Genomic DNA, 72089 nt, shown 5'->3' with positions numbered 1-72089 from the left:
CAAGTAACTGCTTTAAGCATGGCATTAGACGTATTTCACTTAGACGACCTCGTCTAATGAAATTAGATGCCCACGTCTAATAGCAGGATCCATTAAACCACCTGGTCTAATGGGATTATACGACACGTCTAATTATGGTTCCCTTCAGACTAATCTGAAGAAGTTAAACTGTACGTCTAACTCTCATACGTTAGACTGAACGTCTAACTACGCATCCCTTCAGACTAATCTGAAGGAGTTATACTGCACGTCTAACTCTCATACGTTAGACTACACGTCTAACTACGCATCCCTTCAGACTAATCTGAAGGAGTTAGACTGCACGTTTAACTCTCATACGTTAGACTGCACGTCTAACTACGCATCCCTTCAAACTAATCTGAAAGAGTTAAACTGCACGTCTAACTATGTATCTATTAGACTACACGTCTAACTACGCATCTGTTAGACTACACGTCTAACTACGTATCTGTTAGACTACACGTCTAACTACGTCTGTTATACTACATGTCTAACTACGTATCTGTTAGACTGCACGTCTAACTACGTATCTGTTAGACTGCACGTTTAACTACATATTTGTTAGACTGCACGTTTAACTACGTATCTGTTAACTGCACGTCTAACTATGTATCCGTTAGACTACACGTGTAACTACGTATCTGTTAGATTGCACGTCTAACTACATGCATATAATGGCCAATCAGTCTAATGAACCTCATTAAGACTTAGTCTAATATAACCTGTTTCGATACACCTGCACCAAAAACGATTAGACAACTTAAATTAAGTTTTATACACACTCATCTGTTAGACGTACAGTCTAACTACGTATATGTTAGACTGCACGTCTAACTACGTATCCGTTAGACTGCACGTCTAACTACGTATCTGTTAGACTACACGTCTAACTACGTCTGTTAGACTGCACGTCTAACTACGTATCTGTTAGATTGCACATCTAACTACATATCCGTTAGAATGCACGTCTAACTACGTATCCGTTAGAATGCACGTCTAACTACGTATCTGTTAGACTACATGTCTAACTACATATCTGTTAGACTGCACGTCTAACTACGTCTTTGTTAGATTGCACGTCTAACTATGTATCTGTTATATTACACGTCTAACTACGTATCCATTAGAATACACGTCTAACTACGTATCAGTTTGACTGCACGTCTAACTACGTATCCGTTAAACTGCACGTCTAACTATGTATCTGTTAGACTGCACGTCTAACTACGTCTGTTAGACTGCACTTCTAACTACATGCATCTAATGGCCAATCAGTCTAATGAACCTCATTAAGACTTAGTCTAATATAACATGTTTTCGATACACCTGCACCAAAAACGATTAGACAACTTAAATTAAGTTTTATACACACTCATCATCAAAATTCCAATAGTCAAAATAATTTGACCCAACATATAGTTTATACTTTTAATAAATCTGAGCCTATACAAATTTCTCAAAATTCATTCACAGGCTCATTGCACGATTAATTTTAAAGACTATTATATTTAGAATAATTGAGTTTTTGAAAATAATTGATTTTGGATTCTTAGTAAATTAATGTAGTAATTTGTCTAAGTTAGAACACTTGGGGAAGTTATTATACTTTGAATATTCAAGGTTTCATTTAAGTAAATACCTTGGATATTTATAAATAAATTTAAAACTACAAAATATATATATTAACGTTTTCTTAATTTAAAAAAATCGTTATGTATAATTTTATTATTTTTATAATTAAATTAGTTGTTTTAGATAATTAGTTTAATTATCAACTAGATTAGTTGTTAGATTAAATTTTGCAATTTAATTTTGAATGTGAATTAGTTAGTTAGCATTTTATTTCATAATAGATGGAATATTTAGAATTGTTTCTTAAAAATATGAATAATTAAAAATAAAATCATTTTCTTTTTATGTTTGATTTAAGTTTCATTTTTTTTAAAACGAATCTTTTGTAGGATAAAGGGAAACGGGTGGATCTTCTAAGATCCATATGCAAGATCCGGATCAGGTTTGTGAATGGGACCAAGAAAATCCAAATCAAAGTCAAGTCAACCCGATGTCAAGCCAAGGAAAGAATCCAATTGACGGATCCGACCAGTGACTCGACCTATGGACCAACCATGCCCAAGATCCGATCTATGGAATCAAATGCTAAAGAGGAAAAGGTGAATCCAACGTTCATCTTCATGATGTTGACGGTTGAAGGATTTTCAAAGTGTCTCCCAACCGTGAGTGAGCAAGGATATGGGGGGATTGACTTAGTTTTTTTATTAAAAAATCAATCCCTTAAGACTAGGCAATCCTTTAAGACTAGGCCATTTTAATTAATTTTAAAAAATATTATCTTGGCCAAACCGTGTGTAGGGTGTTAAATAGGCCTTTGGGCCCTAGGGTTTCATAGTTTTCCTATAAATAACCCCTCTTAAACACCTTGCGAAGGACACTCTTTTTCACTCTCAAGTGCCCCTAGGCTTCCCTTTTCCATTTCTCCACCAAATTGTCCACTTTCAAAACCTAAGCAAGAGTACCAACTAGTGTGGTTGTGTCTCAATTCTCTCGCTTAGAGTTTTTAGCCCTCATGTAAAATCTAAGGAGCATCCCCTTTGTAAACTCTCTTAATCCCTTTTGTTTGTTTTATTTTTTAATTTAATTTGCCTATAACATGGAATTAGTGTTTACATGATTTTATAATTGTCTTCTGTTTTGCTTTAATTTTTTACACTTTTATTTGTACATAATGTATTATTAACAAAAATTGAGTAAACACAAAGAAAAACATAAATAAAATATAAAGTTAAAATATTCTAACTTAGGATATAAAAGAAAAATAAAACCATCCCTTGAATTGGCCATTTCAAAACAAAACTTAAAAGCTAAAAAAGAAGAACAATCTACTTTGATTTGTTTAGTTTTTATTATATTTTATGATGTTAGATCTAGGATTTTACTTTATATACTTGTTTATAAATGTGTTAATAACATAACTAGAAATTTTTATTTATTTGGGATGTATTTGGATCACCAATTAGTTAATAACTGAGAGTAGGTCTAACAAAAGAAAACCAGTGGGTTTCTATCGATTAGTGACGCTTAGGGCTGGGAATTAGCCCTAGGATGCAATAGAAGAGCCTCCGACTGAGAAATATGCACCATGGAACGTACGCGGGTGTCAGCCGACCGGGGAGCTTCTCTACATGTAGAGACCAACGTCTTCATGGCGCTTTTAGCGCTACTGGACGTTATTGTGCACACAAGACGGAGAAAACTAGCTTGGCTATGTGCCTATGCTGGTTTTCCTGATGCTTAGGATCTTCAAAGTGGACCCAAGACTCTTTACCTGACCAAGAAAACTAAGCCCCGAGCTAACCTTTTGTCGCACTTGGCCCTTTAGACATCATTTAGGATTTTAATTAATTTATTTATTTTATTATCTTCTTTGGGCTATAATTTGCACCCAAAAAGGACTTAATTCATGTTTAGGGCCGAAATGGTGAGCTACTACAGACCTAGGACCGAGAGTATGCACTTACTAGTATTCACATTCATGCACCCGACCGAGGACTTATGTTTCTTGTTGCTGTTGGCCAAGGACCGATGCTAACTGCACATGGCAACCGAAGACTGTTGTTACTTGCTACTACTAACTGAAGACTGACATTTACTACACTTGGCGACCGAGGATTACTGCTACTGACTGAACACCGACGCTTTCTACATCTGGCGATCGAGGACTGTAATTTCTTATTGTTTGATGCACCTAGCAACCGCATTGGCTGCATCCGACCGAGTCAGGTCCAATTCTCGACTAAGGGATAAGTCTTCGACCGTGGAGGCTTAGCTATACCCGAAGTGGGTGTGGTTGGCATAGATCCTTAACCTACTGAGAATTGAGTTGAAACAACACCCGAAGTGGTGACGGTTATCATACAACCTCAACCCACAGAGGTTAGATTAACAAAACAATCCCCAATCAGAACACAACTTAAGAGGAAGATTAAGAAATTTCAGGCAACAGTTTGAGTTAAAACAATACCCGAAGTGGTGGTGGTGGTGGTTCCTCAACTCGCGAAGATTCGAGTTGAAACACCACACAAAGTGGTGGCGGTTACCATACAACCTCAACATGTAAAGGTTGGAGTAGAAAAATAAGCTCCAATTAGAACACAACCTAATAGGATTAAAAAACTTCCGCCAACTTTAGCTCTTCATACATGGCAAAAACATTGAACAAATATGTTAAATACTTTGAAACGATTAGAATATATGACAAAGATAAATTCAATGCGGAGTTAATTTTTACAGATTTGAACATAAGGTAATTTTTGAAAATTTGAAGTCATAGGCTGAAATAAAATAACATTTACAAATCACATAGATTTCTCATTGTAAATAATCTTTATCAATTCGCTGGTTTATTTAAATATAAATGTTCTAACATATTGAATATTCTTTTTAGTTGTGCTATATGAATAGGGTTGCAGACCCTAAACTACCTTACGAACGACTATTTTCGATATTGTCATGTTAGAATTACAATAAGCTGAAAAGTATGATAAAAATAAAATTTAGACGAGGAGGATTCAGATTTGGAAGGGATGTTGTAAACCTTCCACTTCCAAGCACCCACCAAGATGAGCTTGATAACGTGGCAGATGAGGTGGACTCTCAAGTGGAAGATGAGGTGGATCCTCACATGGTAGATGAGGTGACGCCTTGGATTATAGAGGATGAGCCTCATATTATATTGGATGATCAAAGGGAAATGGAGAAAAGGTCCATTTGTGCTGGTATTAACCTCCTCCATTGTTAAAAATGTATTCACTCCTATTACTATATTTTGAAAGAATATAGTTTTATCTACACAGAATATGAAAAAATACACACAAGTGTTGGCAGATATATCAACATTAGCACAAATACATAAAATGAACTCATTTGTCTGATTTGATACATTGATCCATATATTGTACAAGGCTATGGACACAAATGAATTTCTTAGGAATGTCATGCACAAATACTTCACAAAGAAATCCCTTGTAGAAAAACTTCAACCCGTAGAGGTTCGAGTTGAAACACTACCTAAAGTGGTGGTGGCTGGCATATTCAACTCACAAAGGTTCAAGTTGAAACACCACTTGAAGTGGTGGTTGGAGATGGAAAAGATTCGTCAATCATAACAAAGTCTAAGAAGAAGTTTAGAGTTGAATCACCACTTGAAATGGTGGTTGGAGTAGGAAAACATGCTTCAAACAGAAAACATACTAAGAGGAATATTAAGAAACTTCGGGCAGTTCGAGTTGAAATATACAACCTCAAACTATAGAGGAAGGAGTAGCAAAATATGTCTAAATCGGACCACAGCCTAATAGGATTAAAAAACTTATGTCAACTCTTAACTCTCCATTCATGGAAACAACTTCGAAGAAATATTCCAAATACTTTGAAACCATCAGAATATCTAACAAAGATAAATTCATTCTGGAGTTAATTTTTGCATCATTGAACATAAGGTAACATCTTTAGAACTCTTCATAGTCATTATAATATTTTTTAACTCTTATGAGGATGTGTTTTCTTCATTATTTTTGCATAGATGTTTTAATTCGGAGCGAGCGAGTCACGCTGACCAAAGAGGCGAAGTTTTTTTAGGTAACAACAAGTCTTGTAGGATGATGGGGATCGGAATAGTGCATTTCAAGATGCATGATGGAAACGAGAGGGTATTGACGGAAGTACGACACATCCCGGATCTTCGGAGGAATTTAATCCATCTTGGCTCACTATACAACCTTGGTTTTGCATGGAAGGGAGAAAAAACCATATCGAGGATGACAAAGGGGTCGCTAGTGGTAATGAGGGGTGTGCGAGAGAAGAGTCTTTACGTCCTTCAAAGCAGTACCTTAATTGGTGATATGGAGATAGTGGCATAACCTCGAGATGTATCCTCCACAAGTCTATGGCATAAAAGATTGGGGCATGTGAGTGAGATGGGTTTGAAGAAGTTGAGTAAAAGAGAATATTTTGTCAAGAGAAACTTGATGATTTGGAGTTTTGTGAGAACTACATATACGGTAAAACTACGAGGGTGAAGTTTGGGCAATCAATTGAGGTGACTCATAAGACGCTCAGTTATGTACACTCAGACTTGTGGGGGCTAGCAAGGACTGTAACTCCAGGTGGAGGTCGGTATTTTATCACCTTCATTGATGATTGTTCGCACAAGGTTTGGGTATACATCTTGAAACACAAGGATGTAGGGGTGTTCAATATTTGGTCTGAACCGAATATCCGACCGAATTCGAATTCACCGAATTCGAATAAACCGAATTCGAATTTCATTTTCGGTTTTCGAATCGAATTTCAAACCAATTTGAATTCAAATACGATTTTCGAATTGGTTTTCGAGTTTGGGTTTCAACTTGAAAACCAAACCGAAAACCGAATTCATTTTTTATTATTAATTTTTCCATTTTTTATTATTTATTTTTCCAAACTTAGCTTAAGAAAAAATTCAAAATAATCAAATAATAATAAAAGAAAAAGAAAACAAAAGCATCAGTAGTCTAGTTGTAGAATAATACTCTGCCACGGTATAGACCTGGGTTCGATTCCTTGTTGGTTCAATTTATTTTGAGTTATGCTAGTTCCAAAAATTAAAAAAAAAAAGAATTCGGTTTGAATTCGAATTATTCGAAATTCGAACCGAATATCAAATTCGAATTTGGTTCGGTTTAATTAAAATTTATTCGAATTCGGTTCGGTTTCGAATTGGCTAAAAAAAATTCAAATAAACTGAACCGAGGAACTCGAATAACCCGAAAACCAAACCTATGAACACCCCTACAAGGATGAGACATTTTCTAAATTCAAGGAGTGGAAAAAGATGATAGAGACTCGGACCGGGAAAAAGGTTAAAAAGCTCCGAACAGATAATGGGTTAGAGTACCTAGGCGAGGAGTTCAATCAATTCATCAAGGAAGAAGTGATGGTTTGTCAATAAACCATCCGACAGACACCGCAACAGAATGGTTTGGCATAGCGAATGAACAAAACACTATTTGAGCGTGTCTGGTGTATGTTGTTTGAGGCTGGTCTACCGAAGCGGTTTTGGGGTGAGGCAGTTAACACTACGTCTTATCTAATCAATTGTTTTTCATTGACGGCATTGGAATGCAAGATACTAGAAGAATTTTGGAATGACGCTCATCCAAATCTCGACAACCTGAAGGTATTTGGGTGTGTGGCTTACATGCACCAACGGGATGGAAAGCTTGATCCAAAGCGAAGAAGTGTATGTTCGTTGGATACCTTGAGGGAGTAAAGGGCTGGAAACTATCTTACAAGGACGGAGAAATGTCCAAGTGTATTATTATACGTGATGTGGTTTTTAAAGAAACTGAGTTCTATTATGGAGCAACACAGTCAGTCGAAGCTGGCGAAGTCGCTAGAGAGATGACTAAATTTGAGGTTGAGTCCTAGGAGGGATTAATAAAGAATCGGTAATTGTGGAGAAGATTCATACTGATGAAAATTCCGCAGATATGGACACGAAGGTGGTGAAGGGAATCAAGTTTCGAAAATGTTGCGACTTGATTCACGTCACAAAGTTTGGAACATAATCGGAGAAGTAAGAGGATCGATTCTAAGATGTTCTTTCACTAGTAAAAAAAGGTCAATATCAACGGTAAAAACTGTTGATATTGAACAAAAAATGGTTAGTATTAAGTAATAACAACAGCTTAAAAAGCGGTTTACATCCGTTGGCAGAGCCTCTGTAGGCATTGCTCAAACATGTAATATTAACCATTTTTTGGGCGGTTGTTATTACTCAATAACAACTGTTTTGTGAGCGTTTGTTATTAAGCAATATCAACCGCTCTAAGGACTATAATTATTAAACAATTGCAACCATTTTACATGCAATTGTTATTAACTAATATCAACCGTCTTAAAAACTGTTGTCATTACTTAATATTAACAGACGTAAAGCATATTGTTATTAAGAAATATCAATTGTTCGCGACAAAAAAATTATTGTAATTAATCAATATCAACCGCTATAAAAAGTTGTGGTAATTACTCAATTATAATGGTTGTTGACATTTCTTATTCTCGAATTTATAAAAAATTATTTTAATTAAAAATAACTTAAAAAAATAATTATTTTATACAAAATTTTAAATGACAAGATAAATTTTAAATATAATTCCAAAATTAATATTAAAACAATTTAACTCATAAAAATACTACATTTAAATAAACAAAAAATAAAATCATAATACAAAAAAATAAAATAAAAAATAATAATTTGATCTTCTATTTTTCTTAGTTGATCAGCATAACCCAAAATTAATAATATAAAAATTGGAAAAATATATTTATTTTATTTAACAATTTCTCAAATGTTTACCTAAAAACCTGGTAAGACATAAGAGCATATGTTAAGGAATGAGAGAGATTTAGGTGAGAAAAAGTCATCTATTGATAAAAAAAGATTTGAGAGCAAGGAAAGAGGAGAGAAGAAATTATCGTTAACAAAAATAAAGGTTATGGGTAAAGAGAGGGGTTGAGGAGAGGTTATGGGAAGAGAGAGGATAAGGAGAGAAAAAATTATCGAAGTTGAAAAGAAGTTAGGAGAGTTAAATAGGATTAATTAATTGATTATTTTGTATAACAACCTATTTTTTTTATTTTTTTATTTATTTTAATTTTTCATATATATATATATATATATTATTTTAACAAATTTAATTAAATAAATATTATATCTATATATATATTTATTAATTATTGAATATTTATATATAAATATAAATTATTAAGTTAAAAAATATTTAATATTATTTATTTTTAAAATGGTAATATATATATATATATATATATATATATATATATATATATATATATATATATATATATATATATATATATATATATATATATATATATATATATATATATATATATATATATATATATATATACTATTAAATAACAAATCAAATTAATTTATATAAAGTTTTTAAATTTCAAATATATTATATGTATATTTTTATTAAATAAATAAATATGAATATTTAAAATTTAATTATATATAACATACAAAGAGTTTAAATCGATTCTCTAAAAGCAACTTCGACGTTGGACATTGTTGGTCTGAACCTAAAACTCGGGTGTCGTTATTGTTCTACCTTCATTACAACGAATGATATATTTCCGCTTTTCATTTTTCGAAATAAGTGAGGGAGAGTCCTTTCTTTGGGTAGAAATGGTGCATACTACTCTCTTGTAAAACTGTAAAACTTGCAATGATGCTCCTGCTTAATTTTCTAGTAACTCTTCTCTTTGTATTCTCTTTGTATTGTTATATAGAAAAAAAAACATACACATTTGCTTATTTATTATTATATAGACTGAGAGAATACATAACATCTTCCCAATCCACAGCTCGCTCTAGGACAGGACACGACTGAATCCGCCTAATCTTAATTTATTACTATGGGATATATTTTGGTTGATCAGAACCATCTGGGGCTTCTTTCGAAGGTGCAGCTGCGTGGGCTGACTTCGCATCTTGATGGAAGTCTCTCTGCCTCATCGACAATCCTCTGCTTCTGACTCTGCTCAGTCTGGTGGCCTCTTTCTCCTCCGCGTGTCTGTTGTTGTTGCTGACGCACAGCTTCTTGAAGTCCCTTGCAGCGGCATTGCTCATTGAGGTTCCTTAGTTGCTGGCAGCATTGATCTAGGTATTGCTCCTGATCATCGTTGTTGTCTGTGGACATTTCCAGCACAGATGATCGTCTGCCGGATTTCTCTTTAAGGTACATCTGGCAGTGGCGGAGCTGTTGCTGTCTCTGGATTTGTTCCTGGCATCTCTGTTGTGGCCGTGCAGGGTTAAAGTCCTCCTCTTCTACCACGGTCACGGTGGTTCTGAAGGCAGTTGCCAAGTGGGCAATAGCGAAGAGGGCTAGAAGGGCGAGGATTGTGAGCTTTGCCATGATGATGATGGAATTGTTGTTAATTAGATAGATGGTTGGTGAGGAAAATGGAATGAAGGGGATGAGTTTATATACATGTTCTAGTGTTGGTGCATGGTGAGAACGTGGGGAGCAGATCATGAATCAGCAGCATTCCTCAGTGTTTGCATGGAAGACAGCTTCGTACCTAACATGTCATCTTTTCAGGCATCCATACATTTTTGGTAGCTTGTTGGAAGGCAGCCAGGCACTAGTACATTTGATTCATTCATTCACAAACAAACTATTCTCAAAATTAAAATACTATATATGTTCTAGTGTATGTGCATGTTGAGAATCAATCAGCTATATAGGTGTATTTTTTTTTTTTTTTTAGTTAGGTCAAAACATAATTAAAATAAATAATTAGATTAATTATTGTAAAAATTAAAATTTAATTAATTAAGAATAATGGCCAAACAAAATTAATATTTTTTTAGGAAAAATGATATACTCATTTTATCTCAAAATAATTTAGAAAAATCAAAAGGATTAATATAAATAATTTAGAATTAAATGAGATACCCATTTTATCTTCAAATTATTTATTTAACCCTAAAATATAAAATATAAAATAATATAAATTGGCAAAATATTTGTCATATTTATTTTAAATATTTTATGTATTTTAAATAATTAAAAATAAAGTCAAAAGAGTGAAAGAGAAATTAATTTCAAACAAATCCTTAAGTTTCAAAATAAAATATGTGATCCTATGAAGCCGAAATTTTGAAGAACGGCTGCAACAGAAACCAAGACCATCATATGAGCGCTGAATTGTCATCCAACACCCCAGCGTTGCCTGCGTCGCCCGCTGCAACGAAGGAAGCGCGCATCCGTGAAGTAGGAAATCGACTATCACGCACCTCAACAATATTAGCCGAAATGCGACAAAACGGCCAAAATGCAACGACGCGCTAACAGAACGCCAAGTGACCGCTCTGCGTCCGCATTCTCGCCCGAAACGACGTTGTTTCGTCCCCAATCATCGTCTTCATCGCGACTCCAGATGAATAACCATCCGCATCAATCATTGATTTTTTAAAGATGGAATATCTTCGTTTCTAGACGGATTGACACAGTTCAAAAGGTGAAATGATCACCCTACCACGTTGATCATTTCCCCTACATCTATAGGCATTAATCATGCATATTCCGACAAGTTTGATGAAGAACATCCAAAATACCATAAATAAATTTTAGCTAATTCGATCCACTTAAATCCCTCAACCAACTTCGGGAGACTATAATAGCCTCACTCAATAATTCTGAAACTAAGAGAGTCCATCTCTAGCTTCAAATCAAATGAATTAAAAAATCTGCCAATAAAACTCAAGCTTGTTGGATTTTTCAAAATTATGTATAAGGCCTTAAAGTTTGGATCTATGCATTCCAAAAGCTTTCATAAGGCCGAATGAGTGTTCTCTAATCCTTGATATGTTTCCAATCATCCTTTAATTCATACTTCCAGCTTGAATTTAAAAATTTTATATTTCAATTTTCACAAATTTGTATATTGTTTGGTTTCTGGATTTGAAATCGATCCTAAGATCATTTCCAAGCATTATGATTATGTTAGAATCAATCAATCTTAAATAGAAAACCCAAATTTAAATTTTGAAAATCTAAAAATCGGGTTTGCTATTCTTGGGCTAATTCTCAAGAATGGCTGCTCAGAAAGCTTCCCAATATGTTTATAATGATGTTTGACAACTATTTGAATCATGTTTGATCAAAATCATTTTTTTAAAAATAATTGAAAATTTTGAGTTTTTGAATTGGTCCAAATGAACATTTAATATTCATGTTTTGGTACCAATCAAGTATATGAAGTATAAGAAAGACATTGACAAACTCCTTACACTTCAAAACAACTTTAAAATCAAAAACCCAATTTTGGCCATAAACGGTTTTGAATGAATTGATCATAACCCAAGTCGATTGATACCTTAGGATGATATTCTAAATGTTCTCAGGAGCTTAGTGAAGCTACCCAGGCCCTTGGATCAAAGAATCAAAGCTTCCATCAAAATTTTAAAACCTGCAATTTCGATGTTCTTGAAGATCGACAAGTCCGGCCGATTAAACTTAGCTAGGACCGAGAGGTCAGACAAATGTTCTTCATCTAGGACTGAGAGGTCCGACTGAGGATTTTTACATCCAACCGAGAAGTCAGACCTAGGACTGAGGAGTCTCACACCCGATTAAGAACTCTTGAACCCAGAACAAATGACTTTCACCTATGACTGAGGAGTCTCGTACCCGACCGAGAACTCCCGAACCCATGACCGATGACTTTCACCAAGGATTGAGGCATCCGACCGATCTACAATCGACCAAGGATTCTAGTCAAGGACCGAGAGGTCATAGAACCCTGACTTATGGACTCCTACACCCTGACCGAGGATCTCGAACCCGGACCGAGGGGCTTCGGACCTAGGACTGAGGGCTCTTAGTTCTCGACCAATAAAATGAACACGGGACGTAGGACACCGATCCTAAGGCCTCTTTGGTTCCCATTTTCAAACTTCAAAATTAATTTTATAATTTTGGAACCTCAAACCATTTTCTAAAAATCCCGAAAAATTAGAAAATGATTTCAAAATATTTTTGTAATGTTTCCACATAAAAATATTTTGACAAAGTCTCGTTTATGATTTACTTTTAAACCTTAATGCTTTTTAAACTAATGTTCTTTAGGTATTTTCCTCTCTTGTCGTCATGAGAACATGTACTAACATTTAAATAATTGTTATTACAATTCTTTAAATAATGTTAAAACCTACGCATTCTTAAGACCATAAGAATAATCATTTAAAATAAAACTTTTCACTACCGATTTTTAAAAGCCAAATTTTTAAGTAGAGACCGTTTTCAAAACAGGTACGAAGGATGAACAACAAAAAGCTTTTCCCGAGTATCACCAAACTACGAACGAAAAGAAACTCTTGCTAAAAATACGATTGTACAAGTATTCCATTTTTTATTGATTTTAGAAAATCAATTGGGAACTCTGTTTCAAATAAATAATCTTTTAAATTAACTATTTAAACAACAGATTTAAAAAAATCAAATTGTAATTTTATTACTACAAATACCCAGATTATTTAAATTTGAATCTAAATTAATTATTTTTAATTCATTTTAAAAGAGGACATGAATTATTTAAAATCTTTTAAAATAATGTTTTATATTAAAAAAAATTCATGACACGTAAACCGATGTTGAAATTCTTGAATCTCAAAATTCTACGGAACCAAATGGTTTTCCAGGGGTTACAACTTTCTAGTGACTCTGCTGGAGATTAAATGTTTAACTCGAAAATATAAACTTGTCTTTTAAAACGTTTGTATCATGTTTTTAACTTAATAGACATGTCTCGAAAGGTATAACACCTGAATGATGCATATGGTTTACCTTATTAAATGCCTCTACATGTAAATGGTATATCACCCTATCCTTACTTGCAAAGAAGTACACGATCAGATTTAGTACTTCTACACTTATGTGCAAAGATTGTTAATAAGGAATGACAACTTGTTAAGGAATGAGTGATGTTGTGAGAGGAAAAACTAGAATGCAAGGGATTGATCCCACCATTTAGCGATGAACCGTCCGATATGACATAGGCATTGTGGAGTGAGGAAAATTTCACAATTGAGTTGCTATCCATGGTTTATGGCGACAATTTTACCCCCTCCACTATCGGTGAATGATAATCTCTTATGATTCCCCTTAGTACAAAAAACCTAGATATTATCATCATGCTGGTTGTTTGTTGTGCCTAGACAACCAAAACCTCGTCAATACAACTCTTATGTGATTACTATATATGTATTATGTGTGTGCATTCATAGTCTAAGTTAACATCTCAAACATGTTCCTTCTTCAAAACAAATATATTTTTATAAATGTTTAAATTTTCTGATCATAAACAATGTCCACGCTGAAGGATATCAAACTGATCCCATAGATAAATAGTTTCTACGAAAACGAGTGGAACTATGAGATTTATGGACTAACTCAAATCACAAGGTTCACAAACTTTAAGATAAACCACACCTTCATGATGCAAATGTAGAGGAGGTGGAGCCATACAAGACGTGTTTACTATATGGGAGAAAGGCCCATGTGCCCAACCATAGAAAAATTCTATGATAGACAACAAAAACATTTTATATTTGAAACCACTTGTATAATCAATGTCCTTGAGGATGCTTTTGCAAGAGGAATACATATATACTAAGACAACATCCAAGACAATCCTAAAAAAGAATGTCATCGACTTGTAAAAATGGACAAAGATGGAAATCAGGAATGGTTCCCTTAACTCTGGGATCCTCCATGATGACGATGACAGTCTTGTTGGCCCATTTCTTCATGGCTCCAACGGATGACAAGCCATCCTCCAAAATCCAGGAGGTAGCATACCACATGCGTAGGGGAAAGAAAGACCCCTCATGTATCATTCTAGTTGAAACAATGTTGGGTTTGATCGAATCGTCGATCATTCTTAACCTCTATCGTGAGTAAAAGAGGCCCATCTCTAATTCTCTACATCTGGGTGTTCGACAAACTAGGATGTTGTTCGGCATCATGTCCCCTTCTCTTTAATATCGATGAATGAGGAAAGCTTTGTATGGACCTCTTGTAAAGAATGATGATGAAGTCAAGGAATTACTCTTGTGGTATCCCAGAAAGAATATGGCATACATGATGGACAATAAACCCATGATCATGCTTATGGGCTTAGAACGAGTTACCTCCTACTACAGTCAAGACCTCTTCAAACAGTTCGTTCATGATTTCATGCCCCGATATACGGGAAATGCTAACACTATACACACGTCAATCGACTATAAGGCCTATATAGGATATCTCGAGAAATGGCACGCCTCTCAGACGGGCATTCTGAAGGAGCCAAAGAGCCACATAACCGTCATTCTTGAAGAATATGAGAAGTTACAGAAAAATGAAGAGGATGAAGCTTCTAGTGTGGGAACAAGCTATAGTTGAACCTAAAGATTGTGACCTCCGTCAACACGTTTTCCCTTTTAGACTCTCTCTGTAAATAACAAGAGAGATTTGTCTATAACAAACATAACAAGTATGGTTTGTATAAAAACTCTATGTTTACTTTTGAATCACAAAGGAGATGTCCATCCCCTAGGATTCATCTTATGTGCATATGAATTACATTGTATTTTGTTACAATTAAAAACCTTCACCTCTTTCTCTTCGCAACAGTCCACGACTGTGATAGCCGACACGACCTCCATAAAGAGAGACCCAAAAACCAGACGTTTATACCCCACCAGATGGTCGAAGAACTCCTAGTACTTGAAATGGTCTCTATGACCGAATTTAGGGAAATGATGGTAGTTTTGTAACATGTGACAAAATACTCGCGCACATCACAAACTCTTTAGCAAATTAGTAAATATCGTCCACATCCCAAAACATGTCTTCTTCCTCTCAATTTCCTACCCAGCCTATCCCGGTTATGTTCACTCCCATTAACCCCCGTCTTAATGGTCCCCAAGCTCAAGAGGAAGTCTCTCTCTACAAAGACTCCAAAGAGGATATCGAACTAACCACACAGGCACAAAATAGAACACATGAGGAGGTACTTAACCCCCTCGGATAACAAGAAAGACAAATTATAGTTGCTAATTAACCACGCTAATGGAATATGAATAATAAATGGCTCAAGTTCAAGCCATGCTGGTAGAGATGCAAGGCCAGCTAAACAAAATGGTTAAGGAAAAAGCATTGAAGAACACTATGACTCGAAAGATGCTATGAAAACTACCAACGAGTAGTCATTCCATTAGGAGTTAAGCTTCCAACCATATCCAAGTATATCGAAAAAAGTGACCCGTTAGTCTTTTTCAAAATATACACTTCTGCAATGACCCCATTGCGACTTAGAAAACTGATATTTCTCCAATTATTCCCCTAGTACCTCAATGATGTTGCTCTATGCTGGTATCACCAACAAAAGATAGTATATTTTAGAACACTAAAGAACTAGCTGCGGCATTCATAGAACTCTTGGATAGAGTTAACGAATGATATTATGTTGGATTCACCGTCAAAATCTTTCAAAATATGAAGAAATTGCTTAAAACTAGCAATAATATCGATGACGCTATCGAAAAATAAGGGAGAGAGGGAAAAGCAGTCAAAGCTACCCCACCTCCAACTCATTTCCCGAGAAAGGAAAAGACATAAGTACACTAGGTAACCATTGCTTGGAAGAAACGTCCTCCTTCGAAGGCGAGCCCAAGCAAGCCTCCACAAGCTAATGTAGGTACAACCATCCCTACCAAAACCACACATCCAAAGTCTTTGACGACCTAGGAATGCCTTTGAGTTAGGTAATGAAGATTCTTCAAGAAAATAATCTTATCATAATCCTCTCCCCAATAACGGAGACCATTCTTGGGAAAGTATGAGAATGCTTGGTGCAACAACAACCAAGCAAAGGCCCATGCTACTAACATTTGTAGTGCCCTCAAACATCTGTTCCAGGACTTGATCGATCAGAATGTGATCTCCAAGCCAGGGATAGCCAATAATTAGTTACCAGATCACTAAGTCAACATGCTCTCTATATAAAGCCCATGTATTTATGTTCAAATGGAGGAAAAGATTGTTTCGATGGTCTTGATAAATAATGGATCCTCTCTCAATATATGTCCTTGGAAGACTCTTGAGAAGATAGACATATCTCTAGACAACATCATACAATCTGACTTGTATGTCAGAGGCTTCGACACCTCTCGCCATGAAATAATAGGTTATCTAAAGTGCACCATCCGAGTGGCCGACATACCATTTCATGTTGACTTATGCGTCATCAACAGGCAACCTTCTTATAACCTAATCTTAGGAATACTATGGCTGTATCAAGCCAAGGCTTTAGCCTCTACGCTGCACCAAAATCTTAGGTTCTTCGCCAACGACCAGGATATCACAATCAACGGTGAAATCGACACTACAATAGTCATTAGGTCTATCCATATTGATACATCTAAGGTTGAACTAAGTGGGTTCTAGATATGTCCAATCTTCTTAAAAGGTAAGAACTCATCAAAACACCCTGACTTTAATACATTTAGCCTCCCCTCTATTAGAATGATGCACATAATGAGATATTTCCCTAGCATGAGTTTAGGCCCAAACGCCAATAGCATGCCATTATTTCCGCAAGCATGTTGTAACATGGACCGCCACACTCTAGGATACATCCCTACAGGATTCGAAGAAATCCAAAAGGAAAGGATATCCAAACGATGCATAGTTGTTCCACCAACCTTGAATGGATAGTTAATCCGCGAGGGACAAATCACCTTATGCTTTGACTTCCCTAAACCCTTTACCAATCCAGATTTATAGAGACATTTTCCAAGTCTCGAAATCTTTTTAGACTGTCCTCGTAATCCTAACCCTTCTGTTTGCATGATTAGGAAAAGTCGGACTATTGGCACGACGCCTTAGAAAAATTGGCTCGGATTCCTAAGACAACTAATCTAGCTCAAGAAGCCAACTCTTCTAGTCTCCAAGGAACTGATTCTGTTTCATCTGTTGATACTTTGTTCGACGAAAATAGAACTCTTTCTCCTCTCATGTGTAGAGAGATGTCAAATAATGTACATTGTAAGAAATCTGAGAACAATTATCTTGTTAGATCATCTTTTCTTACATGTAATGAACCCCTCAACGTATCACCAGAAGTTGTCTTCGAATGTATGAGTAGAAATGGTCTTTCCTTTTATTTTGATTTAAACTTAGAAACTAAATACTTTTCAGAAACCAGGGACAAAATTATCTCCTCAACGGAAAAGAAAATTGAAATCGATCTAAACACGACTGATAATCCTCAAATTGTACTGATCGGACAAAGTATAAACCCACAAGAACGTCTAGAGTAAGTTGAGTTATTAAAATCCAACAAAGATGTATTATCCTAATCATACAAGGATATGTCAAACATTGATCCAAGGATCACATGACATCGCATTCCTCTATATCTAGACACTATGCCAATAAAGTAAAAGCTCAGACAGATGAAAAAGGAAGTCATGACTAAAATCCGAGAAGAAGTTTGAAAGCAACTTGAAGCCGGATTTCTTGAGATAGTGGAATATCCTACATGGATAGGTAACATAGTTCCCATTATAAAGAAAGACTAGAAAATACGTATATGCGTATATTATCGGGATCTAAATAAGGCCAGTTCTAAAGATCACTTCTCACTACCACACATCGACATATTGGTCGACCATACTGGTCATGAACTGTTATCATTCATGGATGCATTTCTAGGATACAACCAAGTCATGATGGCTCCGCAAGACAAGGAAAAGACCACATTCATAACAAAAGTAGGAACCTTCTGTTATCGTGTCATGCCTTTCGGTCTTAAGAACGCAGGAGTCACTTATTAAAGGGAAACCATTATGATCCTTCATGAAATAATCCACAAAAATGTGGAAGTATATATCGACAACATGATTGTAAAATCCAAGGATCGAGAACGACATGTCCAAAACCTTGAGGAATTCCTGCAATGAATAAGGAAATATCAGCTACGACTCAACCCGGAGAAATGTACTTTCAAAATCAAAATTGGTAAAATAATATGCTTCTTAATCACATAGAGGTGAATCAAATATGATCCTTCTGTGATAAAAGTAATCACGGTTATCTTAGTCCCTTGAAACGAAAGAGTGGTTCGAAGATTTCTTGGGAAAATCCAATACATTAATAGATTCATAAGCAAGTTTACTATGACATGTGATCCACTATTTAAGCTGCTGAAGAAAGACCAAGAGTTTGTATGGGATGAAAACTGTCAACAGTCATTTGACGGAATAAATGATTACTTAAAAATCCCCTCTCATACTCATGCCGCCTAGAGCTGACATTCCTCTCATCATATACCTTACTATAACAGACACATCCAAGGGAAGTATGTTGGCTCAAGAAAACGAGGATCAACTCGAGACGGATGTGTACTACATCAATAAAAGGATGATTGAGTGTGAACTTAATTACACTATAGCTGAGAAAATATGTTGGGAATTAGCATGGGTCACCAAGAGGTTGAGACAATAAATGCAATCCCACCCCCATCAAGTTGGTATCAAGAGTGGACCCGATCCACTTCCTATTTCAATGAACTCTCCTATCACTTGAGCTAGCCAAATGGATGATGATGTTATCCGAATACGGCATATCCTATACGGTACATAAGTCTATCAAAGAAAGCGCTGTTACAGACTTCTTTGCTAATCAACCCATCATTTTTAAGTTAAAAGACGAACTCTTGTTCCCGACGAGGGAATTATGAGTATAACATTAGACACATAGAAACTGATGTTTGATGGAGCTTTCGGAAAATAGGGTTACAAATTGGGATTTTGTTAGTTGACCCAAAAGGGACGTACAACCTAATATCCATAAAACTTGAATATCTCGTCACCAAAAATGAGGCCGAATACGAATCATGTCTCTCCGGTCTTAAATTTGTATATGAAAAATGAGCAACCAAGCTAGAATTCATTGGAGACTCTAACTTGGTTATATCCCAAGCAAATGATACATGTCAAGTGAAAGAGGAAAACTTGAAACCCTACAACAACTACCTGACCAAACTCATTAACAAAATTAAACAAGTATCATTTGTTCAATCTCCAAGAAGCCAAAACTGCTTCGCAGAAACCTTGGCTACTTTGGCAGCCATGACACAAATTCCTAACCGAAATAAAGTCAAAATTTTAAAAATTCAACAAAAATAATGACCTGCTTTTGAAACATGAGCGGTAACTTCCTATGAGAATCATGTTAAATCCTTATACAATACTCTCTAGAGGTATATTGAATATAGAGAATATCCTTCCCACTTTTAAGCTAAGGAACGACGGGTGTTGCGCCACTATTACACCAACTATGCTTGGATCACCGACAAAATTTACTATCGATCTTTTGAAGGTCAAAACATTATCTACATAGATAATTCAGAATTCAAGAGAATCATAGAAGAAGCACATGCGAGGACATGCGACCCACACATGAATATAATGGTTTAAACCAAGAAAATACTCAATTTAAGATATTATTGGCAAAACCTCGAACAAGAATGTGTGAGCTATGTAAGGAGTTGTCACCAGTGTCAAATTTATGCCAACTTAAAGCATACACCGACCTCGCTACTCTACAATATGACATTCCAATGGCCCTTTTCTACATGGGGCAACGACGTCATTGGGAAAATTAACCCCACACGTCAAATGGACAGAAGTTTATACTCGTTTCCATAAACTACTTCACCAAATGGGTTAAAGCAACCTCCTACAAAGTTTTGAAATAATATCAAGTAGCAAAGTTCATCCGAACTAGCATCATTTATTGATATGGAATTCCTCACGACATGATTTCAGACAATGGTCGACACATCCAAGGAAAAGTGTTGTGATTGCTCGACGAGTTCAAGATCAAGCATCATAAATCATCACTCTATATACCTCAAACCAATGGTACAGTCGAAGCAGCAAACAAAAACGTGATTAGGATCATTAAGAAGATGACCAATGCATACAAGGACTGACACGAGAAGTTGTCATATGCCTTATGGGGATATTGTATGACCGCTCGAACCTCGACGAACGAAACTCCATACTCCTTAGTTTACAGCATGGACATCATACAACCTATTGAAATCGAGATTCCAACCCTAAGAATCCTCTTAGAAAGCCATGTTCTCGAAAAAGACTAGCTCAAATCTCGATATGACCAACTGACGTTAATGGAGGACAAGAAGTTAAACGTTTTATGTAAAACCCATGTCTACCAAAAAGGAATATTAGATACCTTCAATAGAAAGGTAAAACCTAGTACCTTAAAGAATGTGATCTAGTTCTCAACTGAACTCGGAAACTCCTAAACCGTAGGGGCAAGTTTCGACCCCAATGGGAAGGACCCTTCCTAGTTAAAAAAATCCTCTTTTGAGGAGTTGTCCACATATCTAATATAGAGGGCAAAGAGTTCATTGCGCCAAGCAATCTCGATGCGCTTAAAATATATTTTGTATAATATCAAGCTACGCGCAAAATAGTTTAAATTTCGACCTTAAAAGAAGTTTATTTCAATAGAATATAATCCTAAGTTCTGTATAACTTACAACATGGATAAATCACTCATATCCGAACTACGGAGACCTAATTCTTCTTAATGTAGTAAAATAAAAGAGAGAAGATACGTAGGCAACCTGCATATTTACGGGCCCGGTCTCACATAAATAAATAAAACCCCTAGTCCCTTCCTCAAGAGAAAGAGAAAATATTTTGAGAAAGGAAGAAAAACACAATCTTATCCTAAAGTCGATGTGACAGATTTTAGGAAATAAGTAGGGGCATAGCTAAGAACATCACTTCCAACGAGTGAAATTCTCATAAATAAAATCGAGAATGACTCTGATTCAAGAGATGTCTGTCATAAGCTCTTTTTGTTTGTAGGTTATTATCCATAGAGTAACCCTCCATAAAAGGTTTATGAAGAAAAAGAACTGGAATAAATCCCATAAAAGTGAGGCCTAGAGCACCAAATTGAGAAAGGACACCTCATCGTTACTTTTATTAAAGAATGATAGGTTTGAAACTCGATGTTTTGGGAAGAAAAAACCAAAAAAATGAAACTGACAAAAAGAGAACTAGAATAAACCTTGAAAAATTCTAAAAAAATTGAAAAACGTTTATGTGTTGGTTGAGGTATTGAAATCACAATTCATGTTCATTAAGACTCTAGTCATGATTGTTACGGCAAAAGCATAATGTACCGATTCTACCAGATACACTTCGAAGACTAAAATAGAAAACAATTCAAGTGGTTGAGGTATTGAAATCACCATCCCATGGTTGCTCAGTCAGACTCTAGTCATGATTTCTACGGTAATGGCAAGGATGTATCGATTCTAACAAATATACCCGTGAGTCAACAAAAGAAAAAAAAAAGAAAAATGGAAAATGAAAACCCAAAGTATAGAGTCAATAAATCTCTCTAAAAGATATTTTACGTTGAGTGTACTTTCAAGAAATGTGGTTCAGGTCCAAGCAACCAAAAATAGTTGCACACGTCAAAACATTGAAGTTTTGACTATCTTCTTCAAGGGTTATAATTTTGGATAATCGTTTGTTCACGAGATCGAATTTATAGCTGATATCTCGAAAGTTGGGGAAAAATCTTATTCCTTGATGAAAGAAATAAAATCATAAAGAACGAAAAAGATGTTCAAAGCCTAGACCTAAATAAGTTTCGAATCCAAAAAAATGTCATGATTCTTTCTAAAGAACCAAGGTTCATTCAAATCACGATAAAAAAAACAAGAATAGGAACTGGGGGAACAAAAAATGTTTCTTTATCTAAAAACATGAGTCGTATGTCCATTAAAAAAACTTGGAACCGTCGAATCACGGATTTCAACTAATTGTGAAGGACACTTTAAAAATAAATAGAAACAAAGATTCTGTTAAAATATTCCTTTAAAAGACGTAGATCCACGACCGATACTGCAAAAACAAAATAACCAAAACCGAGTCTCCAAAACTCTATATGTGGATAGATACGTGATATCGTTCGTACATAGTCCCGTTTAAACCCTAATTGTAGTCAGGTATCCAAAATCCTATATGTTCATAGGTACGTGAGATTGTTCATATACGATCACGTTTAAACCCGAATTGTCATTAGGTACCAAAATCCTAATTGTAGTTAGGTATCTAAAACTCTATTTATCGATAGGTGTGAGAGATAATTCGTACATGATCTCGTTTTAAACCCTAATTGTCATTATGTACAAAAACCCTAATTATCATTATGTACAAAAACCCTAATTATCATTAGGTAACCTAAACCATATTTATCGATAGCAATGTGAGATTGTTCGTACACAATCTCGGTATCAAAACCCTAATTGTAGTTAGGTATTTAAATCCTATTCAACAAAGAGTTAGCTACCTTAGTAAGTTGTATTCGATTCAAACTATTTAGTGGATATCCTTCTGGTTGTGGAAGAAGGGGTTATGTAGGAGTTTTATCTCCGAACATCCATAAAACTCTCTGTTTTCTTTACATTCGCTCGATCAAAGCTTCAAATCCGACGAACACTGCCGCACTTTAATCCGTTTCAAGAGTTTAGAGGATTTGTGAAGAAAAGAAACCGATACTAATCTCTCACAAGATTACTATCGAATTATTTATCGTAAGCTATTAACAATAGTTAAACCCTAGTCTCTATTGGTAACACCGATCCTATCAAGGTAAAATAAATGTGATGTAACAGAATTAATATAAACCACGAACAATTAATGGTTGATATTAATTCCTATACTAAAAGCAGTCATATCGTTATATATATATATATATCGGTATGAAAACACTCTCACAGAAATATGTTAATGAAAAAGATTGAATATATATTTGTAGAGAGATTTAGCCCAGATCATCAAGGTTCTTCTTTTGTTCTACCTTTAATCTTCTTATATATTCAAAGCACAACAACGGTCATATTTGCTCCAACGGACACCGGTCCTGTTTTGATTTGCCTGGCTTCAGAATGGTACAATGGAGAAGATCTTCTTTGATCTTGTCTGTACTTTGATTAGAGTAAGCCAAAATTCATTTAATGGAGCTTGTTGTACTAGGACGTTAATTTCAGAGGATTTGAACAATCTTAGTATGTGACAGTCTTCTTTAGTTCTGTCTCTACTGCTGAATCAGACTGCCCGCCAGAATACCCTTCCCGGATTGGTGATATACTGTTTTGCCAAACTGCCTATCACGAAAGTATAATTTGGAGCTGAGATTGATCAGGTAGTGGAAATCATTTATTCATATGCCACATTTGATCAATTATCGGACACGCATTTAAGCATTTAATAAAATACCAAACTCATTTAATACCGGAACCTCATATAATACCGAAGTCATTTAATACCGGAGGCCTCATATATGCCGAATGCATTTAATACCAGAGCTCCTCTATAATGCCGAATGCATTTAATACCGGAGGCCTCATATAATGTCGAATGCATTTAAAATACTACCGGTTCTGCTTCATTAAATGTCGATTTAAGATACCGGTTCCGCTTCATTAAATGCGGATTTAAGATACTACATGTTCCGCTTCATTAAATGCCGATTTAAAATACTACCGGTTCCGTCCTTGCAATAAATATAAATATATATATATATATATATATATATATATAACAAAACAAGTCCAATGATATTTTGTTATTACTATGCCACTTATCCTCATTAGAAATAGGTCACTTGGTTATTTATCATTATGTGTCACCTACCTACTAAGCCACATTAAATTTTTATATGGTGTCATTTATTTTGTTATATTTTTAAATTTAAATATTACAAAAACCAAATACAAATTATGCCTATTATTGTTGGCGAGGATACTTCTTTCTCATTAGTGAAAAAAAACCGATCTAGGAATTTGAGAGTGATACGAATTGAGAGAAATTAATGAATTACTCAACCAATTAGATGGTACTTTATTATTCATATAACTCAACATAGTTTGTAAGAGATGAAGTCCAAATACAATATACTAAATAATACTCAACATTGATTCAACTCATCCATAACAATCTATCAAACAAAGTAAAATAAAAATAAGGACCTTATTTTGTCAAATCTATATTCCATCAGAAAGGGGCACACCCTCTTATTTTGTCAAATCTATATTCCATCTTAGCAGAAAGGGGCACACATTGTACTTGGGCAAAACACTCCAATGCTTCTGCCCGCCCTCTTATCTAAATAATTTAAAAGTGAATTTGATTTATACTATTTTAAATAAATAACTAATTTATACTATTATAACTAATATTCCTCTATTATCAGAAAAATTGAGAATTTAAACCCTTAAATATATTAATTTATTTAAAATATATATTTATTAATTAAATATATAAATAATATTCTTATATTATATGTATTATAGGAAAATTTGAGAATTTCCCTTAAAACAGGTTAATATAATTAATAAAAAATATATTAATTTATTTGAAATATATATTTATTAATTAAATATATATATAACTAATATTAAATAAATTGAAATATAAAATATTTTTATAATTTAAAATATATTATAATATTAAAAACATTACAAGAATAAATTTGAGAATATATAACTAATATTTCTTTATTATAGGAAAATTTGATAATATATAACTAATATTTCTATATTATAATAAAATATAAAATATTTTTATAATTTAAAATATATTATAATTTAATATATAATTTTTATTCCTATATTATAGTAAACTTTTAGAATATATATTTATTTAATGTTATTATAATGTTACTTAAAAATAGTAAGAAAAAATATTATAATTAAATATATAACTAATATATTATGTAATTATGAAAATGTTAGAGGAAGGCATGACCGGCATAGAGGACACTGCCCTCTTTTTGCTTTTATCTACAATGCAAAAAATGAAAAAAAAACAATGATCTGTCCTTTTCTACGCTGTCCGATGCAGGCACAGGTCATGCGCTGGAGATGCTCTAACATGTCCTAGTATTAAATTGAATTATTTTCCATCCAAACTAGTTTCTCTTCAAATATCTTTGTTTAATTTGAATGAAGGATACTAACATAACTACATTCACAACTTTTGTCATTGAGCTAACATAGTGGGTTAAAAACTCAAGATTTGATTGCATCCTAAAATAGAGACTCTACTAAAAGACATCAAAATGTCTAGGTGATACCATTCTAGATAAATATCTAAAGTGAATATAATAAATATTAACATTACAAATAGGTTATGTGGAGGGTTATCATCTTTTTAAGATTACAAATAGGTTATGGGTAGGGTAATCATCTTTTTATTAAACTGATCCAATTCCAAAAACTCAATGTATGGAACTACTTGATCCTCTAAAAATTCGGACAACTTATTAAACTAAATATAAAATCAAAATGTAAGTGAAAACTTCATCTCTAATCTTGGGTAGCTTTGTAATCAAAATGTAAGTGAAAACTTCATCTCTAATCTTGGGGTAGCTTTGGCTGCATTACGTGCAAATGCTATACCGAGATGGATCAAGAAGAAAGATGGGTAAGAGACATACTGTGGGGAAAGAGGTGTTCAACTATCAGGAGGAGGCCAAAAGCAAAGAACAGCCCTGACTCGGGCTACACTTAAAAACCCATCAATTCTGCTCTTGGACGAGGCTACAAGCGCTTTGGACAGTGTCGAGAAAATGATGGTGAATAGGACCTGCATTGTGGTTGCTCACAGGCTAGCCACAATAAAGAGATCAAATTCGATGGGAGAGTAGTGGAAGAAGGATCACATTCTGATTTACTTTCTTTGGGTAGAAATGGTGCATAGTAAAACTTGCTTAATTGTCAGGTAACTCTTCTCTTTGTATTGTTATATAGAAAAAAAACATACACATTTGCTTATTTATTATTATATAGACTGAGAGAATACATAACATCTTCCCAATCCATAACTCGCTCTAGGACAGGACACGACTGAATCCGCCCAATCTTAATTTATTACTATGGGATATATTTTGGTTGATCAGAACCATCTGGGGCTTCTTTCGAAGGTGCAGCTGCGTGGGCTGACTTCGCATCTTGATGGAAGTCTCTCTGCCTCATCGACAATCCTCTGCTTCTGACTCTGCTCAGTCTGGTGGCCTCTTTCTCCTCCGCGTGTCTGTTGTTGTTGCTGACGCACAGCTTCTTGAAGTCCCTTGCAGCGGCATTGCTCATTGAGGTTCCTTAGTTGCTGGCAGCATTGATCTAGGTATTGCTCCTGATCATCGTTGTTGTCTGTGGACATTTCCAGCACAGATGATCGTCTGCCGGATTTCTCTTTAAGGTACATCTGGCAGTGGCGGAGCTGTTGCTGTCTCTGGATTTGTTCCTGGCATCTCTGTTGTGGCCGTGCAGGGTTAAAGTCCTCCTCTTCTACCACGGTCACGGTGGTTCTGAAGGCAGTTGCCAAGTGGGCAATAGCGAAGAGGGCTAGAAGGGCGAGGATTGTGAGCTTTGCCATGATGATGATGGAATTGTTGTTAATTAGATAGATGGTTGGTGAGGAAAATGGAAGCAAGGGGGATGAGTTTATATACATGTTCTAGTGTTGGTGCATGGTGAGAACGTGGGGAGCAGATCATGAATCAGCAGCATTCCTCAGTGTTTGCATGGAAGACAGCTTCGTACCTAACATGTCATCTTTTCAGGCATCCATACATTTTTGGTAGCTTGTTGGAAGGCAGCCAGGCACTAGTACATTTGATTCATTCATTCACAAACAAACTATTCTCAAAATTAAAATACTATATATGTTCTAGTGTATGTGCATGTTGAGAATAATCAATCAGTTAATTAAGAATAATGGGCAAATAAAATAAATATTTTTTTAGGATAAATGCTATACTCATTTTATCTCAAAATATTTTTAGAAAAATCAAAGAGATTAAAATAAATAATTTAAGATTAGATGAGGTACCCATTTTATCTTAAAATTATTTATTTAATCCTAAAATATAAAATATAAAATAATATAAATTGGTAAAATATTTGTCATATTTTTTTTATAGAAAAGTTTTATTCCAAATTAAGCAAGTCACACTAACTAAAGACCATATGCTTTCAATGAAAAGTGAAAGCTACGTGGAATGTGGAATAATTGATGTTTGGGACAAAATTATTAATTTGAGGAATAGTAAACAACCCAGCGAGGGCATCTAGAGAATTTGTTTCTCTACGTCCACATATGTAAGCTTTTTATCTAATTATTATCTTTATTTTTTAATGTGATGTTCATTTACAGATGACACATTCTTATTTTGTATATCAGAAACATTGAAATTAATCATTATTATTTATATATATACATTGGTTAAAATGTTAAACTTATATTGTGAGGTTGTAAGTTTAAAACTTGTGTATATCACATTTTTAATTTATGGGATTTGTTGGGCGTAGAGACTATCTTGAAAATGCTTTCTTCTATGATGCAATTTATTGGATGTTTTCAAGTTTATGGGCGGGCGGGTCAACTCACGACCCAACCCAAGTATCCATTTACTCTTACATATATATCCAAATTAACCACAGCTCTCAACCCAACAATCCATACACATTGAAATTAAGCATTATATATATATTGGTTAATATGTTAAATTTATATTGTGAGGTTGCAAGTTCGAAACTTGTGTATATCACATTTTTATTAATTTTTTAAGTTTATGGACGAGTGAGTCAACCCACGACCTGACCCGACCCAGGTATTACTTACTCTCACATACATATCTAAATTAATCACAACTCTCGACCTGACAATCCAGACACATTAAAATTAAGCATTATTATATATATGGTTAAAATGTTATACTATCGTGAGGTTGTAAGTTCAAAACTTAAGTATATCACATTTTTAATTTAATTTTTCAAGTTTATAGGCGGGCGGGTAAACTCATGACACGACCCAAGTGTCAATTTACTCTCACATACATATTCAAATTAACCACAACTCTCGACCCAACAATTTAGACACATTGAAATTAAGCATTATTATATATATTAGTTAAAATATTAAACTTATATTGTGAAGTTGCAAGTTCAAAACTTGTGTATATCATATTTTAATTTAATTTTTTAAGTTTATGGGCAGACGGGTCAACCCACTACCCGACCCAAGTATTCATTACTCTCACATACATATTCAAATTAACCACTATAAACATGAAAATTTGACCTACCCTAATTTTCAAATAATATTATTATTTTTAATAATATTAAAATAAAATTTTGAATTTTTATATTCAAAATAACCCAAAGGAGGAGTTAAAATCAAATAGGTTTAATTATTGTGATATTTAAACCCTAATTATGAAAATTATTTAAAAATCCAAAAATAATTTGAGGTTAAAATATTGTATTTGTTTTACCCAAATTAAACCAAAGAAGAAGTTAAAAATATTTAATTGTGATTTAATCATGAACTATGTTTAATTTATGACTTCAAACAATTAAATAAATATCCAACATTCCCCAAAATACCAAAAACAAATGGGAACATAATTTTTATTATGTTGATAGAAATATTTTTTGTGACAGTTTTGGTGAAGAAAAACGTGGAAGATGGATTAAAAATCGATTTCAAATAACTCTTTTATAAAAATTAAATCTTATAATTAGTGTAGCAGGAATTATTTTTAATTTTTGCAGCAATAACCTAGCCATTAGATGAGCGCCTAGGCATTATCCAACGCCTAGGAACGCGCCACACATCCAGATGCAACGAAGCCTTGCGCGCCTGCCCAAACTAGATCAACTAACAGGTTGAACTAACCCCGTTAGTCAAGGTCGTTGACCGCGGATGGAACACAAACGACGTTCAACGAAATGACGTTGTTTCAATTTTCTTCTTTGCTGGAACGGAGCGTTCGCTGGATTCGTGATTGTCGTTGAGCGTTTCTTCCAGACTGAAGAACTCCATCATTTCGCCACCTCATCCATTTGTTTTTCTTCCTACATGTTCGTCTTATCCCGCGTACAAAACCCCTATAGCTAGGAAGGCCACCTTAGCCTATATCTAGGCTTCCACGAAGAAGATAAGATTTAGGTATAAGCTCGGATTTTGCCAATTTCACTTGAATTGCTCCTCTTCAACCGACCTAGTTCGACTATAAATATTCTCTAAGGGTTCCTCTACCTAATCATCAAACAATTACAGACTGAATCAAAGTTTAAAGAATTTGGCCAAGAATAGTTTCTGTGTAGACTTGCTCCGGCCACCACAATTTTGATTCAGGCTTCTAGATAGCCTCCAACACATCCAATGAGTGTTCTCCAACTGTTGGTATGAATCCAGAAACTTTGTAATTCAATTTGTAATTAAAAATTTGGACTTTTTTCAATTTTTCTAGTTTGATCGGTTTGATCTGTTCTAGGGCTTGTTCATGTGATTTCTTTGTATAGAATAATTCCCTATATCATTTATGAACTTTCTATTGAAAGGAGATCAAATCAACCTAAATCAAAATTTTTGAAAACTAAACTTGAAAACTGGATTTTGTAAAATTTTATCTTCTTGAGTTTAATCTGGATTTTTTATTCAAATAGTTGTTAAACATGTTTGTAAACATGTTGGGATGAATTTCCCATGACTATAACATCCTTTTGGTCGTGTTTAATCAAACTGTGTTTTTAAAAAAATTTGGATTTTGATTCAGTTTTCAAATTTTGATTTAATGTTTGAATAATGTTCTTATTTTGGTTGTGTTCAACTATATTCATCATTTCAAAACTAATGGAACAAAAATCCCTTAAAATGGCATAACTTAAAAATCCGAAAATTTGACCTAAAAATGGTTTTAGAAATTGATCTTTGTAAAGATCCAATAATCGTGATTTATGTTAGGGTTTTTGTTCTTCATAATCATATGAACTAACTACAACTTACAGATCTTGATTTTACTATCTAGATCAAAAGTTATAGCACCTGCAACTTTAACCAAAACAAGAACACCTTAGTCCACTTGATCCTAGGCAATGGGACGAAGTTCTTAGTCTAGGACCGAGAGCAGGGACCAAGGATCCCGATCGAGAAAATTGAGCCCGTGTCCGAGACCAATGACCGATGTTCTTGAGTCTAAAACCAGTGTTCTTGAGTAGGGACTGAAGATTCTGACCGAGAAATCTTAGCCTAGGACCGAGACCAAGGACCGAGTTTTCTAACTTATGACTGAGTCCTCCCCTTAGCTTAGGACTGAGGAACCCGACCGAGTTTTCTAACTTAGGACCGAGTCCCCTTAGCCTAAGACCAATTTTTTGAACCTAATACCAAGGAACCCGACCGAGTTTTTCAATTTAGGACTGAGCCCTCCTCTTAGCCTAGAACCGATGTTTATAACCCTAGGACAGAGCCCTAGCTTGACCTAGGACTAGTAGACTTAACCATAACCCTAGACCTAGGATCGAGCCTTCTCTTGACCTTGGACCCTACCCTAAGATCTAGGATCCTAACCAAGTAGCCCAAGTCTGGGACCGAGCTTCCCGAGCCCGACTGAGCCCAAATCGATCTAAACGGACCCAAGACCTAAGATTCTGATCATAAGGTTTTTTTGATTCCACTTTTCAAAACCCAAAATTATTTTTATAGTTTTGAGAACTCCGCTCCATTTTTAAATGGTTTCTCGAGGTTAAGAAATAAAATATTTTTGAGATGTCTCTCAAAAACAAATATTTTCAACTAAGGCCCTATTTGAATTTATTTTTAAATTTTAATACCTTCCTATGACATTTTTAGGTTTTGTTAACTAATGGTGTTCAATATTTGGTCTGAACCGAATATCCGATCGAATTCGAATTCACCGAATTCGAATAAAACGAATTCGAAATACATTTTCGGTTTTCGAATCGAATTTTAAACCGATTCGAATTCAAATACGGTTTTCGGTTTAGTTTTCGAGTTTAGGTTTCAACTCGAAAACCAAACCGAAAACCGAATTCATTTTTATTATTTATTTTTATTATATATTATATAACTTATTACATATTTATATTAAATTATCATGGACCTCCTACTAGATCCCTACATTAAATCCATAATCCCTAATTCATTTTCCCATTTCTCTAGTTGTCAACACGTCTCAACCGCCATATATTGTCGTCGGCGACACTATTTTACTTTCGTCGTTTAATTGTCGAATATACATTAGCGTTAAGCTATGTTTGCGTGATTTATATTTTTTTATAATTTAAGTAGATAAGATCTCTTTAACAACTTATTTATTTTGTTAACTCTTTTTTAAAAAATTATCTTATGGGTAGGTGATGTTATATATTTGGTCTAAACCGAATATCCGACCGAATTCGAACCGAATTCGAATTTACCGAATTCGAAAAACCGAATTCGAATTTATTCAAATCGGTTCGGTTTTTGAATTTGCTTAAAAAAAATATAAATTCGAAGAACCCGAACCGAAAACTCGAAGAACTCGAAAATCGAACCGATGAACACCCCTATTGTTAACTTGATACCAGTGTAACACGTACATACCCCCTTTTAATAATTTTGTACAATTATTTACCCAATCTAAACTTACCATTGTTTAGGACTCTTAGACTACTAAAATGGAATAAAATGTTATAAAAAAATCTTTAAATTAGCCAGAATCTTTTTAGAAAATAAAACTGTCATTTGACGGGCGCGGAGGACATAGCATGAAAGTCATTTTCCGAGCGTAACCAAAATCCGAACCCCTAATAGAAATTCTGGTATAAATACGTTTATATACGTATCATTTTAATAATTTTCATAAAATTACTTGGCTACTCTGATTTCAAATAAATAATCTTTTCAAATTAGTTATGTTAATTAATTTAAACCGGGTTTTGACCAATTTATTATTTGGCCTCCAGATTATTAAAATTTGAACAAAATTAATTATTTTTACATAATTAATTCTAAAATCTATCAGACATCATTTTAAAAATCTTTTAAAATATATTTTTCTTTTAAAAGAAGTCTCACACACAAATCAAGGTGAAACGCATCGAATCTGGAGTCACCCCGCGATGTATTCTCCGTATTGCCACACATTATTTACGACACATGCTAAGCTGTAGATGGGGAGCCAATCACAACTACAACTTTCGATCCGGTAATTTTGACATATTGAAATTAAACATTCACATTAAAATTAAACATTATATATATATATATTAATTAGTACGAGAGATTTGTTAAATAATAAACCAAAGCATGAATCATATTAATATGTGTGTTTTTGTAAACATGTGAGTAATCTATAAAGACAGAACAAAAACTCATAATAGTCTAACAACTTTTATGAGTGCTAGTAGATAGATTAGTGACAATATTTTGTTTAAAAGAAATTATTTTATTAATTACATAGCTGTGAAAATTATTAAATAAAATTTGAAATGGACCTCCATTACAATTTTAATATTAACTTTTTTTTAACATTTCAGTTACTTATTTTCATTAGTATTCATTTCCTCCTAGTATCTTCTCTCTTACTAGTATGTACATTGCAAAAATTCTTCTAATTTACTTTCTTGGAAATATCGTATTTATGGCAAAAAAACAATTCTTAATGTTCAAACTTCCGTGTTCAAAAATTAAATGTCTTAGTTAAGATTTTATAAGAATTTTCAAATTATCATAGTAATTTATCTTTTTTTTATATATATATATATATATATATTAACTCTTAGAATAATTATAAGAACATTTTGATATTTTAATAATATTACGAAAATATTATAACCATACATATAATATATATTATTAATCATCAAACTTCGTAACAAAAATAAAAAATCTTAAAGAACAAATTGAACAAAATATGAACTAATACTCATTTTTAGTAAAAACATTTATACATATCAAATTAATTAACTAGAACATATAAATTTAAATACATTCCAAAAGAAATTCTTCATTTTTCCGTAAAATGATTAACGGCTTTTTAAAAAAACCGTTAATTTATTTAAGAAAATAACAATTTCAACATTGAATACAATATAATTATCATTCAAACAAGAATATTTTGTGTATTTTTAGAGTAACTATATGAATATTTATTATATATTATTTATTTTTTATAAAATAAAAATGTTAAATTGAACAGCTGAAAGAAATAAATCAAATAATACAAGTAAGCAAAATTAGAACTTTTATGTAAGACGGCTCGGCGCTGTTCATATATTTCTGAAAACCATTTCTCAAGAAAAACTCAACCATTTTCGTGATCAGAGTGTTCAAGCGGCGATAATTTCATCTCTACAGAAGATACAGAGAATTAGGTTTGTAAGATTTCTGCATAAACTATCTATATCTATCTATTAAGAGAGTGTTTGATTTCTTCCTTCAAATCTGATTTTCAATTAGGTCGTGAAAATTTGCAGTTAGGAAATGTTCTTCAGCGGCGATCCTTCAACTCGTAAACGAGTTGATTTAGGTGGACGGAGTACAAAGGAAAGAGACCGACAGAAGCTTCTTGAACAGACTCGGTTGGAACGGAATCGACGTCTATCCTTGCGGCAACAGATCTCAGCTTCAGTCATAATTCAGGTAAGATGGATACGAAACTCTGCTTCATTGTATCTGTAATTGAATTGAGTCAGTTTCATCTGATAAGAGTAAATAAAACTTGTTTTATTGTTTAAGATACTGATTGCCATTGCCGATAGTTAAGTTCTTGGTTTCTTGTTCTTGATTGTCTTGGCTCTATTGTATGTATAAATAGAGCAGGAAACTTGGAATTAGACTACACGAGAGGAAAAAGCTTCACTTGTATGTGGAAGTCTAATTGTGAGTAACATACTTTGTAATCTCTTGAATATTAGAAGGATTGGGGAATGTGGATGTAGGACATGTTCAATGTCAAAACCACTATTAATTTGCGTGTTTTCTAACTTTGAATGACTTGTTTACATGTATCTGAATAGAAAAATGATTATTATTTTTTTCATTATTGACTATACTCAATCAGATTTTGTTCTGCTATCGTTAATCAAACTTTTGTGAACTGTTGGAGCTGTTGCATAACTTCTGTAGGCACATGCAACAGACTTCTTAAGAAACACTGACCAGTAGTCCCTTCTGTTTGATTTTAATTTTTTTTTATGATATTAGCAATTGGCTGGACTTGTGCTATTCTTGTGACGTTGTTTTTCACATAAGGAGTACATTTTCTTATTATTTATGCATGTTTTTCTTTATAATAGCCTAAGAAAGGTGAGACTGTAAGTGTATATTGATACTCTTGTTTGCTAAGTCCAGAAAAGAAGTGAAAAAATATTTGTCCTGGATAAACTATATACCAGCTAAATGGTGTTTACAAATAAATCATTTAAACATGCAGAAATGCTTTAGAGGACGCATGACAGTAGCAGCTGAACGGATAAAGGTGCGAGAAAATTTCGTTACGGCTTATGGGGATTTTGGACAAAATATTGACAGGTACTAATTTGCTTCTGGATTCCCAATCAGTGCTCTCATCTCTTAACTCTTCCTTTATTCAGATACAACCTCTGTTTTGGGACTAGAATTTTGTTATATCTGTTTCAACTTGTTCCTTCAATTAATTTGGAATTTGGATCATATTATTTTTGGTTTTCAGGCATTGCTTTGGACCAGATTCCGATTTCCTGCTTCAGTTGCTTTTCTTCTTTAATCCAAAAAATGCTGCTGATATTTCCATTCTTGGGCAGACATGTAGATTACTTCAGAAATTTGGCCGTGAAAGTGGTAAGTTTCTATAAAATTACATTTCATTCAGTAAAAAGTACTGATTTTAGATTCTAAGGGTTGATTTGTCATGCATGACCAAGGCTGCTAGATAATTGGTCTGTTTGCAAATTCATTTATAGGCCTATTTGCATCATTGGGGGGACCTGTAATTTCAGTGAGCTCTCTTTTAAAGATGAAATTTGGGTTGCGCAAACGCTTAGTTGAGCTTTGAGCTTCACTGAGTTGATGCTAAGAAACTGCTTAAAAGTTTTCAAGTAGTATAAATTAAATCAGTTCTCCCTAGGATGATTGTAAAGGTGAGGTCATGCCTCCTAGCTCTTATTTTGTTCTTCTTCTGCTATTCTATCCCCGAGGTTGAACTCGTGCTTGATAGCTCCCACTTCTTTTTTAAAGGAAGTGACTTCTTCATTAACAGTGGTGAAACAACCAAACAAAAACAGTAGTAGTACAAGTCATCACTAATGAGTTAATCGGAACAAAGACATGAAACGAAGACAGTAGCTCCTAATTATTTTCTTGTTCTCACTTTTTTCGGTTCCCATTTGTTTCATGTTTGTTTAGATTCAACTGTTGCCTGCGATTCTTAATAGTGATAGCCTTTTTTGAATAAAACACTCACTTAGGGAGATTAGGAGAATATGAATTTTCTGTTTTTCATTTTTAACTCAGCAACGGAAACGTCGTTTCCCCCTTAGATTCATACTAGTGTTTTTTCTGTAAGATCGTCTCATTTTAATCTTCTCACAGGAGATATTGTGAGTCTCTTTGCGGGTGTTGATTATTCCTCCAAGCATACTACGGTTGACTACAGGGTGAAGAAACTTGCATATGCTTGTGTTCAGGCTGTGTATGAGAATAGGTCTGTGTCCTCAAGACAAATACTGTGGTTTAATGTTGATCGTATTTGAATGCATTGATGCATGATGAGTGAATCCTTGTAAAATAATAAACGTTTTTGTTATTCTGTTACTTAAACAGAAATCAGCTGATGGATCCACTGTATATGGCATCTGATAAATTCAGTTCATCTACATTTCTCATATTGGAGGCAGTTATTATGCTGATTGATTCCAGCCTCCCGTGGACCTGTAAGGCAGTTGGTTATCTTTTGCAAAAAAAAATCTATGTCTTGCTGCGGGAGACTTTACTCACGGGGAAGGTACACCTTACACTTTAAACTTATCTATGTCTTCCACTATTAAATGGATAATTTCGTTTCATTCTGAGATTATATTTTCTTCTCTAACGATTCAATTCTCCGTGATGGTTTATGCATATTCTAGAATATTCATTGTAGATGGTATTAAAATAGTAGCTATTTTACTATTTTCTTTTTGCTGTTATGATGAATGGTTAATTGACTGGTATCACTTGCAAATTCACTGAAAAGTTTCCATTGGGTAGCTATATTGTGATCCCCACTTTTCTTGAGAATTTGTGAATTATGGAATGTTTTCAGGTTCATTAATTTCGTGACCTTTTGACTGACTCTATAGTTTTCCATTATTATTCAATTCACATGTCATGTTGAGGGTGAGTTGTGATTTTAAATATGAATAGCAGTCTGTCTCAATTCAGGACTCATATTCTAATCTTACAGCTATACTGCCATTTCAAATCATCCTAATTTTGATTACAACGAGAAGATGAATTGTAAAGTGTGATGCATAGCTTGTCTTTCTATTTCGTGCTGTGTGATTTTTCTACTTGTACTCAATATCTGACAGATTTATGCATTTGCTATGTTACCAGAATTTATCTGTTTAATTCCATTTATCCTTGTGAAGCATTCTCCTGTCTTTTTTTTGTCAATTCTTTACTTTGATCAGCTTTCTTGGTAATCGTGTCGCTTCTGTAGTAGATGTCTATTTTGATCAATTCTTTCTTTCTTCACTTATTATGATGTTTTGAATTGGCAGAAAATCCTGAAGTTGCAAACCTCCAGCAGATACTTGTCATCAATGGAACAAGTTCTTGCTCATATTGTCTCTCACGTTGGTAAAAAATGGTGTACCTGCACAAATGTGGATCCACATTTTAGTTTTTCGTCCCAAATTCTCACTATTCCTTTCTTGTGGAAACATTTTCCATACCTAAAAGAGGTAATAGGCCCCTAAGAAGTAAGCATTTTATTTGCATACTACCAATTCCGTATTGACTATTTTTGGTGGTTGTTTTTTCTTAGGTACTTTCAAAGCGGGATTTCAGTCAACACTATATTCATCACATTGCATTGTGTATTCAAAATCATACAAGTGTTCTGCCAAACGATATAGCATCTGAGTTCCCTGGTTATGCTTGCCTACTTGGTAATATACTGGAAACAGTTGGAATTACTTTCTCTCACCCTGATTCTTCTTTGGACATGGTAAGAAATCCACACTATTAATTGTTACCTACCATGATTTTTTGCATGTTTGACTGTTCATATCTTTTGAGCTTCAGCAAAGAGCAGTAATGCATTATGATTTTGTCATATTGCATGATCTTGTAACCCCGAATCTAGGATGTAGCCTGCTTAGATGAAAATAGTACGAGTGATCATCTCCATATCCTGCATTTTCTTCTACTTATGTTCCCACACACGAAGACGAAACAAAAGTGTTAATCATTAGGTTGACCAAATACCACCAAAAAGACAAATGCATCTTGAAGTATCTACTGATAAATTTATGTTTTTTTTCTGATTTTTTTTGCCCTTCTTTTTTAGGAGGGATTTTGGACATGGTATTTACATATGCTGCAATAAGTCAGGAAAATTGTTGTCTATCTGATGAGGTTCCATTTTATATTTCTCTTATGTTTGTTTAGGCTATAGACTTTGCTGCTGTTGCGACATATCTGTTGGAAGCACTTCCACGTTTGCAATCATCCAGTGAAGCTAATAGAGATAGTAAGTGTTCTACATTATTCACAAAAAGGTGTCTTCTTGATTTGATTGTGGTCTGCTTCTTAAATTTATTGTCTTCATTCATTAACATCCATGTAGTAGAAAAAAACTGTAGTTTATACCCCTTCTTTGAGATCTCACCTATATGACTTTATATTTCATGCTTCAGATTCAACACTTGATGAGGACGAAATGATTGTTGAGGACGAAACTAATGGAAAACCTCTTAATAAAGATTTGGAGAAACAAATAATCAATGCAATTGATCCCCGATTTCTTCTTCAGTTAGTAAGTAATTATTCCTTGGACCATCTTAGTATTTATTGGATTGTGACTTGTGAGTTCTTTTCTTCCCAAAACTTACTTCTATATTTCTCCTTCTGAGCAGATAAATATGCTTTTTGGAGGAATTTCTCATGCCACTGATTCTTATAAAGGCCTTGATAGTAAAGAGACTGGAGCAATTGGTGCTGCTTGTGCTTTCCTGCACGTGACATTCAATATCTTACCCCTAGAGCGTATCATGACTATACTAGCTTATAGGACTGAACTTGTTCCTGTTCTATGGAACTTCATGAAAAGATGCCATGAGAATCAAAAATGGCCACCCATAACAGGACTCTCAGCATATCTACCTGGAGATTCTCCCGGCTGGCTGCTACCATTGGCAGTTTTTTGTCCAGTATATAAGTAAGGATGTTTTCTCTTTAGTTTCTCTTCTTGATTTACTGACTTAAATGTGATGTAACGGAATCTATTTCTGTTCAGAGGTTTATGATGAAGATCATAAAAAAAAGTGTTAATGTTCTGAAAATGGTAGTTTTGTATTGGTAGTCCAAAAGCGCAAAGGCAATGGAATCTAAAATTACAAGAACAAAAGAGAAAAAATTGAAAGATATGATAAGTCACTTCACATCCAATCCGTTTCATTCCTCGTTCAATGAAATCTTCTGATTAATTTAATCAGCAATCCATAACTTCAATACGAAGACTCATCCAAACCTATCAGACAAATACCATTACATGCTACCATTCATCATTCATCAAGAGATTTCCATATCTGCTAATATCGACCACCAAGTTGATTCCATCCATTTTTTCATAAGAAATCTTTATATGCTAAGATCATTAATTTATGGAAAGAAAAAGTCTGAAGTCCTCTTGATTGATCAGGCACATGCTTATGATAGTGGATAACGAGGAGTTTTATGAGCAAGAGAAGCCACTGTCATTAACAGATATAAAGTCATTGGTTGTTATCTTACGCCAGGTAATTCTACGTGTAATTTACAGTTTGTAGATAAAAAATCTCAAGATATATATGTGGTTGTTCCATTATTCCATGAAACCTTATGATTATGATATCTGATAAAATTGGTATACTAATAAAATCTTTTATCCTATCTTGCTATTATATGGGTTGTTCTTATAGCTTGATTTGATATACGTATTTGTTCATTTTTTTTTATGTAGGCCTTGTGGCAGCTGCTATGGGTGAATCCTATCGCTCTACCAAACCTTACAAAATCCACATCTGATGTTTTTTCTCTTAAGAAGAATCCCCTTGAATTTCTTCAACATAGAGTTAGCATTGTTTCTTCGGAACTTTTATCACAGGTACTTGGTAGTATTGTTGTGGTTCTCACTTTATGTATTCTTTATGAGGGAATGCATGTGTTTTTACTGGCAGCTGCAGTTTGAAAGCCAAACAAGATAAATATGAGCTAGTTTTATTTAATCATGTGGAACTTTCTCTGTTTTTCCTTGCATGTATTTGTTGACAGTTGCAAGATTGGAATAATAGGAAGCAATTTACATCTCCCAGTGATTTTCATGCAGATGGTGTCAATGAGCATTTTATGTCTCAGGTAAATATAGATTGGTCTTTGAGTTTCTGATATGACCTGAATGAATTTTGATAGTCATTTTCTGATACTTGTGATGTTTCCGAAGGCCATGATAGAAAATAACAGAGCTTATGAGATATTGAAACATGCTCCATTTTTGGTGCCATTTACAAGCAGAGCCAAAATATTCGCTGTGAGTTTCATGCTAGTTACTTTTTTTTTATTCTAGGAATTATAAGAATCAACACGTGAACTTAATTATTAAAACTATTCTTTTGATGAATTGTACCTGTTTCACAACTATCCTCCCAAGTAATTTTGTGGTCTCTTTTTGAACAATTCTAGTCACAATTAGCAGCTGCAAGGCACAGGCATGGGAGCCTTTTTACAAGACACCGCTTAAGAATACGACGAGATCATATATTGGAAGACTCTTTTAATCAATTGAATTCCATCTCAGAGGAGGATCTTCGTGGACCGGTATTGCATTAAATATCCTTGTTACATATGAGCATACTCCACAAGCCATTTTTCTGTGTAGTCAAGTCCTACCCTACAAAGCAGACAAGACATGATGATAACTTTCTCCCAACACTTTTTACAGATCCGTGTCAGCTTTGTAAATGAATTCGGAGTTGAGGAGGCTGGTATTGATGGTGGCGGGATTTTTAAAGATTTCATGGAGAACATCACTCGAGCAGCTTTTGATGTGCAATATGGGCTGTTTAAGGTTGTCACTAGAGCAGTTTTTTAAAGATTTCATGATGATACCTTGTTTTGTTTGTATTTGTGTCTATAGACTCGTCAGAATTTCATGATGAAACCTTTAAGAGCCAATCAGATTTTCAATAAATGTATTATTTAAGTCATGTATTACATGTTACTAACGGATCTATAGACTCGTCCTGAAAGATACTAGAATGTAGATAAATACACTATTACATGTTACTAATGGATCTATAGACTCGTACTGAAAGATACACTAGAATGTAGATAAATACACTGTTACAATATATTTCCTATACAGGCACTAAAAAATTTCTCTTTTGTGTGAATCTAACATTCTATGAACCAAATACAGTAGAAAGATTTGTTTATTTTGTTATTTGACACTTCTATGCATATTTATGCTCTTTCTGTTAATCCTTATCTGGTTTTTGCAATGTAATATTCTTCCTAATCTGGATCTTTACTATTTGAATAGCCAGGAAGCTAAATTATTTATATTTTCCCCTAGTATTACAAATATTGGTATTCATCGAGAGGTAAAGATGTATACAAATTCCTTCTGATGTCTTTTTCAACTGGCTTTGGCAATGCAGGAAACAACTGACCACCTCCTATACCCAAATCCTGGTTCTGGATTGATTCATGAACAACATCTTCAGTTTTTCCATTTTTTAGGGACGGTTCTTGGGAAGGTACATTCTTATTCTGTCTAAGATCAATGCCTACAGCAATTTTGAAGTTATAGAGATAACATATATTCAGTACTTATATATAGACCATGTCACAATCCTAAACAAATTATGCTTACTAGTCCACTTTCTAAATCATGTCGTTTTGGAGCAAGCGTCACATTGTCACTTTCTAAATCATTCTAAATGAACCAAGCAGTTTAAGGATAATCACCTAAGCCATGTGATCTTGTTGAATTCAATTTGATTCTTTTGAGGGGTATTGTAGTATCACAACTGATGGTTGGGGACTTGGTCACTTTGGAATATATGGTAGGCAACTGAATATGTGTGAAAATAATCAAACTAAATTTAGTTTATTCTATTCTCTTATTTATTTCTATATATTGTTTAAACTTTTAGGAATTTTAATTTACCTTAATTGCGGAAATTAGAATAAATTAGTGGATGCCACTCTGCAGACACTCCACAACGCCTCTTTGTGAGTCTTGACATCGACCATCTGTTCGACAACTGTCCTCTAAAGTCACTCATCTTCATTTGGGTTGAATGAAGTACTTCCGAGCATCTTCATTTGGGTTGAATCAAGTCAAGGGTCTCCTTGGTTTGAAAAATATCTTGGCTAGTTTGAGAGATAGTGTGAAAATAGTCAAACTAGGTTTATTTAGAGTCTATTATAGTCAAAATTGGTTTATTTAGAGTCTACTAAATTTTAGACGCATGAACTATTAAAAGTTCATCTAGACGTATTACTATAAAAAATTGGCTCATTGGCTATATTTTTTAAAGTGTTTATTTTTTTTTTCTTATTGACCTATTAATTAATTTACCAAAATCTAGACAAACTAAAAGGTAAAATACAAGCCTGTTTCATCTTCTTCTTCTTCAACCCCTTTCATCTTCTTCTTATTCTTCCTTCTCCAATCTCCTCTTCTTGCATCCTCCAATATCCTGAACTTATGTGGAAGAAGAAGTGATTGGAGGAAGATGGAGGGGTTGAAGAAGAAGAGTTGTCGGGGGCTATATTTTAATTAATAGTTTGTTTAAATTTGGGTAATTTAATTAAAAGGTTTGTAAGAAAAAACAACAACTAAACACCGTTTTTAATAGAAGAGGGAAAAATTGCTAAATGAGCCAAAATTTGAAAATTACATCTAAATTTGAATTTTCCTTACTCTATTCTATTCTCTTATTTATTTCTATATATTGTTTAGATTTTTAGGAATTCTAAATTACCTTAATTGAGAAAATTAAAATAATATATTGTGATAGTTTAGAGATTCTGATTTATCTTAATTGAGAAAATTAACTCCTACAATTGTATAAATAGGTATTACCTATCTTAAAAACAAAATATAAAAAATACCTCTTCCACTCTCCATTAAAAAAATCCACAATATGTAAGGATAGTGCTAGGTCATTTATTGATGAAATATTAAAGAGGGACATATATAAAATGTGATCGCTTCATTCAAATTAGTTAGTTAACAAAAGCCTTTAACGATTGCCTATTTGCTGCACTCCCATGACGTAAGCTTTGTGGACTATACAATCATTGAGTTCCATTGACGTTAAAAATCTGTAGTAGTACCGTTTATTTATACATGAGCCCTAATCTAATGGTCCCAAGAGCACTTATGTCTTTTGAGTTAATTCTACAATAACAATTTCAAGGGTGCTGCTCTTGGTCTCACATGTTTTTGCATCGCTCAAACATCCTTTGCTCTTCTCATTTTAGTAATGACATGGATCTGCATATGTTATACATAATCCTCTTTTAGATTTATAGATGAGCCTTTTGTGTTGCTGAATCAGTACACATGTAGCAGTTTAAGTCCACCAATTGGTAAACCAGAAAAATACACACTTACACTTTTTCTATCATCTTGTTGATAAATGATAATGGAACATCTGCAGGGAAGAATATCTCAATTATTTTTCTGTTCTTACATAACCTCTGTTTAGTCTTTCCCTCTAAGTTTGAATTATTGCTTTGTCCATGTTTGGTTCAATAGTTTGTTAAGGAACTAACATCTGTTTTCTTGTTGCAGGCAATGTTTGAAGGTATTCTTGTTGATATTCCATTTGCTACATTTTTCTTGAGCAAGTTGAAGCAAAAGTAAGACATTAGAAACTTCTGAAGTTGTATTTCTTGTTAGCATTTATTGTAATTGCGAGTTGTGTTCACATAGCAACATGCTGTTTACGTTGTAAGATGCTTGAAAATTGTTATAGCGTAATACTGGTCATCAAATTATTGCGATTCATTATAGGATGACAAGACGACTTCAAACAAATTGTTATGTGCACATTTGATGGTTAATTTATGCATCATTAGTTGGTTATTGTCCTTTGATGTGCTCATTTCCTTTGATCTTGTTGGACAGGTTCAACTATTTGAATGACTTGCCATCCTTGGATCCTGAACTATATCGTCATCTCATATTCCTGAAGGTAATTATTTTCTCTCCAGTCAACTAGAAATCCAATTCCTGTGATCTCTGCAAACTATGATCTTTCTAGGAATTAAGACTTAGAGAAAAGTCTGAATACAATGGAAATGAACATTGTTGTGTGAGTTCTATTATTCCTGTGTGCTGGAGCTATAAGCTCCAGACAGCATCTTCAACTTTTTAAAATATTGAAAAGCAACCCTATAAAATTTTGTTGGCATGATCATTATTTTCTCACAATTTATAGGTCAATGCAATTTTTATCTTGGTCTCTGGATTTTGCAGCATTATGAAGGAGATGTCGCAGATTTGGAACTCTATTTTGTTGTTGTGAACAATGAATATGGAGAGCAATCGGAGGAGGAATTGCTTCCAGGTGGAAAAAATACGCGTGTTACGAATGAGAACGTGATAACATTCATTCATCTTGTATCCAATCACCGTCTTAATTTCCAGGTGCTGAGACATTTATTTTTTTGTTCTGCATAGTTTGGTCTGTCGTATAGTCATGGACTCATGAAATGCTTGTCATCACATTATTTCTCAGATCCGTCAACAAAGTTCACATTTCTTAAGAGGATTTCAGCAGCTTATACAAAAGGATTGGATTGATATGTTTATTGAGCATGAGCTACAGGTACTTGGTCTCTGAACTGTGTCAATTTAATGCTCTACGCATATAGTGCCAGAGCATATTGAATCTGCTTGTTTACGGTTTGTCTTTGATTTGTTCTTTCCATAATCTTGTTATGATGCAGAAGCTAACATTTGTTTTTCAGCTTTTGATATCTGGAACAGTTGATGGATTTGACATCGATGATCTCCGAAGTAACACTAACTATACGGGTGGCTATAATCATGTAGGCTTCTTTTTTTTCTCACAGTTATGCATATGCGAATTTCTTGTCTAGAGACAATGCTAGATTTCATATAAGAAGATATATGGTGGGCTCTGGTTTTATTCATTTGATCATATTATTTTAATTGACACCCTTTTTAGCATAAATAGGAATATAGAATATAGTTCATAATCACTTAACTACTTTGCTCAATAGATCAAAATTTGATGAATTTATATAATTTTATTGCTTTTTTGACAGGATCACTATGTCATTGATACGTTCTGGGAAGTCCTGAAGCACTTTTCCAGGGAAAATCAGATGAAATTCTTAAAGTGAGTTTATCACTTACCCTACTAGATATACATTGAGCAACCAAAATTTTCAATTTGAAAGCGGTTGCCATTTAGGGCAGATTAAAAAATAAGTTTACATTTTTTTCTATTTTATTATTTTCTGTTACTACTATGAAAAGAAATCAATAAATCTGTTTTTCTTGCAGATTTGTAACTGGCTGCTCAAGAGGACCTCTGCTTGGATTTAAATTCTTGGAGCCTTTGTTCTGTATTCAGAGGTATTATATTATTAGGAGATTCTGTCTATTTGATATAACCTGATATTTAGCTAATTGATCGGTCCTATTACATCTTGTTCTACTACACAGGGCTGGTGGCGATACTTCTGATGAATTTATTGACCGGTTACCAACATCAGCAACTTGTATGAATTTACTAAAGCTTCCTCCATATAGAAGGTTAGTCGTGTTCTTGTCTCTTCCCCGATACAATAATCTATTATTAATATAATTCTTTCTATCTCATAAAAGTAATTAAATTGATTAATACAGCAAAGAGCAAATGGAGAAGAAGTTGTTGTATGCTATCAATGCAGAGGCTGGATTCGACTTGAGCTGACATGTCTTCTTTTTGTTTTTCCTCATAAATCGAATGTCTGTCTGTCTGTTTTGAACTCATCTGGCTGAACGGAAATGCAAAACAACGACACAAACTAGTTGTTTGGTTGATTCTGAATCCGATACATGGGGGAGTTAAAAAGGGCAGAAAGAATTTTATCAAAGCTCTCGAAGAGGGAATACAATTAATTCCATATATAATTATTTTAAAGCATATATAATGTTATCTTTTGTGTACATATTATGATTTGTAATTGATTTTTTTAGTACTGTATAATAATGTAACCTTTGTTCTTGTTTTTGGGTAAAGTTAAATATTCTTACAATGTGCATTTGAATTGTATACAAATGTTTTGCTTTGCTCAATTTTTTTAATTTTTTTTATTAATTTTTAAAAGCCAGAAAATGTGTTTTTTTTTTTTAAAAAAAATTAGTATAAAATGTTTATTAGTGGTTAATTAATGTTTGTTTAAGGATAAAATTCTTTTTTTGAATCATTATTTTTGCAAAAGTTCATAATTGTTTTGTGAAAACCTATGCAAAATAGTTTGGAAACAATTAAAAGGATAGTTAAATATTTATAGATTTCAATTAAAATATTTCATTCATATATATTTTAATTTTACATAAGGATAAAATATATAAATTTAATAACACTACATGATTAAGGTAATTGAGATTCAAGATTGAGGATCCAACTAACTGGGATATCTAATTAATGTTGCAAAAACATTTGAAAGGGATCTTTAAAATTGTTGAGAAAAAGGTTTAAAATATTACATTATATAGTTAGTTACATGGGATAAATTGGAAATTCAGATTATAATGTATTTGGAAAATAAGTTACAAAATTATATTACGAAAATATTGCAAAATTGAAATAATTTTAAATTTAGCTGAAAAGAAAATAGACAAATTAAGATGAATATATTATTTGCAAGATATCTAGATGCAAAATAAGTTGAAATGCTACAAGAATATTAAGTTACAAAATTTAACTGTAAAAATATATTGCCAAATGAGTAGGAAGGTTAAGAACATTCTAAAGTGCAAAATTTTCAGAAAATGGTTTCTTTTAGATTTAATATTTTGCTAAATCCAACACGGTATATAAATACTTATGGATAACACAAATTGTCATCTATACGTCAAACCAGAGAAAAATCGTAACAAACAAGACAAAAACCGAGTAGCAAATTATAATTGGCATCATTTACTTGTGAGGTACTTTTTTTATTTATGTTGAGGTTAAAGCACTCTATTTGAAGAAATCATTTTGTAATGACACCCCTATTCACATTCATCTAAACTTGTTGAACCTTATCATTGTCCCATTGGAATTCCCTTAGAACATGACAGATCAAAGAAAGAAATGTTCAACAAGTTATTGGAAAAACTAGAAATGTATCTCGGATTGGATTGGATTTGAACAAGCAGGTAAAGATGTTCTAATCAAAAACATCCTACAATCACTTTTCATGTACCTTATATCTTCAAATTCTCTGTTTCAATTATAAAAGAAATTAACACTCTTATTAGTCAATTATAGAGAAATCACAAATAAAACTGGATAACATAGCAATCTATTTCCCATTATGAAATATTTTGGAAAGCAAATTCATCATAGACCTGGAAGAGCCTCATAAGGGGGTAAAGTCACTTCTTATCAACCATACAAATAGACAAGATAAGAACACAAAAATCAAGATCATTTTCTTTACTCTCAAGTTAATGATCTCTTCCTACCGGGAGAAAAAAATGGAGCTCATATATTTTTAAAATCTTGTTCTCAAAGCATATTTCTAAAGAGATTATATCAAATTCCCCTTGGGGAAGAAGAGACCGATGACCCTGTTATACAGTCTCACTTAAATGATGACAATTTTAACATAAAATCGGGTTATCGGACAATCAACAAAGATACTGGTCAAATCTGAAAAAATGTTTGGGATCTCAAATGCCATTCAAAAATTATTATAATTTTGTTTGGAAATTTCTTAAGATGACATTTTCAAAAGACATTTAAACACTGACCTCATTTGCAAAATCATCATACTGCGAGACACCAATATCTCATCATACTCCATGATACTATTAATATGTAGACTCAAAGTGTATCTAAACTTACTATGATCTAGATTAAAAATACATTGACGGCTTCTTAGTCAAATCTGTATGAGATATGGATACAAATTCAGACTAAAAATGTTTCAAAATAGTGTCATTTTCTCCTATATACAAAAAATAACATATATCTTATCTCATCATTGTCAAAGATACTTTCCTAACTTGCATACAATCAAACACAAACACAAAATAAATATTAAGCTAATACCATCAATTTAATTAAAATGGTAACATATTATATCATATATCAAACACAAAATTATAAATGTATACAACTCATACCATCTTTTATACTTCAAACCAAATACAACAATATATACAATTTATACTTCTTATTCCGACATATAATTTATATATCCCTATACAACTTATTACTCTATTCAGTTTAAAACAATACATAAAAGGAAAGGAAATCAATACAGAAAATTAAAACAAACTATAATTTGAAAAACAAGAGCTTACTCAGGCCAAGAAGATGGCAGTTGGATTTCCGGGTGATGGTGGACTCTGGTTTAGAAGTGTTGCAAAAGATCCAGCCCTCGATATAGCATTCGGATTAGTCATCGACAAAATCTCAAGTTGATCAAGACCAAGCTGACGCTTAATCAGCTCAGAATTCTCCACAAGCACATCAATCTCTCCAAAAGGTAACTTCAAATCCAATGCTTGAAATCCAACAGTGGCAACCTCATCTTTCTTATATCTCAAGAAAGGCATGCATTGTTTCTGAATCTGCTTAAAGTTTCCTTCTTGCCCAACAAAACTCTTTTTCAAAGCTTCAAGAATCTCCTGATCAGGACCAAAGCCGCCAGTATTGCTGTCAAACTTACTTTGAAGTATATTCAAACATTCCTTCTTCCATCCATCGTATTGCTCGTTCACATATATCAAACCAACCGTAATTTTCTCAGGGTTATTCGTCTTACCCTTCTTCGAACCCGTAAGCTGTTTCTGAAGAAGCTTCCTCATCGAAACAATCGTGTCTTGTAAGTATTTATTCGCTTTCTTAAGTGTAAGATCAGGTAATTCAGCTTCAGGCCAGCCAGCTTTAATAACAAACCCTTCTTTCTTCAATAACTCTCTCCATATGTATTCAGCGTAATGCGGACAGATCGGAGCTATAAGTCTCGTTTGAACATCCATAAATTGAAACAGAAGAATTCGGTTCATTATTCCACCCGAACCACACAGTAATCTATACTCATCTCTAGCAGCTTGAAGGTCATAAAAGCCAGTTTTAAGAGCTTCCCTAAACATATAATCTGCATAGTTCTTCCCTGTTACACTAACAGCAATACTTATTTCATTTGAAAATACGCGATCAGCATATGTTGTTGGGGGACCATATCGTAAAGAGGATTCAGTGCTAAGAACTTCTTCCATCCATGAAATTTCCTTTGTTAGACGCAATATTGCAGCATTGGCAGTTTCAAACACAAAGTTGGCATCGTCCATTCCATCACCAGCGTCGGCTAAAGAGAACCTAGTGGCATCAGCAGAGAATTCCTGAATGGCTTGGCGTAAGGTCCTGAAATTTCCGGTTGATTTTGACATTTTCTCTGAGTTTAACATCATATGACCGTTACATCTGAACGCTCTAGGCCATTGGTGTTTTGGAACAAGTGCCGTGTGGTTGTATATGCAGAAGGTAAGATGGTTCTGGATTAGATCCTTACCTGCAGTGTTTCACATTATGAGTTTGAATTCAGATTGGAATCACAACATAAGATCAAAATAGTGTATAGAAGATACCTGAAACACGGAGGTCGAAAGGATACCAGTATTCGAATTCTTTCTTCATCTTATGGAGAAGAGACGAAGGTATATTTGACAATTCCGGAAATGGGCCATTACCGAACAAGAATTCCCATACATCTTCTGTAAGCTGTTCTGGTTTGACAGATGAGGTATCAGATCCATACATATCGCCCTTCTGTAAATGATGACATACAGTGTAATATGCCATGTAAAGAGTAGAATCAGATAATGACTCGACGAGAAATTCTTCATCCCATGGAATGCGAGTGCCTAACCCAAAACTACGAGAGCAAGCCCACTGATTAAGCCAGCTTAACGAGTGCTCGAATGCGTGCCTTGTCTCGTCAGAGAAGAGACCCATTGAAGCTAAGCATTCTTCAGCCTTCTTTTTCCATTCGGTTTCTCCATAAGTAATATACCATTGATCGGTTAATGCCACAACACACTCATCACCAGATCTCGAAGTCACTTTCTTCTCTGGTTCGCTATAGATTACAGCCAAACCCTGCTCCAAAATCTTGTTTTTAATCAGACTCTTCGCTTCTTGGACACTCATTCCAGAATATTCACCTGCGATCATTGTTCCATCGTAGAATCCTCCTTTATAGATTCTCTTCTTAGCCTCTTCCAGTTGCTGCTTCTCATTCTGACTCTTTATTTTCATATCCAAGCAAATTTTCTCAGCAGATTTATCCCCAAATTCTGTGGTGTTTATAATTGGAATAATGTTGAATGGCAGTACCCACTCATCTTTCAAACCGAACTTTTCTCTGAAAGCTGGTTTCGATTTCAAGTCATGAAGAGCCATGAAATCATCAGGTGAATCACTGGGTACACTTGTTACAATCCCAGTACCCTTATCGGTTAGAATTGATAACATGGGTAAGGTATATATGACCTGGTTGAAAGATAAAGGTGATCTCAAAGGTAAACCTAGCAAATCATTCCCACTAAGCTCCACCAAACATGTAGGTTTCTCAGGAACACGCGATAACTTTTGGTATGCCAGATTAAGTGCTGCCCTTTCTGTAACTATAAAAACATCGGTTTCATTAATCTCATATGCTCCATATTTTCCATCTGGAAGAACCCATGCATTGGTTTGTCCATACATAGTCTCTGGTCTTAGAGTTGCTGCAGCAAGATAAACTCTTCTTCTTCCTTCCAAAACACTCATCTTAGGAGGGAAAGGTGAAATGACTTCCATCTTGATAAGAGTGTACTCTTGTGGAATGACACCCTCACCTGATGCCCTATCATGATCTGCACAGGGCTGGCCATCTAATGGTGAATAAATTGTGTATCTCAAATCCTTCACTATTTTACCCAACTTCTTCAATTTTTTCAATTGCCACCGCACAAATGAATCGAAATATGGATTCTTGTCAGTTGTAATGAAAGTCCGTCTCCAATCACAGCCTAAACCAAATGCCTTAAGGTCTTCAACAGTTAGAGGGGGGAAATAAGATAGCCAAGTATATGGATTTGCAAAGTTTGCAATCTCCTCATCAGATAGACCATAACTTTGCATTATCTGCCATTGGTATTTATCACCACCAGCCTTTGATGTTGCCTTTGATTTCTTCCCCTTGAATTTATCAGGGGCTGACTGGTTTTCTGCAATAACTTCCTCTATCTTTATTATCTCTTCAGGAGGAAAAGCTGGTGGATAGCCATATTTATCCATCTCTCGACGAAGTTTGTCAGCTGATGCCTTGATGGGCATACCAGTGCAATGAAATGCAAAAGGTAAGAGGACATTAGCACCTCTGAGTCTGTGATAGGCAGCAGCAAACTCGAGCTTCGAAATGGAGAATGCGTGACCCAAGTGAAGACAACCATTCATGTAAGGAAAAGGAAAGGTTCCAAAGAACTTTTCGCCAGGACCAGGAAGTGCATCTAAGGGTTCAGCTTTGAAGACTTCCTTTTCATCCCACCACTTTTGTACCTTTGTCTCAATCTCAAGAAGTTTATCTCTTCTAGCAAAACTCTTACCACCATCTGTTGTCATGTCTTTACCAGAGGTTGAATTTGACAAAAACTGCAGGAGGAAGAGGAAGAGGAAGAATCAAACTTTTATCAATCCTAATTCAGGATCTAAATGAGATTTCTGCAAGTGAAATCAATTCAAAATTTCACTATATAGCAAGCTTATAGATCCAAATGATAATAGAGTATTTAGGCACCCATGCTTATGAAATTATTGTTTTAAATGGCTGACCCACATTTTCCACTCAAATATCAATTTTCAAAATATAATTAAACACAAACTTTTATTTAGTATATATATATATATATATATATATATTAAAACTCAAGGCTTGATATTTGAGACACAAATTATCACAATTTTAGCTATTTCACATAAATGAACAAAATTTCGTCTTATTTTGATATATCATTTTTTAAAATTAATTTCTAACGCTCAATGAAATAATATGATGTTTTAGATGTATTTTTTTCCAAATTTATACATTTTAAAGCTAATAAAGTTTGGTGGGAGGAAATATTTGAAAATATTCAAAAAGAGATAAATTTGATATTTGTTTTTCACATAATTTTTTTTTTGTGTATGGTGTACTGTTTTTGGACGTATTTGTTTTTTAAATTAAATATCTTTTTGAGGTCTACTTATTATACGTGATATGTGAGAAGAATAAGAGAAAAATTGAAGAAAAGAACAAAATTAGTAATTTTTTTTAAACGTGCTAAATTAATTAAGAAGAAAAAGACAAAAACATATCATTTGGTTAAAATGATGTTAGTCTCAAATAACAATTTCCCCATTAAAATTCATATTATTTTAAAGAAAAAAATCTAAAATTTTATAAAATATAAGTTTAATAAATATATGAGTAATATTAATTATCTTATTTATTACCAGACTTTGTCCTAAAAAAAAACAATACTTAAAAAAAAGTTTCATTTCATCAGCTTATCATCTGAAACCAAAAAACTTAAACCCATTCAATTTTCAACATTAATTGTGATCAGAAAATGATAAAAAAAATACTAGTTTTCAAATAATCTTCAGGATAAACAAACAACATTAAGGAGCATAAACAGGACAATTGAGATCAGAAATGGCGATTATAATTATATTTCTTACTTGTGAGTCAGCTAAGGCAGAGCGGCGGCAGAAGGAGATATCCGGTGTAATTTCTACCCAAAGCTTTATTTAGACGAAATGACGATTGCTGAAGCTTTATTTATCAGATGATCCAACCGCCACAGCTTCTGAGAATCGTTCGTCGGAATCTGCATCAGAGAAGACGAAAAGATTTGATAGAGAAAGTAAGCTTTTCAGAAATAAAATAAAACGAAACCCTAATCTTTTTGCTTTATATAAAATGCAAAATCCAGCAAAAGAAATAATCTTTTTTTGTAGCTTTTCTGTTCATTGGCCCAATTCAAACTAAGATTGTAGATGATTCTTGATGTTGTGTAGTTATGCATCTTGGATTATTTAGGTTATTTTGACTATTTTTATTTAGATTTTTTAAATTCTCAATCTATTACAAATAAGTCACATTTAACTAAATGATATATATATATATATATAAATAATGCTTAAATTCAAAGTGTCCAAATTGTTGGGAGAGTTGTAGTTAATCTGAATATATATGTGAGAGTAAATGAATACTTGGGTCGGATTGTGGGTTGACCCGCCCATAAACTTAAAACATTTAAAAATAAAATTAAAAATGTTATAGGTATGTTTTAGGGAAATTTGATGAAATGGCCCCCATAACAGGCTAAAATCCAAAAGTGGACTGCACCTGCTAATGTTGGCAAAAAGGGCCCTTTTGCCCTGCGAAATGTCAGAAATACCCCTCGGGCACCAGATTTTACGCTCATTGACGAGAATTGTCATTCACGCGATTTCATCTAAATCGTGTGAGTTGATTAACGCGTTTTAGATGAAACGCGTGAATGACAATTCTTGCTATATCTAGAGAAGAAGAATGCCGCCTCGGGGAAGAACAAAAAAGACAAGGATGTCGATGTTTCTTATACCGTATATGGGTTCGCATTAGTCTTACAAGTGTGGACTTATGAGGTTATCCAAACGTTTGTCCCCAATCTTACAAGTAAAACGATGTTTCAAACGCAAGAGCCTGTCTGCCCAAGGATAATACAGTACAAATCCAGGAGGAAGAGCACTGCCTCTGATCTTCACACTGCCCTGCAAGGCAAGATTGTCAAGAAAATGAAATTGTCTGAAGAAGAGAAGATCTTATATGCTGGGGAGGACTTTGAAGATATGGGAGGTAATGTTTATGATGTCTTTTTTGATCTTGACTGCAGAAAGAGGAAATTTGGAGATATTGACGATGCAGTTCCTCATAATAAAAGTGTCATGAGGAAGAAAAGAAAATTTACTCCTGTCAAAGCCAAACCTTCCACGAGAAGAAGAACCCGCAACCCTACCCCCAACACCAACACCAGCACCAACAGCTCTTATTCTGTCGAGAACGCCACGAGTAGAAAAGACGAAGAATCCTCTCCCACGACTCTAACAGCAATAACTCCCCAGGATAAATGTAGATTAGATGAACTTTCGAAGGAGGTAAATGAATTCAAAACTGAAATAATTATCATTAAAGATATGTTAAACCTACTACAACAAGAGTTTGACATATTATCAGCCACACTAAGGGAGGAACAGAGAAGGAGAAGATTTAATGAGAAAGATTTAACAGAGAAAAAGAAGGAGAATGAGGAAGACAATGATGAGGAAGATTTTGAGGTGAACACTGAGCATATGTTGAATGATGATAAATTTGAGGTATTTCTTGCATTTGACATTTCTTGCATTTGGTGCATTTCTTGCATTTGGTCTAATTAAAGACTTTTGTGTTTTTTGTAGGATGGGGAGGAAGACATTGTTGGGCTTTTGGAGAAAGACAATGTTGGGCTTTTGGAGGAGAATAAAGATGAAGATCATGATTTGTTGACCGAACAAAATATTGAGGTATGCATTTATTGCATTTGGTCTAATTAAAGACTTTTGTGTTTTTTATAAAATGGGCAGAAAGACAACGTTGGGCTTTTGGAGAAAGACAATGTTGGGCTTGTGGAGGAGAATAAAGATGAGGTATGTATTTCTTGCATTTGGTGCATTTGGTGCATTTCTTGCATTTGATGCATTTCTTGCATTTGGTGCATTTCTCGCAGTTTGCCTATTTCTTGCATTTGGTCTAATTAAAGACTTTTGTGTTTTTTGTAGGATGGACTTTTGGAGAAAGACAATGTTGGGCTTGTGGAGGAGAATAAAGATGAAGATCATGATTTGTTGACCGAACAAAATATTGAGGTATGTATTTCTTGCATTTGGTGCATTTCTTGCATTTGATGCATTTGGTGAATTTCTCACAATTTGCCTATTTCTTGCATTTGGTGCATTTCTCACAGTTTTCATATTTCTTGCGTTTGGTATAATTAAAGACTTTTGTGTTTTTTGTAGGATGGGCTAGTGGAGATAGACAATGTTGTGCCTGTGGAGGAGAAGACAAATGAAGATCGTGATAATAATATTGAGGTATGCATTTCTTGCATTTGGTGCATTTCTCGCAGTTTGTCTATTTCTTGCATTTGGTCTAATTAAAGACTTTTGTGTTTTTTTGTAGGATGAGCTAGTGGAGATAGACAATGTTGTGCCTGTGGAGGAGAAGACAGATGAAGATCGTGATAATAATATTGAGGTATGCATTTCTTGCATTTGGTGCATTTCTCGCAGTTTGCCTATTTCTTGCATTTGGTGCATTTCTTGCATTTGGTGCATTTGGTCTAATTAAAGACTTTTGTGTTTTTTATAGGCTGGGCTTTTGGAGAAAGACCCTGGGAATGTTGAGGAGGCTGATATGGTTGATGGGAAATCCAATGTTGGGAATGTTGAGGAAGTTGTGGAGGAGAATGTGGAGGAGAATGTGGAAGAGAAGGTGGAAGATAATGTGGAGGAGAATGTGGAGGAGAACGTGGAGGAGAATGTGGAAGAGAAGGTGGAAGAGAAGGTGGAAGAAAAGGTGGAAGAGAAGGTGGAAGAGAATGTAAAGGAGAATGTGGAGGATATTGAGGTATGTATTTTACATTTCTTGCATTTGACCTATTTCTCGAGTCGGGGTTCGGCCTAATTCAATGGTTTCTTTGTAGGTGGACGATGATTTCGTAGTGCAGAAGGGTAAGAAGGTGGTGCAGAAGGGTAGGAAGGTGGTGCAGAAGGGTAGGAAGGTGGTGTAGAGGGGGAAGAATGTGGTGCAGAGGGGGAAAAAGGTGGTGCAGAAGAAGGTGGACGATCATTTCGTTGTGCAGAAGAAGGAAGAGAAGAAGAAGGACAAGCAGATAGATGAGGATGTGGTGGAATTGAAAGATGCATCCCACATCCAATTTAAGAGAAAGAGGACGATGTCGAAAGCTGTACTTAGTCCCTACATGTGGATGGACGTTATATAATCTGGCCTTCTCAGCTTGATCACGTAAGAACTTTTCATAATAAGGAGATAAACGTTCATTGTGATTGGACGTTTTTTCTCTTCTACTATTAAACCGATCTTGTAATGTAATCTTAAATAATCATCTAAGATTGATATGGGATACTTTCTAGCTTCTCTACTTTGACTATTGAAGCTCTCAACGTAATTACTTGTCATTTGATTGTATTGTTTACCAGGAAAAAAGCCACAACTCCATCTCTTAAACCCAATATCTGCCAAATACATGGCAATATGAGGATCCTTAGCATTGATCTTGTCAAAATGCTGATTAAAATTCAAGATTGTGTATTCTTGAGAAGCCAAACCAAACTCGGCGTGGCAGTGATCGGTTTTGAATTTGGCCATAATATTCATCTTGATGTGATATGTGCACGCACCGTGGTCAGCTTCTGGAAAAACAGCACACAAGGAATTGGCGATGCTTGGGTGTCTATCAGATATGAAGACGATATCATCAACCAATCCAATTGCATCTCTAAGTTTTTACATGAAATAAGTCCAGGAGTTGTTATTCTCTGAATCAACAACGCCGAATGTAACATGATAGAGTTGTTCATTCGTATCTAATGTTATCGCCACCAATAGCTGACCTCCAACCTTGTGCTTAAGAAAACTGACATCGACGCATAATACTGGATGATAACAGTTTTTGAAACCCCTAATTGAGCAGCCTAGGGACATGAACATATACCTGAAATGACCATGCTCATCCGTCTGGATGTCTGTTATGGTACCCGGATTGTTCTTCTCCAACATGTACAGGTATGATGACAATTTACCATAGGAATCTTCTACAGTTCCTCGCACCGTCATTAGGGCCTTTTCTTTAGACCTCCAAGCCTTATTATAAGACAACTTTATTCTATAAGTTGTATGTATGTCTTCCATTATTTTCTTGGGCATGTGGTCATTGTGATGGTCCATGTACTTGCTCTTCATGCATTCCCCCAAAACCCATGCTGGTGCTTGCCTTTGATTCTCTTGCCTCGTCACAATTGAACATGTATGATCTTTTACAAATTTACGAATCTCAAACATTTCCGAGGAATTTACTCTAACAGCACGCAGTCTCCACTTGCAATTCTTATCCAAACATTTCACACACCAAAGTTTTTTTTTTACTTCACCACTTTGAATTCAAAATGATTAGTCATCGCATATTTATATAACCTCAGTTGAAGTTTTTTTTTATTCTCAAACAACGAACTAACTTCCAATCCGATTCTATTAGTTACTGCCTCATGTATAGGATTTTCGCTACTTGGTAAGTTACTAGCAACCCATTCACTGTAGTTTGGTTGGGTACGAACAACAACATGGTTTGGTTGTGTACTAGGAACCCAAGCACTACTTGGATTGATACTAGGAACCCAATCAGAACTACTAGGTTGGGTAATAGGAACTCAATCATCATCATTATCCCCCACATTCAAACGCAAATGTTCATCTTCAATGTCATTTTCAAAGAAAACCTCACGCTGCTTCGGGAAGACGTCGGGGTCATCAATTTCTGGAACCGCTACACTTTCTTGAGTTGGTAGTGACTTCTCTACTAAGGATACACACAACAGAGTGCGATTGTGGACTGAAACTGCTTCATGTAAAAATAACTTCACATCCACATCTTTTTTTATATCAGTTATATAAGAAAATTTGGCATTCATGCCAGGAGCATTATACTTGACTTGAAGCAATAAATCATATCTAGATTTATCAATATCGGTAACAGAATAAATTAGATCAACTAATTGGGCATAAGTAGAATTTTGGGGAACAATCATACCGCTGTTTGACTTTGCAGAAAAATGAGTAAGATCATCTGTAGTTTTCCACTCTCCATCAAAGTAAAGAAGTACAGGTACTTGAGCTGCAATTGAAAACAGTTCAACAACATCATAAAATTGAAAAAAGTTCAACAACATTACCATAACCGAGGAGGAATTTGCTGGTAGAGTTTCAGGAAATCCATTGCAACAACTTTTCCATAAGTTTGCTTCAATGAATCTAATGGGATAAGGTTATCCAATAGGTCCATTGAAGCAAACTTGTGGACAATTCTTGGCACATTGTATCTCCATGAAACATACCAGCAAACTCTTCCTTAGTGTGTATTTCGCGTGAGTGAAATACGCGTGAGTGAGCTACACTATGCCAGCAAATCCTAAACCTTAATACTAGAATAACAACATAGTATTGATTCACATTCATTCGAATACAACCTAGCTAAACTATAATTTAACTAACCTAGTGTTCATAATCACTAAAAACCATAAAATAAACATACCCATTTTGAGAATGAAGAGTAGTGGGTCACGAATTCAAACGGAGAGGTCTCGTGGTGTCGTCGTAGTCGTCAGCTACTGCTGCTCGTGGTCGAGTTCTTCAGGGGAGTACGATTTGATGGTCGAGTCAGAGTGGGGAAAGTGAGAGAAGAGAAAAGGAAATTAGTGATTTGTGGTTTTCTTATAAATTAGGGCAAAAAAATATTATATACGATGAAAGACGAGGAATTGCAATTCACGCGATTTCATTTAAAACGCGTCAATTAACTCACGCATTTTAGATGAAAATGCATGAATGACATTTCCCGTTAATTGAAAGACGAGGAATGCTATTCACGCATTTCATCTAAAATGCGTAAGTTGATTAACGCGTTTTAGATGAAACGCGTGAATAACAACATTGTTCCTTGTTCCTTGTTGTTTGAGTTATGTTGTAAACTAAGAAAGCGAATATACGTGATGATACACAATAGAATTGTGTTGGATTGTTCTTAATAAACATAAGTTATGATACTACATTCACGCATTCTACACAATATACGTGAGTTTGTAGTATGGTGTATCATCAAATCGATTAACTCACCTAAGTTATAAGAAAATCAACACAGGTAATAACTGATAACTAAGGCGTATTGTAATAAATCAACAAACCATATTGTTAAAAAAAATAATAAACCATAAATAGAAGAATATTTAGTAATACATTAATGATTATAAATCACCATAAATAGAAGAACATTAAGTATTGTTAACAAAAGTCTAAACAACTCCAAATTAAGTAAGCAAATGCTGCAAATCACAAGCAGCAACAGATTGAAGCAACCTTGTGTGAGGAACAACATGTTCATCCAATATTGATGACATAGAAACCACTGTCTCAAATAGCCAATTGTCGGGAAAAATATCAAAATCATTTTTCATTGGTCGATTCTTGCTGTCTATCTCCAAATATACTATTATAGTTTTTTCGTCCCTTGGCTCAGCAAATGGATTATCTGGATTATCCAATTCTTTAATACTACCACCTCCAGCAATTATTAACTCAATGAGATCCTGTTTGTAAAGTGGGAAGAAATTCCCTACAAATATAAAAATGTAATCGTCGAATAGTTTCGAAAGCTGAAAAACAAACAAACAAAATAATTTCAGTTATCAAGCAAAATAATAAAAGTACATAGAGGAGGAATAAGACCAAACTCACATTATTCAACAACCGAAGTCTTCCATTTCTAGGACCACCTTGGGTTCCGTGATTATCTTGTTTAACCTCATAAGGTTCCTCATCAACACAGTTTTTGGTTTTCATTGATGATTTTATCCTTACACAAAAACAATTTTTATTTTAATTTAACAGACATATGTATGAAACAAATCGTGTTAACAGAGACTCGCAATCAATTGTAAGGACCCATTTCCCATTCAAAATTGCCTTCAATATTTTTTGAGTTCGGCCGCATGCACCATTAGGATTAATGTAAGCTATAGCATGGGTTACATCTTCTCTCCACTTCGAAGACACCCTTGCACCAAAAGTGCGAGCAAATTACACTATCAACAACTGTGTCAAACAATAATATCATGGTTATTACATTCAAAACTAGATAATATGGATATAGTAGAGATAATAGTACATACATTATCTTCACAAGATAATTGATTGGGACATAAGGTCATAACAGTGTTTGTTGCCTGCATATTATAAAAAAATGAGTTTTGTTATTAAATACAAACGATTTCATAACATTATCTTAACTAGGGTTTGTGTAAAAACATAAATATGAACATTTCAATTCAAAATAACAACCATTTTATTGAACGAACTAGAGTTTAAGGTTTGTGGTTTCCTAACTATGATTTTATTGTACGTACCATTTTGTTGAACGAACTGAGAAACCCGGTTGTGGTGGCGGTCGTGGCAGCTCCTGATCTAAATACATCAATATCCATCAATATAAACAGCAGAATATACATTGAAAGCTAACCTAAACCTAAATACATCAATATCCATCAATATAAATGGCAGAATATACATCAAAAGCTAACCCTAAGCCTAAATACATCAATATCCATCAATATAAATAGCAGAATATACATTGAAAGCTAACCCTAAACCTAAATACATCCATATCCATTATAAACGACATAATATACATCAAAACCAAACCCTAAACCTAAATACATCAATATCCATCAATATAAATGACAGAATATACATCGAAACCTAACCTTAAACCTAAATACATCAATATCCATTATAAACGACATAATATACATCAAAACCAAACCCTAAACCTAAATACATCAATATCCATGAATATAAACGGTATAATATACATCAAAACCTAAACCTAAACCTTAAGCCCTAAACTGACCTGAATATATCGAAGAGACAGTGGAAAGTCGATGATGTTGGACGAAGAACGATGATGTTGGACGATGAACGATAATGTTGAATGATGATGTTGAACGAAGTCGGAATGGAAAGTGTGCAGTTTTGAAGACGTGGTTTTGGAAGTCGGGTGGGAGGGAGAATCGGGGTGGTTTTGTTTTAAATTAGGGCAAGAAGATTATATATACGGCGAAGGACGAGAATTTTCATTCACGTTTTTCATCTAAAACGCGTTAGTTGATCAACGCATTTTAGATGAAAAGCGTGAATGGGAATTCTCGTTAATTGAAAAACGAGATTGTCATTCACGCGTTTCATCTAAAACGCGTTAATCAACTCACGCGATTTAGATGAAATCGCGTGAATGGAAATTCTCGTCACTGAGCGTAAAATCTGGCACCCGAGGGGTATTTCTGACATTTCACAGGGCAAAAGGGCCCTTTTTGCCAACATTAGCAAGCGCGGTCCATTTTTGGAATTTCCCCTGTTATGGGGGCCATTACATCAAATTTCCCATGTTTTAAACTTTCAACTTAACAATAAATAAGTACAATAATTTAACCAACTAAACTTATAAAAAATTATATTTAAAATTTAACACCAAATTTAATAGGGAAATTTAATGAAATGGCCCTACTAATAGCCTTAATTCCAAAAAAGGCCCGCGCCTGATAATGTTTGTAATATGAGTCTTTTTGCCCTGTGAAAAGTCTGTAATACCCCTTGTGCGCCTGTTTTACCGCTCAATTACGAGAAATGTCATTCACGCATTTTCATCTAAAAAGAGTTAGTTGATTAACGCGTTTTAGATGAAAATGCGTGAATGGTATATTTCTCGCATTTGATATTTCTCGCATTTAGTATATTTCTCGCATTTGATGTATTTCTCACAAATGCATATTATAAATCTCGATCCCACCATCGTTAGCCTGTCCTCTGACATCCTGAAAATGAAAGATCCGACTTCTGTTCCACACAAGCTGAAGATCACCCGTGTTAACATGAAATTGCCTATCACCATATCTGGCAAAGAGATAATTTCCTATTTCCTAAGTGTTTTATAACTCTCTCCATATTTCAAGTAATGTGTTAAATAAGCTTCGTCCAAATCATTCAAATTCGTATTTATAACATTCTGATCGTAGAACGGGGTCAAATCCACCGGTAACGTCGTCGTGTCTCCTCCAGATCTGCAAAACCAAGCCCATGATTTCATGAACAATGTCGTGGTTTTGCTGTCGATCATGGCGTGATTTGAAATGTAACATATGCAGAAACCGTTGTTCGGAAATAGGGTGATCTGCAGGGACATCACTACAGCCCGTTCGGGAGATACAGACAAGGTGGGAGGAAGGAGAAAAGGTTGTCTACTTGGCAGAGGTTCTCCTTGCTTGAGATGCGTTGGAAATCGACAGCGGTGGTGGCTTCGACAATGGTGACGGAGACTGCATCGCCAAGGAAAAAGTGAAGAGTTGGGATTTTTTCATCTTTGACCCAAGTGACGTTTCAGCGAGGTGCGGATATGGGTTTAGGGCGGCAGAGAGAGATTGTTTGAGTCGAGGAAGTTTAGTCTGAGAGAAGTAGTGGAGTGAATATGGGTATTGGAAGAAGAAAAGGCGACGACTTGAAGGATTTCTGAGCCATAAGAGATAAAAAACGTAAGAAGAAGAGAATCTTTATAAATTGAATTTGGATCTCGTGGTGGTATCTTACAAATCTAGTGGTGGTATTTTTAACCATATATATATATATATATATATATATATATATATATATAAATCTTAATCTTAATAGTGAAAAAGAAAGTTAATTATAAAGAAAATTACATATTTTTTTTTATTTTTAATAAAAAATTTAAATAAATAAAATTAATAATTCAAAATTTATTTAAAACAACAATAAAAAAATTACCTATATGATTTTCTTTTAGTCTTTACGGGGCCTTATATTAAGAAGTCATATATATATATATAATAAATCTTAGTGAAAAAAATTAATAAATTTTAAAAATATATATTTAATTTAAATATATTAATATAGTAAATATTTAAAATATATAAATATCTAATAAGAATTCATATTTAAAATTTAAAACCAAATTTAATAAATGTTTACATTCTTAATAATAATATATATATATATATATATATATATATATATATATATATATATATATATATATATATATATATATATATATATATATATATATAATTTGACACATTTTTTTATTTTTTATTTTTATAATAAAATTTAAATAAATAAAATTAATATTCAAAATTTATTTAAAATAATGATAAAAAAATTAACCGTATAAAAATAATTCATTCATATATAACCAACCTTATTGAAACAAATTAATAAATTTTAAAAATAAAAATTTAATTTAAATATATTAATATAATAAATATTTATTAAATAATTTAAAAATATAAATATCTAATAAGAATTTAGATTTTAAATTTAATAATGTAGGACATTTTTAACCAAATATATATATAATAAAAAGAGTTTAGTTAATTAGGAAAGGAATTGATATATTTCTGTATTTTTAGTTTTATAATAAATTTAAATAAATAAAATTAATAATAAAAAATCAACATTAATATAATAATAATAATTCATTCATATATATATATATAAACCTTATTGAAAACAATTAATAAATTTTAAAAATATTAAAATAATAAATATTTATTAAATATTTTAAAAAAATAAATATTATACATATAAGTATTTTTTAATGGTCATATAAATTATATATGTATACACTAAATTATAAATATAAATCAATAATATTAAGTGAGTGATTTAGTAATTGAAGTGTTAATGCTACATAATAGAGACTATTGTTCAAATCCCATTAGGCACAAATTTTAAACTATTAAAAAACATTGATGGTTAATATGTGAAATAAAAACGTTGGTTTATCGAAGTGAGGAGATGGTTGAATGCGAATGATATTGGTTAAAATTTGTGATGAAATTGGTGGGTGGGTAAATGACATTCACAAAATTAGAGGTCGATTGGAATGAATGTTTAAAATATGCGATGGTTGGGTAAATGACATTCACGATAGGGAATGAGATGGTTTATTGTTTGTTGATTTGAACGAAGTGAAAGTGTGTAAGGTCACATTATTAGAGGTCAATTTAGGTAGATAAAAATATTGAATGATATGGTCGGTTAGTCGAAGTGAGTATGCCGCATAATGAGAGGTCAATTGGGTCAATTGAGATGGATAAAATATGGAATGAGATAGTTGGTTAGTCGAAGTGAGTATGTCACACAATGAAAGGTCGATTGGGAATTGATGGACCAAAGTGAGGGTAAAAGAGATTGGTAATGTACTAAAGTTAAAGTTTAAGGTCACGATATGAGATGTCCGATTAGTGTGAATAAATGTGAAATAATATGGGCTAGTCTAAGTGAGTATGCCACATGATGAGAGGTCAATTGGGTCAATTAAGGTGGATAAAAATATGAAATGAGATAGTTGGTAGTCAAAGTGAGTATGTCACACGATGAGAGGTTGATTGGGAATTGGTGGGCCAAAGTGAGGGTAAAAGAGATTGGTAATGTACCAAAGTGAAAGTTTATGGTCACGGTATGGGATGTCTGGTTAGGGTGGATAAATGTGAAATGAGATGAGCTAGTCAATCGAAGTAAGGATAAGTAAGTCGAGTTGTTTATTGTAAATATGTGAGGAGATAGATTGTTTGACCGAGATGAGAGGTCGATTGAGATTAGTGGGATAAAATATGGAATGAGATAGTTTTGGTTAATCGAAATAAGTAAGGTCACAATATGAGAGGTCTATTGGGAGAGGGTCAAAGTGAGGGTAAAAGAGATTGATAATATTGGAGAAGGTTGATTTGACCGAAATGAAATTGTGTAAGGTCACATAATATGAGAGGTTGATTAGCGTGTGGATAAATGTGGAATGAGATTGTTAGTTATCTGAAGTGAGGATAAAAATGTCAGGTTGTATATTGTAAAATATGTGAGAAGATGGGTCACGAGATAAGAGGTCACTTGGGAAATAGTGACCAAAGTGAAGAGTACATGAGATTAATGATGTTGGAGATTGTTGATTTGACCGAAGTGAAAGTGTAAGGTCACATATGAGAGGTCGATTATTGGGGTGGATAAATGTGGAATGAGTTGGATGGTTAGCCGAATTGAGGATAAAGAAGGTCGGGTTATATATTGTAAAATATGTTAGGAGATGATTTGTTTGACAAAGTGAAAGCAAAGTCTCGAGATGAGAGGTTGATTGTGAAATGGTGGGTAAATGTGGAATGAGATGGTTAATTAATCGAAGTGAAAGTAAGGTAACGAGATGAGATGTTAATTGGAATGGATAAATGTGAAATGAGATGTATGGTTATTCGAAGTGAGTATAAGAGTATCAGGTTGTATAATATAAAATATGTGAGAATATGAGTTAGTTTGATGCATTGAAAGTAAGGTCTTCGAGATAATATAGGTCGATTGTGATTAGTGGATAAATATGGAATGACATAATTTTTTTAATTACATCCCAAAGCATACAAATTTTATAAATATAAAATATAAAATTTTATTTATCCATTTAACCTAATTTATACGTCTATATTAATTAGTGTATGTATTTTATAATTATTTTTTAATTAACAAGTTAATCAATATACTATTACACACATATTTATACTGACATTAATATCCAATTTGTTCATACATATTTATACTCATATTAATATTCAAATTGTTACAAACATTAGCACTTTTCTACTTTGTAATGTCAAATAACTATTGAATATATATATATATATATATATATATATATATAATTATTTAATTTTTCACCGATATATATATTTTTTGTTTATATATATATATATATTATATATATTCTAAAATAATTAGAATTATATTTATAATTTAACATTATTAAAATATATATTTGGATTATTTCATTAATTACAATAATATTAAAAAATTAAAAGCAAAATATAATTACTTTGTAGCGAATCATTGATCTTTGTCAGAAAACTTTATGTATTGAATTAAATTGATCCGCGTGTTAATATCTATATTAATTTGATATTAATTTATATGTCAATCCATGCTTATCAATGCTACTAGAGACCGGTATGTTATATATTGTGTTACCCGATACTGAAATTTGAGTATTTTAAATTGGATTTGAGTTCGGGGTCAGGTATGAGGAGGGGAGAAGATACTCGGTCGGATACGAGGTCGGAGACAGTATACGAAACCTAAACCCGATAACCGATACATGATTATGTTAATATTAATTTTTTAATTAAAATTTAATGTGTGACTTTTCAAATTCTTCATCATTACAATTATATCATAAATATATCATTTAATTTAATTTAATTTAATATTATCCATATGGTCATAAATACACCCTACTCCAACTTTAAATTTCTTATATTTCCTAAAAGAATATTTCTTTATATTAATCTTCAATTTCAACTTTTATTTTAGGAAAAAAGCTCACTTACACGTATGTACTTGTACAACTAGCTCATTTAGACGTACGTACTGATAAAAGGTCATTTAAACATATGTACTATCAAAAATTGGCTCATTTAGCCTCTTTTGATAACCATGTTGATAACCATGGTTAACTTTTATTTTTAAATTTATATATTTATTAATTAAATATTAATATATTTTCTCTCTCCTTCTTTTTCATTAATTAAACTAAGTAATTTATTTTATTCTTAAATTTTTTATTATTTTAATATTAATTTTTCTTTTATATTTCATCTTTTTTTTATTAATTTTTATTTCTCATATTTCTTAAATTCTCATTTTTTTTTAAAAAATTTAACAACTTATTTATGAATTTTATGTTTTACTGTAATATTTTTTGAAGGTTTTTTTTATTTAATTTAATATAATAAAAATGAAAAAGAGTTTTTTCTTATTTAGTTTAATATAAATATAAATATAAATGAAATTAATAATTTTTTATTTAATTTTTATTCACGATTTATATTAGTAGTAAAAGAATTGTTTTGTCTAATATTTGATTATTACTCTTTTAGTGTTTGTTCAATGAGTTTTTATTATTATTCAATTCTTAATTAATTTATTTTTGTGTTAAAGGATTTTTATTATTGAAAGAATTTTCATTGTTATATATTCAATTATTGGTATCAAACAATTTTAAAATAATTAATAATTAATGTGAATATAAAAAAAAATATATAAAAAAGAAGAAGAAATATAAAATTAAAATAATTAATAATGAATGCTCATGTGTATATAAAATAAAATTAAAATAATAAATCATAAATACTCATATAAAAATAAAAAAAATTATAAAAAAGATAAAAATAAAAGTTTCATTTATTAGTAATAAATGAAATAATAAATAAAAAGGGAGGAGAGAGAAAGTATATTAATATTTAATTAATAAATATATAAATTTAAAAATAAAAGTTAACCATGGTTATTAAAAGAGGCTAAATGAGCCAATTTTTGATAGTACGTACGTTTAAATGACCTTTTATTAGTACGTACGTCTAAATGAGTTAGTTGTACAAGTACATACGTCTAAGTGAGCTTTTTTCCTATATTTTATCATTAATTTTATATAAATATATTTTTTTCTTCCTATTATCCTTCTATGCATATTTATTAGGAACAAAGCTCACTTACACGTATGTACTTGTACAACTAGCTCATTTAGACGTACGTACTGATAAAAGGTCATTTAAACATATGTACTATCAAAAATTGGCTCATTTAGCCTCTTTTGATAACCATGGTTAACTTTTATTTTTAAATTTATATATTTATTAATTAAATATTAATATATTTTCTCTCTCCTTCTTTTTCATTAATTAAACTAAGTAATTTATTTTATTCTTAAATTTTTTATTATTTTAATATTAATGTTTCTTTTATATTTCATCTTTTTTTTTTATTAATTTTTATTTCTCATATTTCTTAAATTCTCATTTTTTTTAAAAAAATTTAACAACTTATTTATGAATTTTATGTTTTACTGTAATATTTTTTGAAGGTTTTTTTTATTTAATTTAATATAATAAAAATGTAAAAGAGTTTTTTCTTATTTAGTTTAATATAAATATAAATATAAATGAAATTAATAATTTTTTATTTAATTTTTATTCACGATTTATATTAGTAGTAAAAGAATTGTTTTGTCTAATATTTGATTATTACTCTTTTAGTGTTTGTTCAATGAGTTTTTATTATTATTCAATTCTTAATTCTTAATTAATTTATTTTTGTGTTAAAAGGATTTTTATTATTGAAAGAATTTTCATTGTTATATATTCAATTATTGGTATCAAACAATTTTAAAATAATTAATAATTAATGTGAATATAAAAAAAAATATATAAAAAAGAAGAAGAAATATAAAATTAAAATAATTAATAATGAATGCTCATGTGTATATAAAATAAAATTAAAATAATAAATCATAAATACTCATATAAAAATAAAAAAAATTATAAAAAAGATAAAAATAAAAGTTTCATTTATTAGTAATAAATGAAATAATAAATGAAAAGGGAGGAGAGAGAAAGTATATTTATATTTAATTAATAAATATATAAATTTAAAAATAAAAGTTAACCATGGTTATTAAAAGAGGCTAAATGAGCCAATTTTTGATAATACGTACGTTTAAATGACCTTTTATTAGTACGTACGTCTAAATGAGTTAGTTGTACAAGTACATACGTCTAAGTGAGCTTTTTTCCTATTTATTATTTATATACTTAATTAATTAATTTTCTTTTATTCATTATATATTTTATCTATTATTAATTAACAAGGATTAAATATTTATACATACATAAAATTTTAAATTCAATTTAAAAAATACAAGTGGTAATGGTTAAAGTGTTCACATATTTATTATTTATATAATTAATTAATTAATTTTCTTTTATTCATTATATATTTTATCTATTATTAATTAACAAGGATTAAATATTTATACATACATAAAATTTTAAATTCAATTTAAAAAATACAAGTGGTAATGGTTAAAGTGTTCACATATTTATTATTTATATAATTAATTAATTTTCTTTTATTCATTATATATTTGATCTATTATTAATTAACAAGGATTAAATATTTATACATACATAAAATTTTAAATTCAATTTAAAAAATACAAGTGGTAATGGTTAAAGTGTTCACATATTTATTATTTATATAATTAATTAATTTTCTTTTATTCATTATATATTTGATCTATTATTAATTAACAAGGATTAAATATTTATACATACATAAAATTTTAAATTAAATTCAAAAAACACAAGTGGTCTAATGGTTAAAGTGTTCACATTTCATATTAGAGACCAGAGTTCGAGTCTCAATTTATGTGAATTTATAAATGATTGTGAATGTGGGTATGAGTGGGTGAATTTGTGGTCAATGTGGATGGCATGTGTGAGTCCCTACATAGTGGGTATGAGTGGGTGAATTTATGGTCGATGTGGATGGCATGTGTGAGTTCCTACGTAGTGGGTATGAGTGGGTGAATTTGTGGTCGATGTGGATGGCATGTGTGAGTTCCTACGTAAATGCGTATGTGAATTTGTGATTAATGGGGAAGGCCAAAAGTAAGGGTACCTACGTAAATGCGTATGTGAATTTGTGATTGATGGGGAAGACCAAAAGTAAGGGTAAGATGGCATGTTTGAGTCCCTACGTAAACGAAGATAATATATATAAAAATGTTTAAAATAAAAAATTTAGGGTGATATTTACCAAAATTTTACACATTTTATATGAATTTCTCATCAAATTCTCGCAGTATAATAATCTCTCTTTTCTCCTTAGGAGGTGGGTGTCGACAACGGAAGAAAGACCAGAGAAAAATATTCGATCTTGAGTTGAAAAACGGGAAGTGAATGAATACGAGGATTGAAAATTAAAAGAAAATCGAGGATTTCTCTACCTCCGTGGATTCTGAATTTTTTTAAAAAAAAAATAAAATTAATTAATTTTTTTATTTTTACACATTTTATATGATTTTCTAATCAAATTCTCACGGTTTATCAAATTTTCGCGTTACATTTATTTCTCCTTAGGTTTAGGTCTTTCTTAAATCGACACTCCTTTCTCTTTAGGTATATGTAGCATGAGAAGAGGAGGAGGGCGACGCCGACGTGATGGAGAAGAGCGACGATGATGCAACGGAGGAGGGCGACGATGACGCAAGAGAGACATAGAGGAAAATATTCGATCTTGATTTGAAAAAAATGAGAAGAAAATGAAGACGAAGATTCGAAATCAAGAGGAAGCCGAATATTCTCTGTCTCCGTATATTTAGAAAAGAAAATAATTTTTTTTTTATTTTTACACATTTTATATGAATTTCTCATCAAATTCGTCTATCATTTCTTCTTAGGTCTAGGTATTTCTTAAATTGACTCTCATTTCTCCTTAGGTATAAGTAGCACGAGACGTAGAGGTGGGCAACGACGACGCGACGAAGGAGGGCGACGACGACGTAAGAGAGACCTTGAAGAAAAAAATCAATCTTGATTTGAAAAAAAATGGGAAGCAAAAGAAGACGATGATTTGAAATCAAAAGGAACCTGATAATTCTCTTTCTCCAAAGATTTAGATTTTTTTATAACAAAACCTAATAAGATATTTTATAAGAAAACTATAAATAAAATTGTATTTTAATGAATAATATTAATATTTTAATTATTTATATATATAATACAAAAATATAATAAATATATTATATATATATAAATAATACAAAATATATTTAACTCTATATTTTTATATGTTTTAAATAATTGATAAATATTTATTAATTTAATTTATAATATTATTATAAATATATATTTTTATACAAAATATTATAAAATTAAATTAATGATATTGTTTAACCAAAATAAAATTATATATATATATATATATATATATATATAATTTTGAAAAAAGAGTTTTATGGTGTTATCATAAAAAAGATGTTCAATATTATTTTTTAATAGACATTTCACATATATTTTAATTAATATTTTGACTTTTAATGTATAATAAACTGTTTTCAAAATTTTTGAGAGGATATAATGAAGCTGAAATAATTATGTACAAAAGAGAAAAAAAAATACCAACATATTTTTCTCAAATATTGTTTTCGCCAATTTAAGATAGTGTGATAATTCACGTTAAATTTTTTTAATTAAATTAATAAAACAAAAAAACTAAATTTTTGAATAAATGAGCATATTTGTATTATGTAATTTAGTTATATTTTTAAAAAAAAAAATCTATAAAGAAAAATTATAATAAATTTGAAATTAGATAACTTCACAAAATATTAATAAAAATGAAAATGTGAAAGAATATATATACAATATGAAAACCGTTAATATAGTATATAGTGTGATTAAATTATTTTAATATAGAAATTTTAATTTTTTTTTTATAAATTTATCCGTTTGCATCGCACGGAAATCATGCTAGTTATTATTATGTTTGATATATTAGGATTTTGTATTTAGATTAAGTTAGTTAGGGATTTAAAAGTAATTATTATTATGTTTGATATATTAGGATTTTGTATTTAGATTAAGTTAGTTAGGGATTTAAAAGTAATTATTATTATGTTTGATATATTAGGATTTTGTATTTAGATTAAGTTAGTTAGGGATTTAAAAGTAATTATTATGTTTGATGATATATTAGAATTTTGTAGTTAGATTAGATTTTAAAGTGATTATGTTACCGTTTGGGGGATTCGGATTTTGTTTGTAGTTGATCGACGATTTCTTCTTCTTATATTTGATATAATCTTTTTTTTCTCCTCGGAGCTCTTGTTCTTCTTCGATCCGTTCTTCGATCGATCGATCGATCTGCTTCACCATCTTCAACAACAACAACAACAACTTGCGCTTCTCCCAAGGGATTCCTTCCTACTCAATCGTTGTTGTGTTGTTGGATTGCTCCAACCAAGTCTGATGGATGGATGGATGGATGGATCTCAAATGAAAAGATCACCGACGACGAGTTCACTGGCGCTGCTGGATCTATCGGAAAGGTCTGTCTGTCTGTCAGGTGTCATTGGTGCTGTTGTAGACGCTGCGAGGTTTGACGAAGGTAGGTCAAGGATCACTCGATTGCTATGGATGGTACCGAAGAAGGACAGAAAGTACTCTTAACACTGGCTGGTTCTCCAATCACCACCACCACCGTAAGTTACATTCTTAATTAATCTGTATCGAATGAATGTTGATCTACTATAATTATTAATTTATGA

At 32.9% G+C, this 72089-nt stretch overlaps 5 protein-coding genes across 7 annotated transcripts; 2 read left to right on the top strand and 3 right to left on the bottom strand.

Annotated features, from left to right (window-relative positions):
• Positions 1–9545: 9545 nt before the first annotated feature.
• On the bottom strand, positions 9546–10025 carry LOC124934919 (2S seed storage albumin protein-like). Its single transcript, XM_047475410.1, has one exon. The coding sequence runs from the start codon at positions 10023–10025 to the stop codon at positions 9546–9548; it is 480 nt and encodes a 159-aa protein (XP_047331366.1).
• Positions 10026–26671: 16646 nt separating this feature from the next.
• On the bottom strand, positions 26672–27151 carry LOC124934918 (2S seed storage albumin protein-like). Its single transcript, XM_047475408.1, has one exon. It carries the CDS (start codon positions 27149–27151, stop codon positions 26672–26674), a length of 480 nt encoding a protein of 159 aa, XP_047331364.1.
• Positions 27152–33823: 6672 nt separating this feature from the next.
• On the top strand, positions 33824–46115 carry LOC124933838 (E3 ubiquitin-protein ligase UPL6). Of its 3 annotated transcripts, none has more exons than XM_047474277.1 (27): positions 33824–33939; positions 34025–34207; positions 35001–35098; positions 35259–35386; positions 36137–36248; positions 36368–36548; positions 37309–37491; positions 37575–37757; positions 38201–38282; positions 38449–38567; positions 38668–38969; positions 39453–39549; positions 39753–39896; positions 40064–40147; positions 40233–40319; positions 40472–40606; positions 40731–40856; positions 41449–41547; positions 43596–43663; positions 43932–43998; positions 44283–44453; positions 44545–44634; positions 44777–44857; positions 45098–45171; positions 45339–45410; positions 45501–45590; positions 45684–46115. In XM_047474277.1, the coding sequence occupies exons 2-27, from the start codon at positions 34049–34051 to the stop codon at positions 45748–45750; spliced, it is 3099 nt and encodes a 1032-aa protein (XP_047330233.1). In that variant the 5' UTR covers positions 33824–33939; positions 34025–34048; the 3' UTR covers positions 45751–46115. The 3 variants fall into 3 exon arrangements, with proteins under 3 accessions (XP_047330233.1, XP_047330234.1, XP_047330232.1); XM_047474278.1 differs by having other exon boundaries at positions 33826–33939; positions 34042–34207; XM_047474276.1 differs by lacking the exon at positions 33824–33939 and having other exon boundaries at positions 33956–34207.
• A 1975-nt stretch (positions 46116–48090) lies between these two features.
• On the bottom strand, positions 48091–51780 carry LOC124935881 (leucine--tRNA ligase, cytoplasmic-like). The gene is made up of 2 exons (XM_047476314.1): positions 49629–51780; positions 48091–49552 (listed from the first exon to the last, which is right to left on the bottom strand). Exons 1-2 carry the CDS (start codon positions 51643–51645, stop codon positions 48339–48341), a joined length of 3231 nt encoding a protein of 1076 aa, XP_047332270.1. The 5' UTR covers positions 51646–51780; the 3' UTR covers positions 48091–48338.
• Positions 51781–53994: 2214 nt separating this feature from the next.
• LOC124934917 (ring-infected erythrocyte surface antigen-like) lies at positions 53995–55874 on the top strand. Its single transcript, XM_047475407.1, has 6 exons — positions 53995–54423; positions 54505–54609; positions 55102–55176; positions 55265–55297; positions 55454–55636; positions 55788–55874. The coding sequence occupies exons 1-6, from the start codon at positions 53995–53997 to the stop codon at positions 55872–55874; spliced, it is 912 nt and encodes a 303-aa protein (XP_047331363.1).
• Positions 55875–72089: the final 16215 nt, after the last annotated feature.

This window comes from Impatiens glandulifera, chromosome 4, assembly GCF_907164915.1.
Source record: "Impatiens glandulifera chromosome 4, dImpGla2.1, whole genome shotgun sequence".
Classification (NCBI taxonomy): domain Eukaryota; kingdom Viridiplantae; phylum Streptophyta; class Magnoliopsida; order Ericales; family Balsaminaceae; genus Impatiens; species Impatiens glandulifera.
Note: the sequence above shows the minus strand (reverse complement) of the source record. Positions and strands in the feature narration are given on the sequence as shown.

Coding starts and splice junctions, on each gene's coding strand:
- LOC124935881 (XM_047476314.1), bottom strand. CDS start 51,645: ATGACAACAGATGGTGGTAAGAGTTTTGCTAGAAGAGATAAACTTCTT. Junction 49,553..49,628: donor TTTCGACCTCCGTGTTTCAG/GTATCTTCTATA, acceptor GAAACACTGCAG/GTAAGGATCTAATCCAGAAC.
- LOC124934919 (XM_047475410.1), bottom strand. CDS start 10,025: ATGGCAAAGCTCACAATCCTCGCCCTTCTAGCCCTCTTCGCTATTGCC.
- LOC124934918 (XM_047475408.1), bottom strand. CDS start 27,151: ATGGCAAAGCTCACAATCCTCGCCCTTCTAGCCCTCTTCGCTATTGCC.
- LOC124934917 (XM_047475407.1), top strand. CDS start 53,995: ATGAGGAAGAAAAGAAAATTTACTCCTGTCAAAGCCAAACCTTCCACG. Junction 54,424..54,504: donor TGAATGATGATAAATTTGAG/GTATTTCTTGCA, acceptor TGTTTTTTGTAG/GATGGGGAGGAAGACATTGT. Junction 55,177..55,264: donor ATCGTGATAATAATATTGAG/GTATGCATTTCT, acceptor GTTTTTTTGTAG/GATGAGCTAGTGGAGATAGA.
- LOC124933838 (XM_047474277.1), top strand. CDS start 34,049: ATGTTCTTCAGCGGCGATCCTTCAACTCGTAAACGAGTTGATTTAGGT. Junction 36,249..36,367: donor CAGGCTGTGTATGAGAATAG/GTCTGTGTCCTC, acceptor TTACTTAAACAG/AAATCAGCTGATGGATCCAC. Junction 41,548..43,595: donor TAGGGACGGTTCTTGGGAAG/GTACATTCTTAT, acceptor TTCTTGTTGCAG/GCAATGTTTGAAGGTATTCT.